The sequence below is a fragment of the Cibotium barometz genome, chromosome 2, assembly GCF_041138505.1.
Source record: "Cibotium barometz isolate CiBa-2024 chromosome 2, ASM4113850v1, whole genome shotgun sequence".
Taxonomy (NCBI): domain Eukaryota; kingdom Viridiplantae; phylum Streptophyta; class Polypodiopsida; order Cyatheales; family Cibotiaceae; genus Cibotium; species Cibotium barometz.
In genome coordinates, this window is record NC_141047.1 from 19,573,468 (window position 1) to 19,645,556 (window position 72,089).

General features: G+C 41.3%; 1 protein-coding gene across 2 annotated transcripts; it reads right to left on the bottom strand.

Annotated features, from left to right (window-relative positions):
- Positions 1 to 4,935: 4,935 nt before the first annotated feature.
- On the bottom strand, positions 4,936 to 43,417 carry LOC147640774 (sister chromatid cohesion protein PDS5 homolog A-like). 2 transcript variants are annotated; one of them, XM_086815065.1, is made up of 34 exons: positions 42,560 to 43,417; positions 15,469 to 15,672; positions 15,201 to 15,382; positions 14,863 to 14,986; positions 14,549 to 14,770; positions 14,194 to 14,407; positions 13,891 to 14,036; positions 13,640 to 13,797; positions 13,403 to 13,552; positions 13,227 to 13,275; positions 12,905 to 13,096; positions 12,626 to 12,808; positions 12,385 to 12,539; positions 11,212 to 11,335; positions 10,942 to 11,091; positions 10,781 to 10,840; positions 10,337 to 10,473; positions 10,129 to 10,246; positions 9,832 to 9,966; positions 9,431 to 9,642; positions 9,182 to 9,341; positions 8,960 to 9,097; positions 8,697 to 8,783; positions 8,044 to 8,601; positions 7,840 to 7,953; positions 7,633 to 7,724; positions 7,292 to 7,343; positions 7,122 to 7,196; positions 6,960 to 7,006; positions 6,703 to 6,771; positions 6,466 to 6,617; positions 5,896 to 6,047; positions 5,682 to 5,794; positions 4,936 to 5,554 (listed from the first exon to the last, which is right to left on the bottom strand). In XM_086815065.1, exons 1-33 carry the CDS (start codon positions 42,665 to 42,667, stop codon positions 5,759 to 5,761), a joined length of 4,755 nt encoding a protein of 1,584 aa, XP_086671191.1. In that variant the 5' UTR covers positions 42,668 to 43,417; the 3' UTR covers positions 4,936 to 5,554; positions 5,682 to 5,758. The 2 variants fall into 2 exon arrangements, with proteins under 2 accessions (XP_086671191.1, XP_086671187.1); XM_086815061.1 differs by having other exon boundaries at positions 8,044 to 8,610.
- Between the last annotated feature and the right edge of the window lie 28,672 nt (positions 43,418 to 72,089).

Genomic DNA, 72,089 nt, shown 5'->3' on the forward strand with positions numbered 1-72,089 from the left:
ATATTGCATAGTCAAAAACCATATGCTTAGGGACTTACAAGTTGGATTTTTTTTGTAAAGAAATTAGGTGCATTTTATGAATGGCCTAAATAAGTTCCATACTTGAGAGAGTAGTTTGTTTCCATCTTCTCCTTCTTGACACTGACTAAACCTTTCATTGGGGGAACCTTTGAAGCCTTTAAAAATTAGAGTAATTAAATTCTATCTACCAATAGCAATTAAGCTTTTGAAATGGACATTCTCACCATGTTATTATAATTCTAGGCATTATTACTATGGTAAACGCTATAGTAGGGTAACTTGGGTAGAAATTATTTGATTTCTCTCATTATTGTGAAAGGATGTTAGGTTCTTTTACAATTGAAAAAAAGGTAAAAGTTTTCTTTTATTGACAATTCAATAGAGAACCATTCAAAAGATTTTTCCCTTTGTTCTAATAAGAGAACCATTCAAAAGAAGTAAGTGTGCCACTCAATCATTGTTATTTTTACGTAGGTCATGCTTCTCTTGTTGAAGTTCAGTACAAGGATAGATTACCAAAGGTTCTTACATAATCATGCTTTTTTTTATGGTGACTACTATTACCGTTTTGAAAACTATAGTCTATTCGGTGCTCAAGAATATTTACTAGTTGCAAACATAATATGTGAGGATTGACTTCTTTCAAGTCCAGTTCAAGACTATTTACTAGTTCTAGATGATAAAAGTGAGGATTGGCTTCTTTCAAGTGCAACCATTAGTTAGAGTTTCATATGCAAGCTATTTGATGATGTTCAAAGATGCCTTGGATCTAACATTGCTAGTTTAAGTCAAAATCGAGGTTTCAATGTTGATGTTTTTTACAAATTTTTCAATTTAACAAACAAAGACAATGACTTTATGCAACACATTAAATAGAAATAGAATCTAATGTTTTTAGACAAAAAGTAGAATCTAAAAGTTCTAGATGGCATTGAATGCAAAGTGCAAAGTGCCAAAAAAAAAACTCTATCCTGTGCGGTACATGATTTGAGGTCAAAAATTCATCATGTCTTTTCATTATATCTAATGGCATAAAGTATGTGGCATCTTAGTTCCACTAGATAGAGATCTTAATGACCAAAATGACAATTCTATAAAATATGACATCTAGTTGGGCAATGAGTTAATAATGATGATTCCTTAAGGCAAAAGGGATCTTGATGAATAACTAAAGACATGGTCTTCTTAATGAAGATGAAGCAAAGCTACCACATCAATTTGCCTTCAATGCAAACTCTTGCAAGGTAAATTTTTACCTTTTTTCCATTTGATGATTGAACATAGGTTGTTTTGTAACTAACTGAAGCAATAAATTTGACAAGAAGAGAGAGAATGACAAATTAGCAAAGATTTGTGCTTACATTGTGCCAAAATGATGAGATGTCCTTTTTCACTTGTTTTTAGCATAGGTAGACATTATTACCAAGCTTTGTTATATTTCCAACCATTTGGACCTTGTAAAATCAATTTAACGTTGGATTATAATATTTGTTGAGGCTCATCTTTTGCTTGTGTCCTACCTTAGGCTCACCTTAAACCTCCTCTTTCAATGGTTTCTTTGAAAAACGTAAGAGTAAATTTTAATTTGCTTCAAAACAAACGCAAGTCTATCTGCTCATAACATGAGCTTGTAAACTTAAAAACAATCTAATAAAGCATCTTAACGTTGCAAAAAGTGTTTACTTAGAGACTCTTTGTTTAGAAAATTAAAGTTTTTGCCTTTTAAAAAAATTAAGTTGTTTAGTTTGCATGATAAGAGTGTTCATCAATTAGGAACCTATGTAAACCAATAATATATATATGTAGTATGTATGTAATCAAAAGCAAAATCTTTAAAAAAAAACGGGTTGCTTTGATTTAACTTCAAATTTGCAAACTATATTTCTTGCACAAGGTTTGTCAATGAGATAAATAGCTCAATAATTGCCACGTGTTTCTCACACTTATGCTAAAACAATGTAATTTAAGAGAGGCATTAACCTTATGTTTAAAAAAACTTGAATTAGTTTTGATCGAGTCTCAATATTGATATTTGTCTCTTTAAATTGGCATTCACCTTATGTTTTAAAAAAACTTAAATATTTTACTTTTGATCATGGCTCTAGCAAACAATTAACCACATCATTTTTCTTCTATAAGATCAAGGACCACAAAGCTCTAATATGAGCTACATATAAAACATAACAAATTAGATAATTTCTTCTTCTTCCTCCTCTCTCTCTCTCTCTCTCTCTCTCTCTCTCTCTCTCTCACACACACAACGCTCATTGAGGATTTTCGTGAGCCCATGCAAAAAACCAATAATACATTGCTTTTATTGGTTCAGGAGAAAAGATGCTTGCTCATTCCCACCTACCCGAGAGGTTTAGAGTCCTGAAAAAAAAATCATCCATGAAAACATCCTACCAATCAACTGCAATGTCAAGACTTCAACCACGCACCAAGCAATAAATGGAACAGGATGTTACTACATTACTAGATAGTTGAATGGCCTTTCGCCTCCCTCACAATATAGTCTTGATGTGGCCAACCTCAACATTACAAGGCATGACCTGAACCAGATCTATTGAATGGACAGCCAACATCTACCTTTCTTCCAAAGATTGATTCAGCCACTGACAAAAAAAAAAACCGCTGTACTTTTTCTTAAAGTACAAAGGAAGCTGTACGTCTTGTTCATTAAGTAAATAACCCCCTAGACATTGAGCCCTTCCAGTAGAACTTCAACCTTCGGCGTCCAGAATCCACTAGTAAGAATTTGTCTGCCTTATTCACCAGTAACCCTACATTCGCAATGCTCCTCCATAGTAGTGCTTTAAGCTTTCTTGCTTTCCTGAGGAAATACCTACGCCACGAGAAGGATTTTTTTATCTAAGAAAGAGAGAAAATTCACTTTGGGAGGCCAAGATGGCCTATCCCTTCCCACCCCCCCCCCCCCCCCCCGCGGGCGGAGAACAAGGAGTTGGATGACAGACTAAGGTTTTAAGTCAATTATGGACTGCGGCTATAACTTAACTTATGGTCAAACCTTGACTAATATGATAGATAATAATAACCAGGACCCAACGATTCCAAGAAGAAGAAGAGACTAAGAAGGATGAAGAAGAGTCCTAGCCAACAAAAAGGGTGACTGCGTAACCCCCCCCCCCCCCAAAAAAAAAAAAAGTTTAAAGAGATGCCCGAAACGTCTTCTAAATGCTAATCCAACTAAGAAATTTGATAATGCAGAAAAACTTAGCAGACACCAAAAATACAATGCATCCGTAAGAATCATTACTCCTTGTCAGCGAAGAGAACAAGCTTTAAAATGCAGTCGGATGTTTCTCACTTCGTGGCTGGATGGTTATCAACAATAATCAATATATAAGTGACTTGTGTGTTTATTTTTACTGTTATTATTGTTGACAGTGAGTTGTTGATAGTGGGTCTGTAGCCTAAAACAGAGACACCTGCCATGGACTTAGTGAGCCTTAGCCTCAAGATTGGGGGTGGTTTGCAGTCGCAAACATGCAGTTGGAAGGTGAACTAGCCAGCACCCCTTCTTCTTGGTTGCTTGTGTTTAGGAAGGTCTTGGGGGGATTTTACACTTGCTCAGCTGTCCATATTGTTAAGTGTACTGTTCACGGAGTGTCAAAGCCCACAAGTTCATTTCCCCACCATGCTTTAATACCAATGGAACTCACCTGGGGAGGTGTGAGCACTACTTGGGCACTGCCTTGTAAATAGATCAACACTCAAATTACTTAATGGAAAATGAACATCACAAGACAATAGACAATGCTGAAAATTGAATGACACAATAACACAACACTTATGGTGCCAGAATGCCCCCCCCCCCCCCCCCCCGCGCACCCCCCCAAAAAAAAAAAAAAAGCAGATACAAGTACTCACAACATAGGGAGCTTGGACAAGTGCATAACCCCACTAAAAAGTCAACAGTGTGAAACACACCTCCACTCCAATGACGTACAATTCTAGACCCAAGTCTGCTGAGATAAAATTAGTCTTTTAATTAGCTTACTCAAAATAACTGCTAATTTAGCTTTCATTGCAATACCTTAACAGAGACAATCAAAGCAAATACCAAGGTTAAAAAACAAAATATCCATCACAACATTCAATACCAAGCAAAAGGACCACGAAACGAAAATAACAGTGAGAAGGGTTAAGACTTGACTCACAACTGCTGTGTACACAATTCTGTCCTTGTTTTAACTTCAGCTCAAGACTGAATTATGTGTGTACATACTATTTCAGGTATTCTTCTTCCAGAGATCCCCTACCCATGATACTGGCACACATGGGCAAGAGACCTACCTAAGGCACAGGACTTACTTCTGCTGCCACATCATTGGATTGCAGCCACCCCGAAGACCCAGGTCGGGGTACCTTCGTGCAAGACTCAAAACCCCCCCCCCCCCCCCCCCAAAAAAAAAAAAAACTACAGGCATCAGCAGCACTGTGGAGTGGCACATTGCTCCTCCAGGGCATCTCACAGGAGTGGCTTTCTCCACATTTAAAAAAGGAGACCCTTCCTCCCCTGAGGCAACGGAGGCATCACGTGGCATTCTAGGTGTGGCTTCCCCTCCCTGTACCCCTGATGTAATCCACTCCCCTCCCTGTACCCCTGATGTAATCCACATCAGAGAGGCCAGCCATTGAGGGAACGCTTTCCTTCTTTTGTACAGATTCTGTCCTCTCTAGAGGCTTGGTATCTGCTCGTGTAGATAAAACTATGTTTTCTGCTCATATAAAGCCCTCATTCTCAGGGGAAGACAAATGCCAAAGATCTTCTAGAGCATGCAGCATTGTTGTAACTTCAAAAGCAGATAATGAAGTCCATACAAAGAACAAATGAGGCAAACCTAGATTCGAAACTAGAAGGCACACAAAGCACTGTGCAAACACAAGAAATAAGCGTGTAAGAGGGTAGGATATATACCAGAAATGTGTTACAAAAGAGCTGGAAATGTGTGCAGCTCTAGATAAGAAACCTTCACGCTAGTAATAGTTGTTTTGAGCACCAACCCATGATCAAAACAGATCCTTCAAGTATTTCAGCTTTAAGGGTCCCAATGACCTGTGTCATTCCATTCCAACAGTCGTGGGTTGGTTATATGACAGATAAGGCCATATACTGAGCTAAATCATCAGGCAACCAGCCCAAATCCATATTAAAGGGCCCCTCCTCTTTTAACCTAAGTATGAAGCACTTGCCTACACCAATAAAGAAATCCAAATTGAACACAAAACCATATCATACACCAAGACTTCCTGAAAACCGCTGTAACTCCTCTCTACAGCTTGTACAGTTTAAAGCTCCAGCCATACAGGACAGCCTGTGCCTGCATATGCTCTTGTCCACTTCTCAGTCTAAGTAACCAAAATTGATGGAGAAGCCATCCACATCATACATGCATCAGAATCTTTATACATCATCCTTAAACCACAAACTGTATAACCTTTTACAAGAGTCTTGCTCGTCGCCTACACTACACTGTCATGTAAGGGGAATGCCTTCAATAATGACTCCCTACATCAAACAACGAACTCAATCAGTTATGTGCAATAATGCACCTACTCAATAGACCTCCTAAAGCAGGGAGAGCTCCCAACTGAAAACAGTCACTATGCCTTACAAGAAAGTTTCAAAAACTTACAATCTGCACCCCCCCAAAAGAAAGTATCATGTTAACAAAGACCTCTACAACGAGCTATAAAAGCTTGAATACTTAATTTAATGTGCTTTTCTTCTGGCAGTTTTCCATGCATCCTGTGTATCAAAAACATCAATATAACATCATTACCATTGACAAGATCATAAGAAGTCTGCCAAAAGAAAGCTAAAATAATACTAATGATAATAACACTTACCAGAGGTACATCGTCTGAATCTTCTGAATCCTTGGATGCTGTCGGGGAAGGACTGCCTTTGTGTGTATTATCACTTTTAAACCCTCTAGCTCTTAGTGTGGCAGATACTTTCTTTTCTGAGCGCCTCGGAGCCTTAGACTGACCCTTTGATGCTGCTTAAATGTTCAGAAAAATAATAAACTAAACAAATCACCCCAAAAAAAAATCAGGAATTTATTTCAGGGTGTTCCTATAAATAAACTATTACCCACAGGATGAAGTTGAACTGACATGGGCAGGCTAGTGAAAATTACACATTGGCACTTGGTTATTTGAAAGATACTTTTGATAATCCCATGAAGGCAAGTTAATAAAGATGTAGATTGGTAAGTATCGTGCACTAGTCAACAGTGTGTGGCTTTGGATCTGGTCTACCTGAAGGTGGACGAACTGCCAAACCTAATGCGAATAACATATGGTGTAGAGGCGTCCGTGCTCATCAATTGGCAAGATACTCAGGCAAACTATGCTCTGAAACCTTGCTCCCACGTGTAGCAAAACATAAAAAATGAATCAAAAAAATGTTCCTACCTGTAGCTGGTGTCTTCTCCCCATCAACCACCTCGTGTCCTTGATCTAGCATTTCTGTGTGATCGCTTGCATTCAAAGGATCGCTTGGTTTTGCAGGAATAGCACTTGTCTCACGCTTGGACTGTTTGCGGGACCTGGGTGATCTAGGTAGACTGTTTCAAGGGACAAACATCAATCAGAGCATGGAAAACCTTGGAATATGCAGCACAACAAATCATGGCAGACCCTGACCCTTACCTTCTGCTAGCTGATCCCCCTTTTGAACTTTTCTTGGTCTGACGTTTTATCTCTTTCTTCTTTGACTGCCTGTAAGAAACGTCCACCCAGAACAAAATAACTAACATGTGAACCAAAATTATCACACAGCTCATCCTAATCAGGCAGAAATCTTAACAGAACCAAAAGCAATGCAGTTATGATACACTTGCAATTGTCAAATGCAAAGCAAAGCACGATTATGAAGTGGAAAAGAGATGTTGGTGGCAGAGTCTCACGAGCCATGCTCCAAAGATGCTGGTGTTGAAGGTGACCCTGGATCATCCTGAAGCAACATGACAAAACAGAACCAATGTAGAAAGAGTCTGCTTAAGCTTATAAATGCAATTGTAACACACATGGCTTCAGTTACATCAATTGAAATAAGCAACCAAATATACCATTGCATTCTCCAGAAACTCCCAACGCTCATCCTCCAGCTTTAAATACTCCACATCCCCATCATCATAAACAACCTGGAAGAAGCATCATTGATGCAAAAAGAACCAGGTGTAAAGTCATGCGGTGTCAGCCAAAGACAAACATGCTGCTGGAGTCTGCAGCAACCTACTTTGTGTTTCTTTTTTTTACGGTCGTACAATTCAATCGATCCCTGGTAAAACCTGCAAAAGACGAAATGCAGCAGTTCTTCAATAATAAAAAAACGCACATGCGGGTGTGGCACACAAATTAAGTTGTAATAACAATTAAAGTAACTTCACAACAGCTGAGCCCACCAAGGAATCAGGCGGCCTCAAAGCCCACCCTACCCTGCAGACATGGCAGTAGCCACTGGAGGTGGTAGCTTTTTTGCCAGAGTGTGGGCAGGCAGATGTTATGATGCCACCCATAGAAAGTTGCCCTGATATCTGAGATGTTAGAAATAATGTATAAATGGGATGAAGTGCGCACTTCTTGTCCATGGGCCACCACACCCTTATTCTGGAGCCCAGCAACTTGTCAACAGAAGCTTCCCCTTTCTTGTCCACCTTTGAGTTGGGACTCTTCAAATAAAGACGAAGTGTTAGAAAGGCTTTGTGACAAAAGCCAACAAACATGCCCATTGAACTTTGGCAGTAACATCGCATGCGAATTCAGTGAGTGCAGGACAGGAGAGACCTCCAATCCAGAAATGCTGATCTTCTTAGCAGATCTCCTAGGTGTTCCACGGGGACTTTTCAATGCCTGAGCCTCTGCATTATCTGTTGCATCATCTTGTGCACCATCCATGGCCTAGCCATGCAAAAACAAATTAGAACCAACAAACCTTGTCTTGTTAAACTCCAGATAACATTCTTCAGCAGAAGCTATAGCCAAAATTACCTTCTTGCCACGACGTTTTCTGATGTCAACTGAATCTTCCTCCTTAGGAAACTCATCCATAGACTCTTGAGGGGGTTTTGGCTTCTTAATTGAAATGCGCACAGGTCGTCTTGCAGAACCATCAGCTCCAGGAGCTGCAGACTCAGTATCAGGACTGGCCATTTCAGATGTAGCAAGTATGTCTAAATTGACTTCATTATTCACACCCTCATCTTCTTCATTTAAAATTTTAGCTCTCCCTCGCTTACGAATCAAACTAGACAAGCTCTCATCTTCATTTTCTTTGAGAAATCGACTCCCCCTTTTGCGTTTGGGAGAAGTAGGAGTCGTCAAGTCCAGCGTCTCCAAATTCATCTCATTTTTGACGGGCCTGGTTCTCTCATTCTGGCTCCTTTTGCGCCCTGAACCTCGTCGTTTTTCACTAGCTGCAGGGAGCCTTGGAGACATACTAGCGTCCTGTTCTTCATCACCTCCAGTTAATTCAGTGACTTTGCTCCGCTTTTGCAGGGGCTTGTCCTCCGTATCCAAGGTTCCATTAGCAACCTTTCTCTTTCCTTGCTTCATAACCTAACAAGATGAATAATTATTCCCCACAAGACAGAATTTAGAACAAAAGACTGTTGAAACAGAAAAGTTTGGTAGTAAAAGTATACCATATCCATGCTGAACGGCAAGGCAGACTTCATTCGTGAAAAAGTATCACCTTCTATGAAGAAAGAAGGCAGATGAGATCCATCCACCTGCACACACAACCATCAGCAGCAAGGTGGTTAAGCTTGCACAATTGCCACATTGAACAGTTAAAACAGGAAAATATTCATAATCTACCATTTCTTTGACAAACATTTCAAGGAAAAGTTCAACAGCAGCTACATGTACCCCACTACATGGTTACCAAAAACAGAAGGTTAACCACCTTTTGGTTGCCTTCTCCCCTGTCCTTGAGAATCTTGTATATTGACATGGGAAGAGGAATGTTATCTGCATCATTTAAGCTTTCCCCAGCAAGATCTTTAGTGATCGCGATGCCAATGTCACAAAGGATATAAGTGTTCTGACGTATCACACAAAAACCAATGAGAATTGTTCCAGTATCAAACCACAGATAAAAGTTGCAATACAGCATAAGCATGGATACCTCTGTCTTTGAGGCATCCATTGTGTCCTCTGCATCTTTCATTGTGCGAAATATACCAAGAATCAAGGCAATTTTGTCAGACTCTTCTTTTTTTCTTTCATCATACCGAACCCCCTCCCCATCGTGATTGAGCAATGCCCAAATAAACAGAGATAACTGCCTGAGAAGTCACAGATGCTTACAAAGTTTGATCCTCCAACCATGTAAACAATGTCAATTGCATCCACACAAAAGATAATTGGCTCTTACTTGAAAAAAGGTTCTATAGCTTCTACACTTGGACCTCCTTCACTTGGACTGGTAAATGCAGCATCCTGGGCAAGGGTGTGGACAAAGTAGAAAAGTACATATTCAGGAAAGTAGGTTATCAAGGGTGGATCTAACTGCCCAGAAGAAGAAGCCTCCCTTAACCGTGCTTGCCGGCGTGAAGATTCAACAAAATCACCCAGCTGCTGCTTAGCCTGCAATTAATTTCAAAGAAATTAATTGAAGAATTTACATGCAATTCACACCAATCAGCTTTATCATACAAGACAGAGACTATTTCATATAAGTTAATGCGTAAAGACATAAATCCATCTCAGCATAATAGATGCATCCATCTCATATAAATCCATCTCAGCATAATAGATGCAACACTGAGCTCTTACTTCTGTCAAAAAGGCATCGGCATCACCGCCAATGCTTAATGCCAGGGCACATGCATACTTATGGGGAACAGCACGCTCCTTCAAAAACTTGTGAACCTTGCTCACAAATTGGTGTTTCACAAAGACAGAAGGATCCTGGAAAGAGAACAATACTGTGAGTACTCTGCTATGACTTAGGCCAACTTGTTAACCTACATTGATAAACTTGCTGATAGGAGATGTAAAGCTTTGCATTACCCTAGCACACAAAAACAGTAGCATGGAACAACTGTTAGGAGATGTAAAGCTTTGCATTACCCTAGCACATGAAACAGTAGCATGGAACAACTGAGGTGAAATTTGAGCATCGTATCGCTTAGACAATCGCAACACTCCCGTCGCAGCTGCTAGCCGAAGGTGGGCCTTGTCAAAGTCACTGAAAATCCAAATTCACAAACACACAAACAACCTTAGCAGGAGGAAAAACCCACACTCCTGTGGGAATTGGCATAGTTTGGAGCCACACCTAGATTTGATATCATCTGAAACTTCCCCGCATTCCAGAAACTTCAAGAGTATCCCAAACAGTCCCTTGAATCGCTGAACTTGCTGTGGGTCCTTGTTTGGAAGAAAACTCCTGACTAGTGTTTTAAGTCCAAAAATCTGCCATGCATCAACAAAAAATGAAACCTGTTAAACTCCAAGTGGGGCTACATGTAATGTAGCCAATCCTGTAATGTGCTTTTCATGTACACCAGCCAGAGTGTCCTCCAACATCCCCTTTGCACCTAAATTCAAACGCAGGAGGCAGCATTGCCATGAAAGTAGAGTGCACTTATTTTGGTTCTGTGGTGTTCATGACTCAGGAGTCAGGGTAGGTGTACCCACTTGTTAAAAAACATGCCTCCCCATCCTCGTTAACACAATCAAGCATGAAATCGTTTTTGAGTTCTTTGAAGGGAATGCACACCTTCAGACGAGTTGTTTCACTCGCAGCATGATGCTCAGTGTCCTCGCCAACCAAAGGAGCCTGTAAACAATGCAGCATTGGCATGCCAACAATGTGAGAAGTCTGCATAGCCATGGCGCATCTTAAACACGACAAGTTTTGATGCAAATTCTGGCACTTACACTATCTCTTCTAAAAAGATCTCGCACGAGAAAATTCACAAGATCTTCCTCCCATGTTTCAAAAACTGAGATGGCATGCTGAGCTATGCAGCCCAGAGACTGTAAGATGGTTGGAAGGTTTATGCCACTTTCCAGAAGATCCAGAAGTTTCTGGAAAGCAAGAGACGTAAACTTTTACAGAATTGACAGAACACAGATGTTTTATTCCAAACTGGAAGCAAAATGTTACTCTGTGTACACAACAAATTTCAGACTAGTTGATGCACCTACCCTGTACAATGCTGAAAAAATCTTTAGTCCAGAATCGCTGCTCATTGCAGCAAGCGCTTGTACTGCATACTTGGCTTGTTTGCGGTTTCCCTCAACACACAGCTTTTCAAGCAAATCAACTGAGCTGAAAAAAAAATCATTTTTTGGAAGTGAATCAGCTTGGATTGCGCAGGCACAAACAAGGCCAAACTACATAATGACAATCACCAGCACTCTCGAGATACATAAAAATCACTCAAGAAGTATGTACATGTGTGTATAGAAGCATGTGTGTATATGTCTAATAAAAAAGAGTGGCCTTCAATGTACTTATTATGCCTGATCAGGGCTTTCAAGACTGACACGATTCACGCACTGTACACAGTGTACTCAAAATGTCGTTAACCACATGTCGTTAATACAAAATCACAGCACCAAATGGGTTACATCGTGTCTTCATGACATAGGCAGCACCTTACAGCTACATACTTCTGTTCCTGATTCCCCACCTGCCCATATGCCGGATCCCTGTCTGTGGGCACATCATGTGCTTTCAACTTTATACTTTTATGTATCAAGATTTGAAAGAGCTACAACAGAACTTACAAAGCATACAAGATACACAATTAAGTATGAGAGCTACTAACCATAACAGATAACCCAGAGTTTAGATGGCAAAGGCATGTCACACTTCTCATCATTCATGCATTAACCTCCTAAAGAGAGGCTCACCATGCCAGAAAAAAAACCTCATATAAAGCCTGACACTTACTGGCAGCAAACAGGAGCACTAAACTCAGGCTGCATTTAGGCAATTGAAGACCAGTGGTCTGAGTACTTCAAGATCAGTGAAGATATTTGTGACAACCTGACAACTTCTTTTGAAGAAAGAAAAGGGGGAAAGCAAGGATGGGCACCCATCAGCTGATGAGCGGTAGCACAAGGGGGGGAGGGGGTTCGAGAGAGAGAGAGTTTGAAAGGACAGCCAAAAAGGCTGTTCCAAAGCCCAAAAAACCAGTAAGTATGTTGGAAGAATACATAGCTTGTTAGCCATTATGGCTGTTTTCTCAGTCACTAATAGAAGGATCCTTTTTCCCAAAAAAAAAAAAAAGAATACATAGCTTGATATTAAACTGCTAATTACAACTGCAAACATTGACCAAGCCACTCCAGAGAAATCAATAATGATCTCACTTGGACTCTTCTGTCAACTGCCCACGCATAGAGCCTCCAATTTTAGCTAAAATCTGCACAGCTCCTTCTTTGAGAAATTCTCTGTCCTCCTTTAGCAGTTCCATCACATTCCCTTCTGCACCTTCAAGAAGACTAGGGAAATGGTTTGCAAGCACCTGGTAAAAGCAATTTAAAAACTTAGGATTCCCTGACCAAGACACTAGCTTGATGTAAAGCATGAATAAAGTGAATGTATACTTACCACAAGTAAGCCCATGCTAGCTTTGAGCATCTTTTCTTCTCCCAGTTTTCTGAACTCGTCTATCTCAGCAAGTAAAGCCTGCATATGCTCCTTGCCAAAAAGCACATAGGAGCACTTTATTGCGAGAACTTTTAAAAACTCATGCCGTGGATGTTTCTCTCCTAGCCGCTCCAGCAAATCTGCCTGCAATTACCAAAAATGGATAACTCATGATAAATTGGACAACCTGCTGTACAAAGCAAGAAGCAAGAGCAGAGGTATCATTACTCCTAATCTTACCCTCAAAGATAGAGATTGGGAAAGAGAGGTGTTTGGATCCAACAATTCAGCCAAATCTTTCAGCAACTTATTATCCTTCAGCTGAATTAGTTTCTGAAGCTCTGATTCTGCATTTGCAGGGTCCATGAATGAGCTTGCCATGCTTTTGCAAGAAGCCTGTAATTTTCTCTCGTTTTCCTGACTCTCTTCATCCTGGGGAAGAGGTAATGGGATTGATTAGCATTGAAGACCTTGAATGCCCAAGGCCTAAAGCATGAGAAACAGTCTGACTACAGGAATATGCAAGCTTAGCCACATGCAATACTCGAAAGCAATACCCTACCTTCAGCTTCTGTCGGAGAGCCAAATAATTTTGCATCTCATGATGCAGCCTGCACAAACGAATGGTGAGAAACATAAGGAATACACTGGATTCCATACACAAACATACTAAACAAAGCTTTGAGGCACAAGTGTCCAATGCTACCAGACTCCTTTCCTTTTGAATGCATATACTACCTTTGCTTCTGCAGTAAAATCCTTTCAAGAGCCTTGACATCGTTGTTGCCAAAGGCACTAAAAAAGGAAATCCAACACTTCACTCTCTCGTTCACTGGAAACTCCAAAGGGAGTAAGAGCTCTGAGAAAACCAACTCCATAGCTTGTGCTCTGCAGGCACAGCCAGCAAGAAATCCCATCAGCTTGACCCACTGCTTTAGCTAGAACGCATGGCAAAGTTGCTTGTAAGAAACAAACCGGAACTCTCTGCAGTCTCTGTCAAAGCAGCATCTGATCAACTTACTCGGAATCCAGTAAAAGGATTCCATCTCGACAGTTGAACCTTCAAATTTTTTCAAACAGAAAGTCCTATACAATTCTGTGAGTTGTTGCAATGTTTCCCGCCTCACAGACACCTACAGCAGGGTCCTAAATGAGCAATAAAAACACAAGAGGCAACCAAACACTCCATGAATGACCACAACCAGAAGTAAGGAAAAAGGCTTGACCTCTGTATCCCGCAAGCGTTCAGCTACACGTTTCAAAACATCAACAGGTACCAGCTCTGGATTTGACTTGGCATAGTCACAGATAGCGATCACGACATGCAGTCTAACTCCATTATCATAATCTTGGAGACGATCACTAAGTGCAGCTGCCAACAAACAGCACGTGTCAGATCAGGAACTATTGTAAAAACTTCTAGTAATCTCACTGCCTTGCAATCCAAGAAGAAGACCTTTATGAGCACACTCCTGCATTCCACATGTCTCTTTGGCAAAAATGTTTGCATTTAATTTGAAAACACTTACCCAGAAATTCTTCTGCTCCAGGACCAGAGGGGTTAGCCAGGAGGCATTGTTTGGCACACTCAACAACAGCAAGTCGGACCTCAACGGCCTTGTCTGTGAATCTCTTTACATACTCTGTAAATAATTGATTGAATCCATCTGACACCCCTTTTTGTGAAGCAAATAGGCGCCCAAGTGACTTCACAGCCTTCAGGCGGACATCTAGCTTGTCAGTCTGCACAACCACGGGGGTTAATAGTTAATCATCCACAGTTTTAATGATAGATTATTGACAAATTTAAGCTTCAGATCATGAAGACACACAAAACAGCATAATAGAAGTATTAAAACTTAGCTTTCAGTTATCAACCCATACCAGCAGATCATCTGTCAGCTTGGGAATCAGAGGAATAATTATTTTTGGAGCGCGAGTATATATCTCAAAAATCAGGTCGTGGTAACTGTCTCGCCACCTGCTCTTTGAAAACTTTCCTTCTGACAAAGTCGATGTGAGAAAAGCCTCCACGTGTGGCCTCAACTGCTTGGCACACCGTTCAAACACGGCCCCAGCAAGTATATATCCAGCTTTTGAAACTCCCTGAGATTGTTTCCATTACACTTGTCACTCAGACATGAATCTAGAAATTATAAGAGTGGAGAAAAAGATGAATGCTTTCAAAATCCTTTCACCTTCCTTCCACTCAGCAAGTTACTCAAAAGCAGCTCCAATAGTTGTTGTGGGATTTCCCCACTCTCTTCCAGGACTAAGCACATGATTGTCCTCATTGAAGCCATTATATTTTGGGGCTCTTCACTGCAAAACAATTTGAAGCATAACTTTTCTTAGATAAATGCTGTAGATATGCATACAAATTTATACATGCATATGTATATATGCATATGCATGCTCGCGCGCACGAGCATGCATGTAAATATACATATATACCACAAGTCTAGTCATAGCATAGCAAAGATAAGTTTTGTAGGAAACGTCACAATGTGGAGACCTGCCAAAGCGAGAGTATCACCTGACAGTTGAAAAAAAAGTCTGAAACATCTCCCAAATGAGATCATCACATTCTAGATCCAGCATCATAACACAAGACCTCACTATGGCCACCGTCTCCAGCATGTTCACCCTTTTGTCAAAATACGGACTTGACCTCTCACTCAAACCTTTGAACGATGCTACAATCAGCTCGAATATTTCCTGGAACACCACCAAAAATCCCAAAACTTGAGGCACCTTCCAGTTTGCTCATACACAACAAAAGGGTGATTCAGAGAAAACGCTACCTTTAAAATTTCATCACTAAAAGGGGCATCAGGAGCAACAATCCTCATGATCTCACTGATACATGTGGCCACCAGCAACCGTATGTCTTTGTCCTTGTGCTTCAAAAGGCCTGGTTGAACTAGTGCATCCATAGAGGGCTTCATTGCTAATAGCACATTGTGGTGAGGCGATTGGTTTATATCACCAAACAATTCTGCAGCTTGCTGCAAAAACAAAAGAACACACACAAAGCAAACAAACAAAATTCAGTATAACTTCAATACATGAAAATGCCAATACAAGAGAAACAAGCAAAGCTGGACAAGGCCCTACCTGCCACTAGACAGAGCTTTCAACAATGTTCACTATGAAAAGATAGTTACATCATCGGCCACACACAGTTCTCTCTTATGCCACCACAGCAAAGACAAGCATAATATAGACAAGCATGGTTGATTCTCTCGTGGTAAAGACCATAGCCACAAGAAACATTTCAAGACTGCGTTTCATCTCAAAAGAAAAAAAGCCCACAAGGTTCCATAAAAACATAGGTTTTAAAAATGTGAAGCTTTAAGAGAATGCACTTTAATGATTCAAAAAGATGTGTGCCTCACTAAGAAACTCCATACAATACACTGTATCTTGTAAAATAAGATAAAAATTAAAGGCAATATATTAAATGTACTAAGTCCTGATTTGGAAACTAGAGAAAAGATGAGTGTTTTGAAGGAGTAGGTATAGAAGAGAACGAAGAATAGACGTAAAGAGGAAGATTAAAAATAGAATTAAGAGAAAAAAATAGAATAAAGAGGAGAAAAAAGAAAGAAGTAAAAGTGAAGAATAGAAGAAAGAGGAGGAAGAAGGTGAGTAGAAAGAGTAGGAAAATGGAGGTGGTGGAAAGAAAGAGGAAGAAGAAGAGTAGGAGATGATGATGAGAAACTAGAAGGAGAAGATGGAAGCTGGTTACAACAAAGCAGAAGGAAGAGAACAACAAGCCAACAAAAGAAGAATGAAATGTCAAAAAATTTAGAGGGTCATGCCTTGAACACCCATCCACACATGTGCATAAACAAGTTTCAGGCATAACATGTGTTTTCTATGGGTTTTGCAGGTCGTAAGAATTACCCCAAGGGCCATTTTCATTATTATAAGGTTTTATTGCTAATAGGTATGCATTAGAAGGTGGCGACTTTCTTCAAAGGGTGTGGGCAAGCTATCGACACCCACTTCGGAGAGCTAGACGGCCTCACCCTCTCGGACCTCGAGCACCCCAGGCTCACCAACCCTAGATTGATGACATCCTTGCTTGCCACCGAGCATCTGTGGCTGCTACCTCGCCCCAACTTCTCCTCGGCCCTACAGATCTACGGGCCCTCCTCACCCCCTCGCCGATGCTAGACATCCTTTATGGACCCCTACCACACATCGATGGATAGCTCCCTCTCCACACTCACACCCCCGTTTCCTGTACACATACTATGTATCCACGATGAGAAGGATGGTGATCCTCCATGATGAGGATGACGATGATGATCCATACATATCTACATTTACCTAGGGATTAGTGTTAGTTCTTTTTTGTTACTTTGTCTTTTTTTTCCATGATGAGATTCCACATTGTACACCTCTTGTCTCACAGACCCATTGGGTCTTTTGCAAGACGTTAATATATCTTCTTCTTCTCCTTCTTCTTCTTCTCTCTCTCTCTCTCTCTCTCTCTCTCTCTCTCTCTCTCTCTCTCTCTCTCTATATATATATATATATATATATATATATACCTGTACCAGCATGTTTCCAACACAGTACTACTCCATACAAAGTACGTGCAGCTCATGTACAACTCTTACCATTGATGTACGATTCTTTTGTTGATGTTGTATCAGATTGATCACTCTGCCAACTATGTACAACTCTTATGCCAGCCCTGAAACATGCTGCCATAAAGCTGCTCACACTATCCTGACGTTGATCATGCTAGCACTCCTACTTTCCTGGAGTTGTGTAACCCCTTCCTGGTGTCATCCACAGCTTATGTACTCCTGTTCGAGTGTCGGAGAACTCATTGAACAATCTTGAAGAGCTTGCCATAGTGCTAAAGAAGAGAAAAAATGGCCAAGTGCTAAAGAGAGAGGCTTGTGCCAACTCACAAAACAAAGGTACGAACTATATATTGATGGTACTAGCTGTAAATCAAGAGCTCCTGCTGCATGAAGCTCTACAACTTCTTGTTGAAAGGCTGTACACATGATTGAAGAGGTGGTCTACGAAGTGGGTGCTATCTATGCTCATGTTGAAGACTTCTCGAAGGCTTTCAAGTTTCAACAGCTTCTTGGAGACTATTTCAAGACTTAAGCTGGAACATTGGGCTTTGGGCTTTAATCAAAGCTTTTTTGTTACAAACCTGAAGGTAGCACTGAGTGCAAGCATTGGCCAAGCACTCCTGTGATAGTTCTTCATGAGGCTCAAGGACCGTAGGGACTGCTCAAACTTTTCAAGAAACTCTTTGGTGGCCTATAATGAAATTGATGTTTGAATGGGGAAATTAAAATTTGGCTGTGGAATTATCGGATCATGTCCGAGAAACCGAAAAATACAAGAAAGTCGTCAAAAAAGCGCACAGACCGATGATTCATATCCGTCGTATTCCCAACAGAGAACATAGGGTGAGACCGCTGAGATGGGATTCCGCTAATAACATCATCTAAGTCTATTCCGTTTTTTCCCCTTTTCGCTCTTCTCCATATGCATGGGAATTAAAGGTCCTTCAAGTCGCATGGCCTTCGCTTTGTCTTTTTAATGTTGTTGATCGCAAAGCGCAGTAAATAGATGGGCTTTCCATTTCCGTAAGGAAACTAGAAAGAACTCTGATTGGTTCTTATTCTACGTTGGGATGCAGGGATAGATTCATTTCCTCCTCGAAGAACTATACGAACTATGACGTAGGCGACCAGTCTGCCCTTTGGGGTAATCCCGGGAGGGACTCAACTGCCCTTCGAGACTCAACCAACTATCGATGTCTACGGCGTTGGGACTGCACTTCGGGGCCCTTCAAGAAACTCTTTGGTGGCGCCAAATGGAACAACCCATTCGTTATTTGCCGCTTTTCTACTTACCCACCTTGCCTGTGCAAAGGCTGCTTGGTCCTTTGTAACAGAAGGGCAATTGCAACATGGAAATCTTAACTATCATGAACCATGATCAAACACATAATCATCCCGGAGAAAGAGAGATGAAAGACAGCTTTGCACAGTACACCACACTAGGGGCCAAAAGGGGGCGCCTACAAGCAATAGGCCCATATGATGTCGAGTGCCCAATACTTGGACCACCATGTGTATTAAAATAGTCCTACCCAGTGTGTACACCTTATAATTTTGTCCAGTCACTTATAAGCGAGTGTGTACTTGCATCAATAATTATTGGCATGTGAAAACATAAAGTTGTAAATTGAGTTTCAAGAGCACTTACCACCGGTAAAACACATGTAGACCACCTGTCATGCCAAAACAAGTGTGCACACCCATGGTGCCCAGGCGTCCCTAGCCCAACAACACAGGGAGTACATTCAGGCATTGTCCAAGCAAACAAAAAAAAGTCATCGAAAAATAAAATTAAGGACATGCACACACGAGTGCAACTAGACTAGAAGAAACACGCATCTCCTCAGTTGATTTCAATCAGGTCAAATGTTAAGGGATCCAAAATCCTTCTGGAATCTTCTCAAAACATAAATACAAGTGAACACCACGTTAGCTAGTCCTGGGAAAACACACCATGTCAAGCTCCATATGCCATACATGCATTGTCATGTCAAGCTCTATATGCCACACATGTACAGTAGAAAACAAAAGCAATGAGGGGTTTTGTGACATTCCCTCTGGCTTCTAAGGGGTTGACCGCAGCTGAAAAGCTTCCAGATAGGCCGTCAAAAGCTCCAACTAATCCTGAAAATAATCCTCCTCAATCCATTTTGCTCCCATAGCCGAATAGTTTTTAAATTTCACAAGATACCTGCGTACAAGCTTGCCTCCGGCATGCTTACGCTCCTTGTGAAAAACTATTTGCTCAAGTTGCAATACTTGTGGTGGATCTTCCAAAAAATGGTTCCATGGGAGGTGGTCCCACATAAGGCCTTAACAAGCTGACATGAAAAGCATTATGTATTTTCCAATGATCGGGTAATACCAATCTATAATCACTTCATTTATCTTCTGTAAAATCTGGAATGGCCCATAATACCTATTCGAAAGCTTAAGATATCGGCCTCTTTGCTTGGCCGCTTCCAAAGTCATGCTTTCTTGAACTTAAGTAACACCCAATCACCTTCCTTGAAAATTACCTCTCTCTTGTGCTTGTCTGCTACCTTTTTATGCTTAGTTTTATGGTTGTTCATACATGTGCAAACGCAATATCCAAATCTTTGACATACTCATCTGCTGCAAAAATTTCATCTTTAGTTCATAAGATAGGGGATAATACCACCTTGCCATAAACTATCTCAAATAGAGCCTTCCCAGTTGAAGAATGCACGGTGTTGTCGTATGCAAACTCAACTAGGGGTAAACATTTCTCCCAATCTGATTTCTGCTTAGATACATAACATTCGAGCAAATCAAGTATGGCTGAATTTGCAATCTCACTCTGACCATCCGTTTGAGGATGATAAGCTGATGAAAAATTCAGCTGACCATATTATCAAACAATGCCCGCCAAAATAAACTGGTTGTTCGAGGATCTCTATCACCCACAATAGATTTGGACATGCCATGATGTTTGAAAATCTGAGCCAAGAATAATTTAGCCATATGTTCTGGCTCAATGGTTTTCCTCACAAGAATAAAGTGTGCATATTTGCTAACGTGATCAATGACAGTCCAAATAGCATCATTACCATGTGCAAATTTCGGTAGATCCATAATAAAATCCATGGCAATGCTTTCCCATGGTTCATGTGGAATGGGTAAGGACTAAAGCAAACCAAGTGTTTTACGCCTGTCAAATGTGACTTTCCGACACACTTGACACTCACATACATAAATTTCGTTATCTTTGCGTAAAGCTAGCCAAAAGAAATATCGTTCCAAAGCATGTGTAGTAGCCAGAATACCACGATGACCTGCATACGGAGGAGGATGACACTCTTCCATAACTTTTTGATGCAAATCTTGGACCACACAAATGCAGTTTTGCATCATTAGAAACCCATCTCTTCCTAAGTAAGATGGGACAGCAATAACTCCAATCAAATCAGCCCAAATAAGTTGGAAATCTGTGTCCAAATGATACATATCTCGCATCCCTGATAAGTCTTGATGATAGGCAGTAGTCACCGCATGCACTTGAGGCCTTCCTAACAAAGCATCCACTACCAAATTCTTCTTACCTGGAGTATGCAAAATCTGAAAATGAAACATGGACAAGAAATTTGCCCACCTTGAATGCTTCTCTAAGAAATTAGGTTGTGTGAGAGTGCCGTAAACTCTGATGATCTATTTTAACCATAAATTCAACCCCCAAAAGATATTGTAGGGCATGAATAACGACTAATAATTCTCTCATAAACCTGCAAGTACAATTCTGCATGTGTAGACGGCAACTTTCAAAAGCCACTGCATGACCCTCTTGATTCAAAACAGCCCCCAAACAATCTCCACATGCACCACATTCAACCACAAAGGGTCTATGCAAATCTGGAATGATAAGAACAGGCCCTGAGATAATGGCATTCTTCAACTTTTGGAAAGCTGTTCTCTGTGAATCAGACCAACGAAATACAGCTTTCTTCTTTGTTAAATCATGTAACGGGGAAGCCAAAAAGTAAAGTGTCAAATAAATCGACGATAATAAGTGTAGGGGTAAAGGCATTATGCCCACCCTTATAGTGTGTACTAGCCCATAAGTTACAGTACATAGTACACTTAATACTTTTAATGTACTAAGAGCACTATGTGTACTAGAGCAAATATACATGTGTGATAGGGGAGTCACACACTCATTCCAATGAGTTGACTTATCCCCACAACTCTCTCTCTCTCTCTCTCCCTTCTTCTCTGTGTGTATGTCTCCCACATGAAAACCTAACCCTAATTCTACTCATTCAACTAGTATCAGATCATTCTTGATCCTCTCCCTCTTCTTATGATGGCTGCACCCTGTTTTTCTCTACTGGTTTAAAAGCCATTCTGCTGGTCATACCTACTGATTTCTGTCGTACCCTGATTTCTCTACTGGTCGCATTGTCCATTCTGCCCAACTGGTCGCCTTGCCCAGTCCATGCAGAGCCCAACTAAGGCTACCCAGGCTACCTAGCGCAGGTAGCCAACAACCAGGCAGCTGAGCGGGTTGCCCAGCCAACCAGGCGCAGCCAAGCGCCGCCAGGCGCCTACAGCAGCAACAGCAGCAGCGCCCGTAGCAGCAGAAGCAACACCAAGCGCAGCCAGCGCTTGCAAAGCAGCAGCAGCCAGGCATGCATCAGCATCAGCATCAGCATCAGCATCAGCATCAGCATCAGCATCAGCATCAGCATCAGCATCAGCATCAGCATCAGCATCAGCATCAGCATCAGCATCAGCATCAGCATCAGCATCAGCATCAGCATCAGCATCAGCATCAGCATCAGCATCAGCATCAGCATCAGCATCAGCATCAGCATCAGCATCAGCATCAGCATCAGCATCAGACGTGCCCCCCCCCCTCTCCTGCAACAACAAAATTCAGTCTGCAAATCTCAGAGAAATTCAAAAAAATTAAGAGGTATTGCTTCAATTCTTTGGAAATTTCTTATCAATTCAATCAATTGAGCAGGTACAATTATCAATTGAGCAAGTACAAGTGCCAAATTGCTCAATTCTTGAGCAAAATTGGCAAAATTGGGTGACATTGGTTACAATCAGGATCAATTTGCAAGAAATTGGATGTCAAAATTTGGGGCTTTTGATGTAATTGTGCAATTGGGCATTCATACATGCTGTATGATGTGAGAAATCTCACATTCGGACAAAATTGCAACAAATTGATGTGCAAATCAAAGGGCTTTTGTGCCAATTGGATTGATTTGCATGCAGGCACTCGCATTTCATGCTTTGGGCAATGTGTTGATGCCTGTCAAGCACTCAATGTGCTTGTAAATCAAGGGGCTTTTATGTACTGGATGTATATGTGGCCAGGGGGAAGCATTGTGAAGACTCTGGATGCCTTCATGTGCGTTAATGTACCATGTATGATCAGAAATTGATCTTAAATCAAGGGGCTTTTCAAGATTTTATGCTTGTTGAGCTTCGCAAAGCAGCACGCAAGACTTTTATGCTTTGAATCCTCAAAAATCCACTTGCAGTCAAGGGGCTTTTGCTCAATTTCAGTCCGAGACTGTTGTATGCAATGGTGGGGACTGTAAAAGTCTGATTTTCACTCATTTAAACAGCCAGGAGAGCATTTATTGCTACTGTACCTGCTGGTACAGATTTGGTACAGCTTTGTACAAGTTTTGGCATGGCTGCACATTGATTTGAGTGAGCAAAAATCTCAATTTCAGCTGCTGTACTTGCCAGTACAGATTTGGTACATCATTGGTGAGCACTTGGTACTGTTGTACAGTACTTTGGAAGGGGAACAGAGCACATTTAAGGTGCTGTCCTAAATCTGCAGCAACCAGATTTTGGTGATTTCATCACATACAGTGGGAGTAGAGTTGCATTCGTGCTTCCGCAGTGGGAGATATACTTTGGGAGAACAACTGTGAGCACCTTGTGTGCTTTTGGTGCAGTGTTTGCACATTTTGCAGGGAGTCGGGCATTGACAGGTAATCAATCAAAAGTTGGCAATGGACGATGAGTTCAAAGCCACCTTTCTCTTATGCACTTTGCCAGAGAGTTGGGACACATTCAGGACAGCCACTAGCAATTCGAATGCTATGCTGTCATATGCAGATGTGGAGGGTGCTCTTCTTCAAGAAGAGATGAACAGGAAGAACAATTCTGTTGGAAAGTCCAATGCAATGAATGCACGTGGGAGATCCCAGCAAAGGGGTAAAAGCCAAGAACGGGGAAGGAGCAAGTCCCGCTCCAAAAAGGACTTGGAATGCCATTATTGTGGCAAGAAGGGACACATCAAAAAACAATGCTACAAATGGAAAAATGATCAAAAGGAAAAGGAAAAAGGCAAAGACAAAGACAAAGATGAAGCCAAAGATGTAAAGCCAAAGGGCAAAAGTGGAGTCAAGATTGAAGAAGTTAATGTGTCACATGCAGGTGACAGTGAGGATGAGGTCCTATTCACGTCTTCACTTGATGCCCATTCACTTCTTGCAGGAGATGGTCATGGTATGCACTCATGGATCATTGACATGGATCATTGATTCAGGTGCCTCCTTTCATGTCACAGGTTGCAGAGACTTGTTTGTCAGGTATACTGCGGGCAATGAAGGAGTAGTTTATTTGGGTGATAACCATGCATGCAAGATTCTTGGCAGAGGTGATGTGAGGCTTGTGTTTTCAGATGGCTCACAGCTTATGCTCCATGACGTCAGGCATGTGCCTAAGATCAAGAAGAACCTGCTTTCTACTGGACAGCTTGATGATGCTGATTATGTTACCACATTTGGTCGTGGAAAGTGGAAGATTAGTAAGGGCTCACTGGTTGTTGCCAGAGGCTCTAAGGTGGACACTCTTTAATTCATGCATGCTGGTGTTTGTCACCATGCTAATGTAAATGCAACCGAGCTGCCGGAAATCTCTGTGTGGCATAGCCGGTTGGGACACATGAGTGTCAAAGGAATGGAGCAATTGTCTCGTTTTGGTTACTTGCCTTCTCTAAAGTTCTCAAGTTTTCAGTTTTGTGAGCATTGTATATATGGCAGGCAACTCCAGTGCCCCCACAAGAAAGCTCTTGGACAGAAAGATGCTCAGTTAGAGCTTGTGCATACAGATGTATGTGAGATGCCTCAGCTTTCTTTGGGAGGGGCAAAATATTTTGTATCATTTATTGATGATGCCACGTGTAAGGTGTGGGTTTATCCTCTTCGCTTGAAGAGTGATACATTCTCAGTGTTTGAGAAGTTTGTTGCTCTTGTTGAGAGTCAAACTGGCAAAACACTGAAGGCTTTGCGTTCCGACAATGGTGGAGAGTATATGTCCAAACAGTTTCAGGACTTTTGTGATGCTAAAGGCATCAAGAGGGAGCTCTCTACTCCTTATGATCCTCCACAAAACGGGACAGCAGAGAGGATGAACAGGACCATTCAGGAGAAGATCCCCGTTCTATGTTGTCACATGCTGCATTACCTCATGGTTTTTGGGCTGACGTTGTTATGACAGCCGTTCATCTTATAAACAGGTCACCTAACACGAGGCTTGGTGGGAAAGTGCCAGAGGAAGTATGGACAGGGAAGCCTCCATCCTACAAGCACTTGAGAGTGTTTGGTTGCGTTGTGTACGTGCACATACGCAGGGAAATCCGCACCAAACTTGATCCTAAGTCTCACAAATGCATATTCCTAGGATATGGTGATAGAGGTGAAATGGGGTATAGACTTTGGGATCCAGTGAATAGAAAGATTATACGCAGCAATGATGTCATTTTTTATGAAACATGCATGTATAAGGAGCCTGCAAGGCAACAGGAGCCTGGCAGAGTCATCTTTGATGATGATGGACATCATGGACAACAACCAAGGGCTGTAAAACAGCCATTACAGCAGCAAAACCAGCCCTTAAATGGTGCTGAAAATGGTCCAAATGGACAGCCAGAGATGGCAGAAAATATCCCTATGGATATGCCACAGTTAGAGGAGATACCGGGCATGATTTTTCAGCCTTATGGCATGGAACAGGAGCCACCAATAGGTGATATGCAGGCTGGACAGCAACCTGAAAATGATGGTCATTGGGTACGGAGGTCCACTAGACCCTCCAGAGCCCCTGACAGGTTTGTTCCAAGGGTTGACTACTTGATGCTCACTGACTCTGGGAAGCCCTCTTGTTATAAGGAGGCTTTACAGAGGGCAGACAAGGCTCTTTGGGAGCGTGCCATGAAGTCAGAGATGGATTCTCTGCACAAAAATGGAACATGGAAGTTGGTGCATTTGCCTACAGGCAAGAAGGTTTTGCCATGCAAGTGGGTATACAGGCTCAAAGTTGCACCTGATGCAAAGCCAAGATACAAAGCCAGGTTAGTGGCTAAGGGCTTCAAGTAGGAATATGGTGTGGACTTTGATGAGATCTTCTCTCCAGTGGTCAAAATGACCACACTTAGAGCTGTGTTAGATTTGGTTGCTCATGATGATCTGGATTTGATTCAGATGGATGTGAAGACTGCTTTTCTTCACGGTGATCTCCATGAGGAGATATATATGCAACAGCCAAAGGGTTATGCAGTGAATGGAAAGGAGAAGCTTGTATGCAAGTTGAAAAAGAGTCTTTATGGGCTCAAACAGGCACCAAGGGAATGGTATCATAAATTTGATACATTCATGAAATCCCAGAATTTCAGGAGAAGTGACATAGATCACTGCTTATACACCAAGAAAGCTTTGGATGGCAGTCTATTGATCCTCATCTTGTATGTTGATGATATGTTGATTGCCGGGAAATCTCGTAAAGAGATGGATGCCTTGAAGAAGAGGCTGCATCAAACCTTTGATATGAAGGATTTGGGTGATGCAAATCACATTTTGGGTATGCGGATACTTCGGGACAGAAATCAGCATGTGTTGTATTTGTCTCAAAAGGAATACGTTGGCAAAGTTTTGCAGAGGTTCAATATGGACGGGGAGAAGAAGACTAGTACTCCTTTGCCTCCATATGTGAAACTCAGTGCTATGGACAGCCCACAGTCGGATAAAGACAGGGCTGATATGGCCAAGATTCCGTATGCTTCAACTTGTGGCAGTCTCATGTATGCCATGGTTGCTACCAGGCCGGACATTGCATTTGCAGTGGGAGTGGTTTCTAGATACATGGCCAAACCTGGCAAGAAGCATTGGGAAGCAGTGAAAGGTGTCATGAGATACATGAATGGCACACAGGATATGTGCATTTGTTTGGCAAACAGGATGCATTAGTGCATGGTTACACGGATTCGGATTATGCCGGTCATCCAGATAACCGGAAGTCTACTACCGGTTATGTGTTTACATTCACAGGAGGTGCTGTGTCATGGATATCCAGGATGCAGAAGTGCACTGCCTTATCTACTACAGAGACCCGAGTATATTGCAGCCACAGAGGCTTGCAAGGAGGCATTATGGCTATCTCGGTTAGTGGTTGATTTGGGTTATACAAGGGATATTCCATTGTTGCATTGTGACAGTCAGAGTGCCATCCAGTTGGCAAAGAACCCTGTCTTTCATGCAAAGACGAAGCATGTGGATGTGAAGTATCACTTCATCAGAGAGGTGATAGAGAACAAGCAAATTCAGCTTGTTAAGATTCATACGGATGGCAACCCAACTAATCTGTTGACAAAGAGTTTGCCTCCGGAGCAGTTTGCTCATTGCAGACACTTGATGGGCATTGGATGAGGCCAGTTTCAGCCTTGATATGGCCTTGTATATTATCATGTACATGCTGATTTTTCTTTTCCTTCATTTAAGGGCACTTTGCCTTTAAGTGGGAGGTTAATGTACTAAGTGCACTATGTGTACTAGAGCAAATATACATGTGTGATAGGGGAGTCACGCACTCATTCCAATGAGTTGACTTATCTCCACAACTCTCTCTCTCTCTCTCCCTTCTTCTCTGTGTGTATGTCTCCCACATGAAAACCTAACCCTAATTCTACTCATTCAAATAAGAACATAGGCCAATGAAACTCCTTATGTTATGTACATTTTGAAGTTCTCGCCAGTCCTTAATCGCCTAGATCTTGATAGGATACATGCATGCAGATACACCCTCCTTTGAAACGATATGGCCCAAATAATGGATCTCTGCCAAGAAGAATTAACTCTTCTTTCCATTTATGAAAAGCTTGTGTTTCCAGAGCTCTTCAAACACAATAGCGAGGTGCTCCTTATGCTCTGCCTCATTCTTTGAAAAGATAATAATGTCATTAAGGAAAGTTCTCGTGAACTTGTATTGAAAGTAGCAGATGCATTTGTAAGACCGAATGGTACCACCAAGTACTCATAGAGCTCGAAAGATGTCTTGAAAGCAGTTTTATGAACATCTTGAGATATCACTCTAATCTGATGATAACCACTCTTAAGATCAATACGACTGAACCACATAGCTCCCTCAAGCTTGTCAAGAATGTAGGAATCGAAAGCCTGTTCTTGATGGTTATCTTGTTTAGAGCTCTGTAATCTACACACATTCTATACGAACCATCCTTTTCTGAACAAGTAATACTACAGAACAGTAAGGCGAAGAACTCGATCGAATCCCAATCGATGTTGCACCTATTATATCCCATCCATCCTTGTCCTCCAAGGAGTATTTCCTCCCGCATTTTTCCTGCAGGCATCACATAGAACTTCCCTTCCAAGGAATTATTTCCAATGTAGAATAAAAGTGTGAACATGCTGTGATGCCATTGTTGTGATTGTGGCAGGGGTATCTTTCAGTGAAGGTTCCCCAAGGGAACACCATGTTTCGTGAGACATTAATTGTAATTAGCCCATGTGTCTACAAGAGCTAATTTTTGGACGAAGCTTGTCAGGGTGGTCATTCCTAACCACAATCGGGCAAGCTTCACTTCCCATTCTTCCTCTTCAAAAGGTCGATCACTTGGGCCATATTGACCATGATTTGTTTCTGAGACGAAGCTTGGCTTGCCTCGCCTTGGAATCTTGTTGGGTGGCTTGTTTCATACTCTCACGGTCCTTTTTGCATTGTTTCTTTTTGTGGATGGCTCTTAAGGTAGCTTTAGTGAGTGGGCCATAGTAGCATTTTAATTTGCTACCATTAAAATAGCCAGCCATTTCGACACCATCGAGTGTCTCTATGTGCACAGCACCTTGTGGGGTTATTTCAGTGACTAGGAAGGGTCCTAAGCCTGTGAACTTGAGCTTCTTTTTGTGCGTCTTTGTACTGAATAGGAGGAACTTGTTGCCCTCGTTCATTTTTTTTATCTTTTAGCTGGTCGTCGAACCATTGTTTGCGCCTTAGCTTTTCGACAATCATGCTGTATACAGCTAGGAGGCCCGTTTCGTCGAGCTTTTTGAGCTCAAAAAGGCGACAACCTAAGTCATTTCCTATGAGCTTCTCTTGTACTGCGATGCGTAAGCTAGGGACTAAGAACTCCATTGGCATGACTGCTTTAGTACCCCATGTCAACAGTATCGCGTACAAAAACCAAGTAAGAACAAGCTGATTGCTTTATTGCTTTAGAAATGGAAATATGGCTTACAACTAGTATGGTATTCCCAGTGATACCTCCATCTATGCAAATTCCCCTATCCCTATGAGTAAAATTCACTTTCTTCTCCTTATGCAAAATCTTGGGATCCAAACGATAATGCCACATCACATCCAATAAGCGGTGCTACCAAAAAGTCTTCATGGTTCAAATAGCCTTGAATCTGTATACGAAGCTTCCCTACGATGGAAGCGACTTTAATCGCATGAAAATCCATACTTATCTCCTCGGGCTTTAACCCAAGAGCAATAGCCATCTAGATAGATATGAAATTATCAGTAGAGGCATTATCAAAAAGAAACAAAGTGGTTTGATCCTTCAATTTATCCCAAGCCTTGCATAAAAGTCTACTTTTAGATTCATGTGCAATATTCCCCACTACATCAGGTATGACATTTACACTTGGTTTTGCATCCTGCACATTAGACTTTGACATTTTGAGGGCATTGAGACTTCATATGATCCTTGCTACCACATAAGAAACATTTTCTCTCCTCCATACACTCATAAATATGCTACCTGGACAGCTTGGTATCATCCTTCTTGCCCCCCGACTTCCTTTCAGAGCCCCCTTTTACTTCAAGAAAGATAAGACCATAATAGAGGTACTAGAAAAGTTGTAGCGGATGACACAAAAAAAGAGGCCAACAAAAGGCTACGCGGCCGAATTCAGAGCAATGTTGATGCGCCTGGACCAGCCCAACCATCCTGCTTCACCCACATTCAGCCAGTGGTTTGTGAGAGGACTGAGGGAAAAGCTCCAGACGGTAGTAGCCTCATACAACCTGGAATCCCTAACCTTCGAACAAGTGGTGGGGCAGGAGCCGCTAGAGCTGAAGGAGTCCTGCTTCTATTGCAATGGTCTAGGGCACAGACAGAATGACTGCCCCATATTTCAGCGCCGCCGTCAATAGGAACTGTCCTTGGACTCATTAGGCACATGGTTGTCCACCCTTTTTCTACTCATTTCATCTTCCTTTGTAAGAGGACTGAATTCTTGCCTTTTTGATATACCCTTGCCATGCAGTTCCTCCGAAATAGTGGCTGAATATATCAACTCTTGTAAAGTGTTGTGAGGATAGATTGCTAAGCTCTTCTGGATGATTCGTTGCAATCCCGACTCGATTTTATTTTTCTTCTCATCCTCACTGATAGTCATGAAGGAGTGACCTTCAGAAAAATCCGCCAAAGTTTTGAAACATACGAAGAAACGGATTCCCCATCATCCTGTGTTAACCAATCCCATTATTTCTGTACATCTTTTTCAAAGTTGGGTGGAAGAAACCGATCATAGAATTGCTCCTTAAAGTACTCCAAGTACGAGTAGTTGTTCTGTCTATGAGCTTTGCCATCCACCAATCACTCACAATCTCTTTCAGATGCATTTTCACATGCCTGTATAGATCATGAGCTATGTGGAGATTAGCACAGGCACTTTGCTATGGTGGATGAAAGATCTTCATCATGTGTGGTTGAGGGAGATAGGGAGAGAACAAAGCTAAAGAGAGATGAAATGCTAGAGAGAGAGATGATTCAAACCTCCACCAAATACATGCTTTTATAGGCATAAAGCCTTATCTTCTAACTCAAACAAACTTGGACTAGTTCTTCCCAAGGAAGCATCCTACACACTTGCATAATATCTAATCCTAAGAGGTGGTTCTCACACAAACACACACTAGTACATATAGTACTCACAAGGAATGTTCACACACTATGGCTACACGCTCCCCTTTGACTTTGGAACCCATAAAATAATAAATGGCAAGAGAACATGTGTTGTCTCCAACAACCTGAGCATGGACTTCTCTGTGAAATCCTCTGTGCAGATCATCTCCTTCGATATGTCTACGATGACGGCAATGCCCAAATCTAGGGCTATTTTCCCAAGCATATCCCTCCACTCGAGACGGAACTCTTGAAGCTAGAAGCTAGACCATACCTAGAGGGTACGGATGTTACTGACAATGCATTTAGGTCTTCCTCATCTTCCATGTGTGCACTAAAAACCCTTCTTCATATGCTCGGGCTGCATGCCGACGTACATCATCCCCTCAAGCTACATGCCCTCTCATATCAACTGCTCGGGCTGCATGCCCTCTCATAACATCTGCTCGGGCTGCATACCCTCTCACATTACTTGCTCGGGCTGCATGTCCTCTCACATCATCGTCAGAAATCCCTTCACAAGATTGTCTGCGTGGTTGCCATGTGAAAACCCACTTTCCCTCATCATCGAAGACAACATCACCACAGCTTTTCAAATATGCAACGGCCAACTCTCGAGATTTCTCAACCCCCATCTGTTGAACAATAGCATCAAAAGTAACTACATCTGTCTTAGCCTGAGATTTAGACACAATAACCCTTTGTACATCCAGGTCCCTTTGTACAGCACAAAGCTCTTCAAGCTCCTCCATCACAGTATTTATATCTTGCTGATCTTCAGCCCCTGGCAGCTAATTGTGAATTGTTAGCTGCCAAAGCCCCAACACGGTCTCTATCTCTATCCTCTTCCTGCATGCGGCGTACACAAGTGATAGAATCCTCCACAGATTGATATGAATGGCTGGCCATGAAGTATTTACTAGGTTCTTCGGATAGAAAAAGAATTTCCGTGGCCCGGAACTGCTCTCTACTAGCTTTCCAAAAATGATATTGAATAGACCACAAGGGTGCAACAGTGCCCCTACATAGACAGGAGGGCCACAAAGTCTTTCCACACACTCACTGTTGCTTAAACCAAAGGTAACTCCTTTCGGAGTGCGACAGTGAGATGAGGGCTACCTCAGAATCCCAACCTTCTTTCACGGATAATGACTCCTTATAGCCATATCCAGTATCATGTGAGGCATAAGCTATGTAGAAAACCGTGCTCTAATACCAATGTAACGGAAAGGCAATTGTAACACGGAAATCTTAACTATCATGAACCCTGATCAAACACATAATCATGCCAGAGAGAGAGAGATGAAAGATAGCTCTACACAGTACACCACACTAGAGGCCAGAAGGGAGCGCCTACAAGCAATAGACCCATATGATGTCGAGTGCCCGATACTTGGGTCACCATGTGTATTAAAATACTCTTGCCTAACATGTACAGCTTATAATCTTGTCCAATCACTTATAAGTAAGTGTGGACTTGCATCAATAAATATTAGCATGTGAAAACATAAAGCTGTAAATTGACTTTCAAGAGCACTTACCACCTGCATCAATAATTATAAGCATGTGAAAACATAAAGCTGTAAATTGAGTTTCAAGAGCACTTACCACCTGTAAAACACATGTAGACCACCTTTCAGGCCAAAACAAGTGTGCACACACGTTCACAGGGTGCCCAGGTGTCCCGGCCCCATGGACAACAGAAACAGTAAACTCAAGCATTGTCCAGGCAAACAAAACAAGTGATCAAAAAATAAAATTAAGGACATGCACATGCATGAGTGCAACTAAACTCGAAGAAACACCCATCTGCTCAAGTGTATCAATCAGGTAAAGTGTTCAGGGATTCAAAATCCTTCCGGTATCTTTCCAAAACATCAATACAAGAACACCTAGATAGCTAGTCCTGGGAAAACATAACATGTCAGGCTCCATATGCCATACATGCATTGTCATGTCAAGCTCCATATGCAACACATGTAGTGTAGAAAACAGAAGCAATGAGGGGTTTTGTGATGAATAGGGCAAAAGTAGAGGGAATATCCTGTATGTTGCTACAGCCACTTGATGCAATTTTGGATTCCTTGTTGGTTTCCATCTTCTCTTTACCTTTATAGCTGTGACTTTTTCTTTTCTATTCTTTTTTTGTGTGTGTGTGTGTGCGTGTGTGTGTGTGTGTGTGTTGGGGGGACTCGGGGAATGTGTTTTTGTTGTGTGCGCACGCACGGATGCCTTGGTCTCTTTAGGTATCTATTGTCATTGCAGCAAAGGTTAAGCGTCCTTGGTTTGGTGTAAATTCCGGAGGGCCCAAGGGCTTTGGATACCATTAATGCAATAAAACATTGAAATTGGCCACAACCGTAAACATATGCCACTTAATCCACAAAACTGTGAAAGAGAACACCACATAGAGGCCAGAATGGGCCAACTCGCCCCCCCCCTCCCTCTTGGAGTATTTTATTACCCAAGAAGAAAATATCATGTACATGCTTTGAGGGCCTTACTCTCCCCATGGGAGATACCTGATTATGGATATACGAATGCCATAACATAGCCTAACACGAGACAATCATAAAATTCAGTTGATACTAATTCTTCCCCAAAGACCACACGTCTTCATGCAATAGAGTTGGTACATCAAGTACAGCTCTCCATTCAACCGGTACAGCAAAAACATGGGCTGGTACAACAGGTAGAGAATCTGAAACAGTAGGTACAGCCCTCCATTCAGCCGGTAGAGATTATGGATATACGAATGCCATAACATAGCCTAACACGAGACAATCATAAAATTCAGCTGATACTAATTCTTCCCCAAAGACCACACGTCTTCATGCAATAGAGTTGGTACAGCAAGTCCAGCTCTCCATTCAACCGGTAAAGCAAAAACATGGGCTATTACAACAGGTAGAGAATCTGAAACAATAGGTACAGCCCTCCATTCAGCCGGTCCAGCAAGTACATGGGCTAGTACAGCAAATACAGAGGCTGGTGCAACCCATACAGTGGCTAGTATAGCAGGTACAGTGGCTGGTGCAGCAGGTACAAGGGTTGGTACAACCAGTACAGCCGGTACAATGGCTGGTGCAGCCAGTATAACCGGTATAGGTGCTGGTACAGTAGGTACAATAGCTGGTGCAACAAGTATAAGGGCTGGTATAGCAAGTACAAGCGCTGGAAATCATAATACATTGATTAAATACCCTTGCCTTCAATATTTCATTGATGCGAACAGAATTTCCATCGGAGTCGGGCCAAAAATAGCAACTCTCCTAAATTTTAGGAGTGTGTTATCCAAGATCCCATTCCCAAAGCTTGTACTTTCCAAATATTTAGACATCCTAGAGTCCACCAGACCCCTTTCATACTGAGAAATGTCCAGGCTAGTGACATCCTCCCAAGCTTCTTAAAAGTTATCCGCAACTTTAACCTTCAAGTCATATATCCAAGATATAATCATGTCCCATCAAGCGGACGAGACAATACAGACTCAAAAAATCCAATATAACTGAAAGAATCCAAGCCCCAAATAAATGGGTGAGACTAAATAAGTCTCCATAACACTAATATGAAAATCATGTCCCAAATAAATGGACGAGACAAAACAGTACTAGAAGTCCAGATTTCATAACCATGTCCCAAATAAATGGACGAGACAAAACAATCCCATAAGTCCAAATATCATAATCATGTCCCAAACAAATGGACGAGACAAAACAATTCCATAAGTCCAGATATCATAATCATGTCTCTCTATCCATACTCCAAGTCGAATCCAACTCATTCCCCAATCCCTAGTGTCACGTCAAATGTTATGCTACTCTCCACTAGCTTTCATGCTTACACATGCGAAGACCATGCCGAGAAATAGAAGACCGATTGACCGTGCACGCGGATATGGAACGTCCACTGGATCTGAGCACATACATCAAGTCCCTAGCATACCCAATTCCAATCTACCGACACTTGGCGTAGTCATAGTCCCCTGCCAACAAGGTGTCAGTCCACATGACCCTTAGCGTACACAAGTTTCCTCCCAACCAAGCATCATGTCCACCCTACCGCTTGCACTCCGTGTTGGTACTGTGACCACACACCTTGGAGGAGAGATGGGCTCAAGTGTGTCATGTGCATGACATGCTCATGTACCTTCTCATGGCTAATCCAAAAGGGGCAACCAGAAAAAGAGCAGTAGAACCAGAAGATGGAGCATAGGGTGCTGAAGTGGCCAGTATGGGACAGTTTGCTACACCCAGAAGATGTTGGCTGAAGACAAGAGCCTGTCGGCTGTACCAGATCATGGCGGCTGCCCGACCAAAATTTATTGGGTCCAAGCACCAGTCGGCTGGTCCGACAGCAATCTGCCAACTCCTCCATTATTCAAGAGACTATAAATAGCATAAGATGCTCATTGTGTTAGTCATTCAACTCTTTAGGAGTTAGGTCCTAGTTAGGGACTGTTTTGGTGATGTTCACCTTTTCAAGAAGGCAACCGAGGGCTGTAGATTGTAGGTACCTTTTTGTACCATCAAAAATATACTGAATTTCCAGCCATATGTCTCTCTCTCTCTACTCTCTCTTCATGTCTGCGTTTTGCATCAGCATGTTTCCAGTAGTGTTTACGGCTGAAAGAAGACCCCTAGAGCTTCCGCGTGGCCAAGGGGAGGAAGGAAGAGAGGAAGGACCTATCGGCTGCGTTGGTTGCTGTCAGGAGCAAGGAATTGTGTCGGCTGCAAGAAGACCAGGCGACGCAGCCAATGATGGTGATTATGCCCAGTCGACTGGCCAACCAGTAGTCGGCCAGCACTTTGTTTGTTCAAGAGGCCTATAAAAGGCGCATGTGCTCATTGAGTTAGTCATTCACTCCCTTATGGAGTGGGTCCTTAGTGTAGGACTGTTTTGGTGTTTTCCACCTTTTCAAGAAGGCAGCCTATGGCTGTAGACTTAGGGTACCTTTTTGTACAATATGAATATACTGAATTTCCAACCATGTCTCTCTCTTTCTACTCTCTCTTCATGTCTGCGTTTTGCATCAGCATGTTTCCACTGGTGTTTAGGGCTGAAAGAAGACCCCAGCGCTTCCGCGTGTTGCAAAGTGTGTAACTTAAAATAAGAATCACTCACAGGCATAGATATCATGGTGCTCCATAAACATTTCTACTACACATAGGTTATAGGCATTTTGGCCACCAATAGTTTTGCACGCATTTTGGCCACCAATAGAAATCTTCGATCCATGAGATGACCATGAGTTCCATAAGTCCAATGCATTCCAAATAAAGGGAGCCGAAAACATAATCCATCCCAATGAAGGGAGCCATAAACTATGTCCCTGAAACCATCTCAAGGCAAACAACACGCTATTCTGGCAACTATGTGCACAAACTATGTGTTGAACAAATGCCCTACCAAGGCCTTGCAGTCTAAAACTCCTTATGAAGCTTAGGCATACAAGGGTTAGTGAACATCAAAAGCACTTCATAATAAGTAGCAGCACCAACTTTGCAAACTCAAAGTATACTTACCTTTTCTTTTCCAAGTTCGATCCTATGACAGGAGGGTTATAAACTTGGTTGGCCCTTTCCGATGGTTTCAGGGACATTGTTTACGTTTTTGGCTCAAGGCAAACAACAACATGCTATTCTCCTTGTACAGGCATACAAGGGTGAAATTGGTGCAACATAAGTGTGAGCATGGTGGTCGGTGAGCAGGATAAATATTTAAAGGTTCTGAGGTTTATTGACCCATGTGTGGACAACCCCAAGTGTGAAGGGGACAAAGAGAATTAAAGCTACAAGGTTTTAAAACCTTTGGTGCCAAGAGAATTTAAGTTTAAAGGTTTATAACCTTTGTAAAACTCTTTTTCAAAGGATGGTGGCCCCTAGGCTAATTTTGGAGGCCTACACCACTTTTGGAGCACACGCCTCCCTCTCTCTCTCTCTATCACTTGCTTTTTGGAAAAAGGGGTGCTGGCGGGCAGGGCTGAGGACTGGTTTTTGAAAAAGATACAGGCGGGGTCTGCGCTACTGGTCTTCTCTTGCTTTTGGAGGGAGTTGCAGGCGGGCTGCGCTGATGTGTATACAGGCGCTGCTAAATACAGGCCCTGGTCTGGCTTTTGGAGAGTGAAGCTAACTGGCTGCTGTGCTACGCAACAGGACAAAAACACAGGTCTCTTTTTCCTCTCTCTTTGGCTTTTTGGAGGATAAGCTGGCTGCTGTGCTGCAGAGAATACAAGCGCCTGCAGGTTCTTCTTATTCTCTCTACTTTGCTTTTGGCAAGAAGCTAGTTATCAGTTGGGAAGCGTTGACTATTAGAAGGGAACACAAGGTTGGACAACAGGTTCTCTCACAGACTTTCTCTCTCCCGGCTGCAAGACAAGAGGGCAAGACAGAACGGGGTTTTTCCTCGCGTCCTTTCTCTCTTGTGAAAAGCGACAAAGACTGTAAGTTTCTCTCTCTTTGTTAGCAAGTGGGACTGCAGGAGGTGTCTTATTAAGTCTCTCTTTTCACTGGTTCGTGACTGTTCCAGAGTTGTTCTCTTTGGCCCTTTGTGAGAGGGAGGGTTTGGCAGTTCAGAGAGTGGAAACAGGACAAGATTGTGGACTGATTTGGAAGAGTTTTGTGGACTGTTTTCATGGCTAAGTTTGTGGCTATGTGCATGGTTCAATCAAATGCATATTCAAGGCCTCATGGATGTACAGACTTAGCAGATTAGAGGAGATAACAGTGTGGTGTTCTTGGGACACAAAGCTGTGTAACCTCTATGCTAAGAGGTCCTGAGGATTGGCAGATTGGACTTGCAGACATACGAGCCATGAATGGCCATGTTGTAATCATTTAAAACTTTTCCATTGAAATTGAATAAAGAAATACCGAAAGGGACGCCAAGCTTTGGGGCCAACAGGTGTCGTTCTCTTTCTTGTGTTGCAGCACTCTAGCTCCTGTTTATTTGTTTATTGGCTAGACTACAATTGGATTGGGTGACTGCTAGTCTACGGCACTTTGGTTTCTACCAAAGGCCGGTTTCACAAGGGTTAGTGAACATCAAAACCACTTCATAATAAGTGGCAGCACCAAATTCGCAAACTCAAAGTATACTTACCTGTTCTCTTCCAAGTTCGATCCTATGACATGAGGGGTATGAACCCAGTTGGCCCATTCCGGCCTCTATGAGGTGTCAACTGTGCTTCTTAGAATCTATTTTGGAATCGTGGATTTGGCTTTGCCTGTATTCTCTTCTATATGGAATTGGCTACATGGCTCATTCATGAGCGCATAAACCAGTATAACAGCCTATATGTCGCATCCATGAGCACCAAAAAACATGTATACCAGCCCATGTGGCTCATCCATGAGTGCAAACCTGTATGGCAGCTTGTATGACACATCCATAAGTGTATAAACACAAGCATAAAGCTGATCGCGGCCAAACGAGATATTGGTACAGCAATCTTGATATGGCTCATGCAAAGTGGCTCATGCAAAGGCTGGAACAGATGGTGGATAGGCGGATCCAATAGATAGAGCACCAATAGAAAGGCTGAAACAGCAAAGTCTACAGCAAGAGAGGTCTTCAACAACGAAGAGAGAGTGCTCCAATGTGTCTCTCATACACTCTAAAGGGAAACAAATTGCTGCGTTTCTATGTGCAGGACACTTGTCTCCCTGCCAACTCCGTGCATGTGTAGAATGATGACTGCTAGACTCGGAGCAAAGCCAATCCAAACAATCCTTCGCAAGGAGTGAAAAATCCTCCTCCAAAAAGTTTTGCCACTTTGTCCTCAAAATCGTCCACCACTTGCTCCGAAGCCTGGGCCCTTCTTTAGATTCCAAATCCGGAATACTAGGTGCTCAAGGTGCCGCCTCCATCCTATCGTGACGGGCAGATATAGCCTCCACCTTAGCCGCATGCACGTCCATGGATGCCTTATTGCTGAGAAGCAAATCAGTGAGTTGTGAATCCATGACAAATATCTAGTGATCAAGGAACGGATGAGGGATTTCGGCCCTACCAATGTAGGAAGGGTTTAGTGGAGCAGGGAAGCATAGTATACCCCAAATATATATACCTAGATGAATCCAGGAACCGTATACCCCAAATAACCTAAGTACAATGAAGAGAACCCAAATATTGACTGTTCCCAACCCCGAATGCACACAGGTGGACCAGAAAAGGTTTTCTAAAGATAGAAAGAAGAGTGTGGCAGAATCACACATACAACACAAAAAGAAGAGTATGGCAGAATCACACATGCAGCACACACAAGAGTCCTAAAATACTACTTTGTATCATGTACAAGAAGTAATATAGGTAAAATTCAAGTACAAGATGTGGCTGAGGATGAAAACGTAAAATCACAACCTTCTGTTCACTTCCGACTAGCACTTCGCCTCCAGAGAAACGATCTCTAAAGTACAATGTTGAGGAAAGCAGATAGATGAATACGACGATTCGGCGACCCACGTTTATATATGCACCAACGCTCCTAGTCGACCATTAGTAGCTATCAACTAGTTGTACCCGATTGCCCATCATTAATGCCATGTGGCAATGCCACGTGTCCTCAGTGATGTCTGACACTGCCTGTCGGTTGCTATCTTACGTCTAACTCTGCCCTACATACTCATAGGTGTGTCACATCAATACCTCTGAGCACTAGTATGCTTATGTTAGAATTTGTGCATCTCTGTGTTTTGGGGCTTTAGCATTTATTTGGTATTTTATACATTTTACTCCTATTTATTTGTCCAGGGCTAGTCGGCTAGGACTATATAAGAAGTTCCCAATTATTCACTCATTCATCCATTTCCCTTGCACATAGTTCAACACTCAATTGCTGGCCATTGCCATTGTAAAGCTTTACTGCTGTTATAAAAGGTGATCTTGTCCAACTCTCTCAATCTCCTTTGCACTCTCTCATATGTTTACTCTTTATGCTTCTGCATGTGCTATCTCCTTCATGGTATCATACACTTAGGTTCAGGCTGCTACAAACTCTGCAAATCTGCCCACCTTTCCCTCCTTTGCTATGCGTTTTCCTCCATCTCTCTCCCGGCTGCATATTGATGACAACAAGTGGCTGCGTTCCCCAACCGTGCTGCGTTTTCAGGTCCAGCCAGCCTGCTGTTTGCTGCCGGCCAGTTTTGGTGGCTGCGTTTTCTCCTCCAGAGAAGCAAGCCGGCCAGTTTACTTAGCTGCATTTTCTTCTATAGAGGCAAAAGGTGGAGTTGTGGCTGTGTTTTCTGCACTGGCATCTGTTTTTTGGTGAGTTCTTTGCATTTGGTGCTGTCACACAAGTGGCCCTACATTGTCTTCTTCCTCCACGAGTCCCTGCCCTTCTGGTAGGAGGTTCCCGGTGGATCTTGGACTGTTTGCTGCTGTCCAGCCTCTGTCTCTCTCAGGTTTGAGAGGGGACCGATTGTTCCCCGTGCCTCGCTTCGTTGGAAAGCACTTGAGAGAAGTCTTTGAGAGCTGAGATTTGTTCTTTGTTGTTGTGGATATGGCTCCCCCATGTACAAACAAGGATGACAAGTTGAAAGGACCCAACTACGCTCGTTGGAAGCTTCAGATGCGGATATGGTTCATCCACAAGGGTTTGTGGGACATTGTTCACGGCACTAAAAGGAAGCCCGAGTGTCCTCAAAACTCTAGGCGGTGGACTCAAGATCAAGAGGATGAATTTGCTGTGGAATTACAAGACTGGGAGAATCAGGACTCGAAGGCGCATTTTGTGCTTGTGCGGACCATCACCGAGGAGGTCTCACCAGCAATGCGAACTCTCACCAGTGCTCATCAGGTATGGTCAAAATTGGAGGATCTCTTTGCTCGAGATTCATCGATGAGGGCAATTGCCTTGCAAGGGAAGCTCTACGGCTTGTTATTTCCTAAAGGCAATTCAATGCAGTCTTTTCTCTCATGAAGGCCAAGGTTATCCATGACCAGTTGTTGCTGGCTATGGGTGCTGCTTTGTCCTCTTCTCAGCTGGCTACTCTTATCCTCACCAAGCTTCCTCCGGACTATGATGTGATTTCTCGATCTTTGCGGTGCCAGGTCACATCCACTCAGTTGGATTTTGATGATCGTAGCTCCCTACTTTTGGAGTCGTCGTCCGTTCTCATCTCTCAGGGTAAGTTGAAGGTGTCATCCAACAATTCTAACCAGGCACTTTCCTCAGTTCAGAAGAAAGGTCGAAGTCACTACTTTACTTGTAAAAAAGAGGCCATCTATCCAAAGATTGTTTGTCCAAGAAGAAGGACAAGACCAAGGACAAGGCTTCAAGGCCTCGCCGATTTGTGTGCCTGCTGCCGACTGCCACCTGGATGCCACGTGTGCAGCACATGGTGAGATGAATTACAGCCAAGCCTGTCCACAATGATTTTCCTGTGTTTCTTGGTTGCCCATCTGCCCTTATGGCTGCACACCCTGCTGTCAACCTCTGCCAGGACAAGATATCTGCTGCCCGCCCTATCTACCTTGATGTCATTTGTCATGTGCCCACCGCTTGGTCTAGCAAGTCTCTTGGACATTTATACAAACATCAACTACAAGTGGGTTACAAAATTGAAAAGGGTTTGCGCACAATTGATTACATGGACTTTCCTTGTCCCACCTAGATGGCAACTGGCAACTTAAGCTAGAACTTGGGCTTGCAAAATGCACAGTTCACATCAGTAACACAAAAATGCACTTTCTGGCACAGTCGTGTTGCCGTACCACCCAGCATGTCTCATAGGGAAGTAATCACAAAGCTTCAGGTCACCACAACACGTGGAATTGAAGGCCTAGGAGGACAGGATCATGTTTCAAGGTTGGTGACAAGAGGGCAGAGAGGAAAGTGAGATTTTCCTAAACACGTGGAATTGAAGGCCTAGGAGAACAGGATCGTGTTTCAAGGTTGGTGACAAGAGGGCAGAGAGGAAAGTGAGATTTTGGGTGGGTGAGGCAATTTTCTATACGACGCACCCAAAGGAGACATGCCAAAAAGGCACTGCTGCTCAAACCAAGAAACATTTGGAAGAAAATGAGGTGGCTTCTATATATACCAAAGTAAAGTTCAGAATATTTCCCTTAACAAATACAAATGAAAGCTCACAAGATAAGGAGAGAGTTTTCTCTCATGCCACATAGGAGCTTGGGGGTGTGGGGGAGCAATGCAAACGTCAACAAAGCATCATCGTACATCGATCTGTTTCATGGAAGCTTAAGAAAAGAGGGGGCAGTTTTTACCACCATGAAACACATCTGCCAAATATCAAAACAGCGGTCATGACTCGTGACTCTAACCCATGGCAATAATTTTTCCATTATCAATTACTACTCACAACTTGGACCCTTGCAAAATAAGACAGGAATTTGTGGTCACAACTCAACAGTATTGAAGAGTGATTCACATTCCAGGTTTCAGCATTTTTTTCCCTAACTTTATTAAGACGACAAAAGAACTAGATCTGCAGGCCAGTTCAGCTTACCAACTAAATCTGCATTAGCAGGTATCAGCATATGGTGTGCAAGATTCAATCCTAAACAAACCAGCAACACTCATGATTACAAGCAGTATAAATTATATACCCAGCACCAGTAAATGCTTCTAGCTTATAGTATAAATAATACAGACCCAGCAACCCCTGGAAAGTAAATGCTTCTAGCTTATAATATAAATTAAACCTCACATTGACTGATAGAAATATATGTCCGAAATCATCTGGTACGTACAAACCAGGAGTCTTTACAGAAAGAATGTCCGAGACCATTCACTGGATACAAGACCAAATGTAAGGCATATCGCAGAATTGAGTTGGAAGCTACTCTAAAGTGATGGAGGGTCAAATGTGAAAGCAGCAACAAAAACCATATCATATAATCAGCATCAGAGACATCCTGCTATTGATCTGTTCCGAATTTGGCGTCACTCTTGTACTTGAAGCATGGAAAATGCTACTTTTACAAAATTAATGCCATGCTAGAGTAAGCACGTAAAATAGCTACTTCTAATGCATTGTTCTGCAGCTTGAATTGCGTTTCGACGTTACATATGTAAAACTGCAGCCCAAAGAAGGAAGAGACGGAAGTGAAGGGCAAACAAAGCGGCACCTTCAGTAATTTGAACAAGGCATCCTTTGAACTGGAAGGGTGAGAGAGGCGCTTCCCCACGTCTATCAGCGTCCCAATGTCCTTCTCAACGTCTCCACCTTGGGCCATGACTTCAAGGAAACGAGCAGCAGTTCGAAGCAATTGCAGTTAAGCCACCATAGCAGAGAGCCCAGAGCTTCCGCACCTTGAATCCGGTGAAACCTGTTATGGCTCGGGTATCAGGGTTTTTCATGTCAAATAGAAGCACATCTATGAAATTCCCCGTGTTCTGATAATTAGAATTTCGTATTTCCCCGCGCTTCCGTTTGTAAGGTAGGGTTCCTCCGACGTATGACGTTTCTGTTCCGGCTAGGGTATTACTTCGGCAAAAAGAAAGGTACTCTCGCGTGCATGTGTTATGATGAAGTCCTGCGAGCTTTCTGGTCGATAAGTTAGGGTTTCGGGCCCAGTCAGGAGGTTAGGGCTTCTGCGAAGGCAACGGCGACGAGAAAAAAAACGCGGAAAGGTAGGAGCTCAGGGGTTATGGCGGGGAGTGCAGGAACCTTGAGGACTGTGGCTATGGCGATGGAAAAAACCCTAAAACACAGGGTTTAGGGGGGAAAGTTAAGGGAGGGCAATGTATTGTGTAATGTCTGTGACGACGGGCAATCTTGAACTCGAAGCTATTTACACCACATTTACCTTGACCGGCTCTCCCGGTCGCGGTAATCCCAGCCGGTGTCGAGGTCTCCTCTCGGACCCCTGCTTTCTCATTAAGGTGCTCTTCATTTTCACCCGCCAACGTCTCGATTCGTACTCGGCTTCCATCAATAACCACCCCTCTTCTTAAACATATCTAAATCCGTCTAGGCTCTAGTTACAAGTCTGGTTGTAGCATATACGATTTCACCACCCTCTCCATGAAACGTAGGAAACGTGTTTAAGAAGTCTCCACACTAGGTAGTGTGTACTACATTGAACCCTCGCCATTATTACTGTCCGTACCATGGGACTCTAGTCTTAGGAAAATCACAAGCCGGCATGAAATTTGTTGGGTCCTTGTATTTGGCACCATCATAGAACTTGTCGGATTTTGGAGGGCGAGGGGGAACGTCTATGAACATCCTTTATATATCCTCTAACGTATATCGATGTCCATGTTGTTTATTTGTATTTTGTGTGTATGTGTGTACATGTGCATGCTAGTTTTTTTTAAGTAGAGGGAACATCCTTTAGAGCTCCTCTAAGGTTATCAGAGTTCATGTTGTTTATTTGTATTTTGTGAGTGTGTGTGTGTGTGCGCGCGCTTATGTGTACATACACATGTTCGGTGTGTGGTTGTGAGAGAGAGGGAGAGACAGGGACAGAGACAGAGACAGAGGGGGATAGATAGAGAGAGATGATGATGATGATGATCTATTAACGTCCTTCAAGAGGCCGCTTATGGAAACAAAACATCTTAGCTAAAGTATGTGGCACATACATGTACGTCTCCCTCTCTTTGCCCTTTCTATGTGCCAGATCCCTAACGCTCTAGGGCAGGCTTGTCATGCCCCTCTCTCTCTCTTTCTTTGCATGGCCCTATGGCACTGGCTTTCTTTGACCGACGATCCCTCTTGTTTTCTTGGCTCAAATCATCTCCTTTATCATCCCCTTTGCCTCTACGCTCCAATCGCATACTTGTGCTACACTCCCTAGATGTTGTTGTTACCTTTAACCCTAAAAGAAAAGGTGGTGCCTACGAATTGCCAATCAAATAGTGGTGCAAGTGAAGGAGGCTTTGTCCGAGTTGCATCCTTGAGGTCCGAGTTGTTGAAAGCGAGTGATGAAAGTCTCTGTGTCAAGGAAACAAAGAACATATGGCATGACACACTTGAGAATGGGGATGGAAATGACTACCAAGTTCATTATGGATTGTCTTAAGATGCATAATGATGTCGGCCCACCCTTGAGATGTGGAAGTTAATCCAACTCTATGATGATATTAACCTTCGGGGAGGGTGATGCGTGAATCTCGTGTGTGGCTAATCAGCACGAAGATGATTTTGCAAAATAAAAAACAACCCATGAAATTTCTCTGAATGCCCCATCTACAACAATTTTACCTCCCTATTGTGGGGGGTTTGAGGCAGTAAAATGAGGATCATTTTTGGGAGGGAGTGGGCTCATAAATCAAAAAAAGCCTCTCTCTCTCTCTCTCTCTCTCTCTCTCTCTCTCTCTCTCTCTCTCTCTCTCTCTCTCTCTCTCTCTCTCTCTCTCTCTCTCTCTCTCTCTCTCTCTCTCTCTCTCTCTCTCTCACACACACACACACGCGCGCGCGCGCGTACACACAAATTGTGAGTAGCAAGTAGAGTGGACGATAAAGGCGAGCACATGAGCAATAAGGCACGACATCTAGTTGAGGTAATGGAAGCCACACAAGGAGATGTGGATGAGCAAGAGTAGAGCTAGGTGAGGCTTATAGCTTCTTTAGGGGATGGCTAAGGTTTCCACATTAATTAAGTGGCCACGCTTACTTAGTGTAAGTATGGTAGCTTGAGTGAATAGGGGACACAAATAATCAATATAGTGGATGTCCCTCTTCCATTTTTAGCTCAAATAAGAGATATCAAAACAAGATGGCAAGAGTGAATCTTTTGTTATTATTATTACAGATGATAGTGATACTGGGAGGTCTATCCATCTCCTTCCATGTATGTAAAGAATGCATCTCCGTCCATATTGGAGGTCTACCCATCTTCTTCCATGCATGTAAATAAATAATGGGGGAAATTGTATCTCATTTATAGATAAGCATAGTATTGAACTAAATTTAGGCTATAACTGTTTTTGTAGGTCATGAAAAGTGTAAGGCCTACTAGGAATTGAACAAAGATGTAACCATGTATTTGTTACATGTTTATGTGAGGAGCCTCCCTTCCTTGTGCCCAAACAAGAGAAGTTGCACAAATACATATTACAAAGGGTGATGGTAGTATGTCACTATAAGAATTCTATCTAGTCCTAGATGAAATTTAAACAACAACCTTGCCTCATTTGAAAATGCAAGTGGAGGGTTGCACTGTATACTCCTATCTTATGTAAATAAGTATATATATGAGGTTTACTTCAAAAACTTTTATTTTATGCCTCTACACTTCCTCTATGTATCATAGTGGATGGTCAAATGACTCGAACCTCATTTAATGTAAGCCAAAGTGCAACAAGTTCAGACACAAAGAAGAAGATTGCAAATCGAAGAAAGAGAAGGTAAATTTATGGGGACTACTTCAAGCACCGAGTACGAAAAGAACCCTAGTGATTAGCTCTTCTAAAGAGCAAGGAGGCAAACACCACCACTACCGTAGCCATATGTCGTAAAAGAGGGGTCACCATATGAGTAGACACTCATCTTATCATTTCATCTTGTTTGTTGTGTGTATCCACCACTTGAGTAGCCCAGAGATATGGCACCAAGGGGGGGTGTTGAGAAGTGTGGTGCCATAGAGCACATGTAGAGGTAGGGAGCGAGTAGGTGAGCATGAAGCAAGCCATATGGCAAAATTGGATTATCCCACATGCATAGAACAAGCAAAGATGTATTTTACCCATATATAAGGGGGGGTGTTGAGAAGTGTGGTGCCATAGAGCACATGTAGAGGCAGGGAGTGAGCAGGTGAGCATGAAGCCATATGGCAAAATTGGATTATCCCACATGCATAGAACAAGCAAAGATGTATTTTACCCATATAAAAGGGGTCATTTTCAAGCAATTGAAGTACAAGCAGTTGCACATATCTCAAGTCTCTCTACGAGTCCAAGCTAATCTATCTTGAAACTTAATTTATTTGAGTCTATTGCACATACACATCATCATGGGTGTAGTTAGACGCCATCCACCTTAGGTTAGTGTAATCACTCACTCATTATTAGCATGCAATTAGCTTAATCTACTTGCATTAGTAAAGGTACCATGGATTTTAAAAACTAGGACAAAGCTTCCTTCACTTGCATCACTGTGATGTAGGCATGACCTTTTCTTTTAGGGTTAAAGGTAACAACAACATCTAGGGAGTGCAGCACAAGTATGCGATTGGAGCATAGAGGCGAAGGGGAGGATAAAGGAGATGATTTGAGCCAAGAAAACAAGAGGGATCATTGGTCAAAGAAAGCGCCATACATAGAGAGAGAGAGAGAGAGAGAGAGAGAGAGAGAGAGATGACAAGCCTCCCCTGGAGCACTAGATATCTGGTACATAGAAAGGGCAAAGAGAGGGAGACGTACATGTATGTGCCATGTAGAAAGGGTGACGAGAGGGAGACGTACATGTATGTGCCATGTAGAAAGGGTAAAGACAGGGAGACATACATGTATGTGTGCCACATACTTTAGCTAGGATACATGTAGATGTCTCAATTCTTTGCATCAAATACAACAGCCAATTAAATTTATGCTATGGAAAAGAGTAGGAAATAAGCTAGAGCAGACGTGGATTTCTTGGGAACATGTTACTACTCCGAAGAGGAGTGGAGGGGCAGCCCTATTAGATGTCAAATTACATATGGTCGCTACGAGATGGCCTTTATTGTTGCAAAATATGTGTGTATCTCAAGAGCCATGGGTGGTAATGGCTAAGGCCCTCATAGAAGAGGTGTTGGCACAAACTAAATGAAAGCCTTCAGATTAGCGCGGCAGTTGGAGTTAAATTCTATAGCAGGTGAGGTGTTGGCTACTTCATGACTTCTGAAGTGGCCTTACAGACTTGTTGAGCGGGCCAAAATTCAATAGAATGGCTCGATTGGGACTAGTGAATCATGGATGCTTTGTTGCCACATAGAGGCAGCTTATCCTCTTTTCGAAAAATCTGTCAATATTTTTGGGTTCCACGTCGATATGTATAGTTATGGGAGAAAGTGAGGGCAAGACTTACATTGCTTGGTGATATTCCTCAGTTGGAGGACCAGCAACCTTGGCTATATTGGGCATTTCAAAAGCCTCTGGACATTGTCCATCATATAACAAATCAAGTGTACTACATGATGGTGGAAGATAAGCGTTGGATCATTGAGAAGGCTAATAGGGTATGGAACATCAAGAAAAGTAGGGCCTGGTGGAAGGAAGTAATCTTACAGGGTCTAAGATTCCATATTAAGGGAAGGTGTTCCTATGACGCATGCTAGTTGGCCTACCATTGGGGGACCAGTGGTGGCGAAAGCAGCGGATTGCTTCTGGTAATTGTGTGTTTTGTACTACATGCATGGAAACATGCCCACATCTTTTCATTTCATGTCCGATGGCAAAGAAGATGTGGGATTTCCTTTTTCGCGTATGGATTCCATTTGACATATAGGCCCGTAAAGGTTAAAGACTAGATTTTCGGCAAGATTCCGAATGGGCCGAATAACCCATAACATTTAGTTTTCTCTCATTTTTCAGGTGGATAGGTTACGGCATATCTGGTTAACTAGGAATGCCTTCGTATTTGATGTAAAAGGTCGTATTATAGCTCACATATGTCATAGAAAAGGCCTACTGTGGCAAGTCTCTTCCTTGTGGTTAGCTTATTTGGTGGAGAATGACACGGCTATATATTAGATGAGGGTACTCCGAGCTACACCTATGGCTCGGAGTAATCAGTAAGGGAAAGCTAGTACATCACCAGTGGCCATGTGGCCATTTGTAAAGTAATTTTTGGTAATATATATTCTATTACGAAAAGAAAAAAGAAAAAAGAAAGAGACAGAGAGACTTACACATGTATGTGAAAAGGGAGAAAAAATAATCATTTGTTTGGTTTAAATTTACATTAAAGATTTTGAGAGCTTGTAATTGATTTAACATGATAGGGTGATATTAGGATTGCTTTCTTTTAATTCTCTCTCCTTCTCCAATAGGGAGGAGACATATCCATCAAATGTTCGCTCTGGCAGATTCTTCAAGGTTGTGACAAGTGCATTATATTCCTTTGACATGCTTTTTAACATCTTTATCTCCATTCTTAGCATCTATGCCATCTAATTGGGTCATGATGCTTTTCATTTTACTGACAAATTGAGCCAAAGACTCATTAAAGTTCATAAGTGAATTTCTTGGTTCTTTGCCTTAGCCCATGCATCCTTTGCGTGTCCCTTAGAGTCAATATGATGAATAAGACTAGCACCCAGTTGTAAACCAATAAGTGACAATGATTGCTCATCTTTTTTTAACCCACCTTCACTTGGTTCATCTAGCACATTTTCCTTAATGATTTTCCATAATTTCTTATGCATTAGAAGGTGCTTCATTTGTGTAGCCCAACTGTGGAATGTTGAGATATTGAGCTCAACTAGTGTTACGGCAGACATTGATGACCCGCCTGGGTGACACCTTCCGCACTTATGCCACTGGCATGGTTGGTGAGATTATGGTCGATATGCCGCCAATGAATGACAAGTTGTGTGGCTGCCACTTTGGAGTATTAGAGTTATGGCACAGTTATACCACCAGCTCATATAGTGAGGTTCACACTATAGACCAACCATTTTGTATGTTGTTGTAAGAGAGTACTTTCTCTTTATATATGTACTCTTATCTTTTAGTTATATAGTTGTAGAGAAGAAGATATAAGAAAATTCAGCCATCCATCTCTCTCTTGTGTCTTACACTCTCTTGAGTGTGTATGTGTTTGCTTGCAAAGGAACTCAAGTTGTCTCTCTCCCCCACATTCTCTTGAGTGTGTATGTGTTTGCTTGCAAAGGAACTCAAGCTGTCTCTCTCCCCCACATTCTCTTTATGGTATCGGATCTTCAGTTCATGTGAGAGCTAATTAAGGAGGCAAGCAAGAGGCAAGAACAAGCAAGGAAGGAAGCGGTACACGGGTAAGAGCATCGTCATCTCTTTTCATTCTTGGTTTAGGTATAACACCCCTCAGTAGCTCTGGGAGTTATACATCTCCAATTAAGAAGCTGTCTTCGTAGGCTTGAAGGTGCATGTGTGGTATGCAGTAATTTATACTATGGTTTTGCAGGCCAAAAACCTGTTTTAGGCACGTCTCGGTCTCTGTTCTGTCATAGCATTTTGACAGTTTTGAGAAGTCATGGTTGAGAATTGTCTCTAGTCGAAATCTAGTTATTATAGTGTAACGATGCATTTTGGAAGCAATGCATTTTGGGAGTGTTTGCACGTGTATTGTGTTGACATTGGGTGTATGTATATGTACTTTGGTCAAATTTGGTGACCTACAGGTTGTGCTGAAGTACCAATCAAATTGTCAGTGAGAAGTCATAGAAGATATTGTTGTGTTACAGGTTGCATACATAAATTATTTATTGTAGTTTTTTTATTGTTGTTTTGCAGGAAAACATGTATGATGGTATCAATCAAATTGTCAGTGAGAAGTTGAAGAATAACAAATTCCATGCCTAGAAGTTCAGAATGACCAATTTCCTTATGGGTAAAGGATTTTGGGACTATGTCGAAAGGAGACAATGAGGAGCCTCTTGAGTTGTCTGAACAGAATGCCACTCCAGTGGACATAAAGGCATTCAAGGATTAAAACCAAGGTGCAAGGAAATTCATGTATTGGATTTTAATTAGTGTCATAGACACGATGATAGGACACATACATGATGCCAACACTTCAACAGTTGCGTGGTAGAACCTAAGATGTTCCCAGACCAACACAAAGGCAAGAAAATTGCAGCTAAAACAAGACCTGCATACTATGGAAAAGAAAAGCATGTCTATCAATAAGTATACTTTAAATATCAAGGGCATTGTTGAATCCCTTGGGTCTATCAATTTATCGATGGAAGATGATGACTTGGTAAGTGTTTGTTTGAATGGACTTGGCAAAGAGTACAAGCCATTCAAGACCTCCATTGCAGTCAGGGAGAATATTCCCAACTTACAAGACTTGGTGTCTATGCTGATCATAGAAGGAAAGTCAACTCTTCTTCATAAAGCAAGAACACATCAAAATAGGCCTTCTATTCTCAGTCAGGTAGAGATCGTGGTCGAGGGCAAGGTGGTGGCCAATAAGGAAATCAGAATTCTAGATAACAACAGTCCAATTATTTACAATAATAGCATAGAGTGCTATTATTGTGGCAACCTAGGGCACATGGCAAAGGAGAATGACATTAAAAGTGGAAAGTTACAGCAAAGTAACTATGCATCATCTAGTAAACAACGAGGTGATGATAGAAGTGAGCAACTGTTTGTGATGCAGTACATGCTTAGTTCCATAATAGGAGATGTGTCAGGATCTCAAGATACATGGTATGTGGATTATGGCGCCTCTGACCACATGACCAGTCATGCTAAGTGGTTTACAAACATGTAGAAAATGGAAAAACCAGGTTATGTAAAAACATGCGATGATACTGGGCATCCCATTGCGTATGTTGGTAAAGTGCCATTGTCTATGTAGAATGGCAAAATGAAGTACTTGGCAGATATACTTCATGTTCCAAATATTACAAAGAACCTGGTTTCTGTTAGACATATGGTTGAGCAGGGTCTGCAAGTGGGGTTTAATCCTCAAGGATGTTTTGTGGAAGACTTCAAAAATCAGTGTCGCTTGGTTGCAAAGGGTAATAGAAATGGCAGGATGTTTACTTTGGATGTGAACATACCTGAAGTAAAAGTTTGAGCATGGAACAGGTATCATTGCAAGTATTGACATATGGCACAAGCGCATTGATCATGTGAATGTACAGCGAGACTGAAGTCTATGCAGTCCCAAAATATTATTGTAAGTTTGCCAAAGTTTAAAGTTGATGATATGCACTAAGTATGTAAAGCATGCCAACTTGGTAAGAAGGCCAAACATGCTCTCCCACATGAAAAGCATGTCAGTGCAAGGCCATTATATATGTCATAAATTTAGATGTATGTGGCCAAGACTGCAACAATTGCAGGTTGCAGGTATTATGTTACATTCATTGATGACACATACTAGGAAAGTGTGGGTTTATTTAATGGAGAAAAGTGAGGTGTTTGCTCACTTTCGGAGATTTAAAGCCTTGGTCAAGAAGGAAAAAGACATGCGAATAAAATGCTTGAGATCAGATGGTGGGGGATAAAATTTATCCATGAGTTCAGCGATTTCTTGAGGAAGCTGGGAATCAAGAGATAGTTTACATGCAGGTACACTCCGCAAACAGAATGGTGTTGCATAAAGAAAAAACATGCAGATTACAGAAGTGGCACGTGCCTTGGCTCTGCTGAAAAGAATATGCCACATTAGTTTTGGACAAAAGCAGTAGCAAACAACTGCTGTGTACATTATGAACAGGACACCCACTGTAGCTGTTCATGGTATGATGCCTGAATAGAAGTTTACAGACATAAGACTGGATGTGTCTCACTTGAAAGGATTTAGGTATATTGCATTTGTGCATGTTCTTGATGAAGTGAAACAAAGTTGGATCCAAAGGTAAAGAAATGCATCTTTATTGGTTATGCTATGGAGTAGAAAGGTTATAGATGTTATAACCCTACCATTTGTGAGATGTGAATAAGCAAAGATGTTGTTTTTGAGACGAGATGAGTAGCTGGTATGCACCAACGGTGAAGGCAACAAAAGGTGAAAATGTAAGAAGTGTTGATGCTACACCACATATAGAGCAGCAATCACAGGTGCTTGGTGGACTTGGAGAGTCCTCTAAACAGTTGATCTAATGTTAGCAGGCAGGTTGAGGAGAGATGTAGGTACACATGTATTACGCAGAGGGAAGGAAAAGGTAGATCAACCTTTTGTGCTTGTTTATGTGTAAACACACTAAACGCAACCCTAATTGTTCAATTTTATCCCCAATTGCATCCAATTACTGTTAATTATTTGATTAATACCTAATATAGTGATTTGTAGGCTAAAAACTTGAGGTCTTCAATTGAGCTAACTGAAGTGGAATTTGATAGGGCTTTTTGTATAGCCTTATTGATCTTAATGAGAAGAGAGGGATAGAGCCCAAGAATCAGCTCAAAACAATCAAAAATCACTGAGATTTATCAGAAAGGCCTCGATTGATAATGTGCTTGCTGCAGCTCAAGCAGTGGATCATTTGACATGAGGCTTGGGCTGTGGATAGCTCATAACCCCCAAGAGGAATTATACCAATTGTGAGTAGAGAGGGAGAATGGACAAGGAGAAGAAATCGCCATTTTTGCTTACTGTGCTTGATTGGGATCAATTCGGGCTGAATTCTCAAAGGTGTGGCTTAGTAATAGCACGAACAATATGCTAATAGGGTTTGGCCAATGGTAGAGAGAGTAGAGAGCAATCAGCTCTACAAATTTGGGCCACATGATAAGATGGGATTAGGAGACCTAATGCAGTATTAGTGCTAATATAAGCTAATATTAATGCAATGGAAGGTTAAAGAAGCTCATGGGGTGAGGGGAAGCTCTAATACCATGTTAAAATCCATGATACCTTAACTAATGCAAGTAGATTAAGCTAATCACATGCTAATAATGAGTGATTACACTAAGCTAAGGTGGATGGTGTCTAATTACACCCATGATGATGTGTATGTGGAATAGACTCAAATCAATTAGGTTTCGAGATAGATTAGCTTGGACTCATAGATAGACTTGAGATATGTGCAAGTGCCTATACTTCCATTGCTTGAAAATGACCCCTTTTATATGGGTAGAGTACATCTTTGCTTGTTCCATGCATGTGGGATAATCCAATTTCGCCATATGGCTTCATACTCCCCTACTCACTCCATGCCTCTACATGTGCTCTATGGCACCACACTTCTCAACACTAGTTGCATTGTCAAGGTCCGAGTTGTTGAAATGCGAGTGATGAAAGTTTGTGTGTCAACTTTTTTAACATATGGCATGACACACTTGAGAATGGGAATGGAAATGACTCCCAAGTCCATTATGGATTATCTTAAGCATAATGATGTCAGCCCACCCTTGAGACGTGGAAGCTGCTCCAACTCTATGATGATAAATTAACCTCCAAGGAGGGTGATGTGTGAATCCTATGTATGGCTCATCAGCATGAAGATGATTTTGCAGAATAAAAAAACAACACATGAAATTTGTCCGAATGCCCCATCTACAACAAATTTACCTCCTTTTTGTGGGGGTTTGGGGTAGCAAAATGAGGATCATTTGGGGGAGGGAGTGGGCTCAAAAATAAAAAAGAAGCCCACTCCCCTCCCCCCCCCCCTCTCTCTCTCTCTCTCTCTCTCTCTCTCTCTCTCTCTCTCACACACACACACACACACACACCATGCGCGCACGCACACACATACACACACAAATAATTTGTGAGTAGTAGCAAGTAGAGTGGATGATAAAGGCGAGCATAGGAACGACAAGTCACAACATCTAGTTGAACTAAATTTTGGCTTATAACTCTTTTTTTGCATGTCATATCAATTTATAAGGTCATGTAAAGTGTCAGGCCTACTAGAAATTGAACAAAGATGCAACCATATTTTTTGTTACATGTTTATGCAAGGAGTCTCCCTTCCTTGTGTCCAAACAAGAGAATTAACAATAAAGTTGCACAAATATGCATTACAAAGGGTGATGGTAGTATGTCACTATACGAATTCTATCTAGTCCTAGATGAAATTTAGACAACAACCTTGCCTCAATTGAAAATGCAAGTGGAGGATTGAACTATATACTCCTATCCTATGTAAAGAAGTATATATATGGGGTTTACTTCAAAATACTTTTATTTTGTGCCTCTACACTTCCCCTATGTATCATAGTGGATGGCCAAATGACTTTAATCTCATTTAATGTACCCATCATGATAAAAACATGTTAAATCAATTCCAAAGCAAGGAAAAGTTTGCTCTTAAAATCTTTAATGTAAATTTAAACTAAACAAATGATTGTTTTTTCTCCTTTTCACATACATACGCCTCTCTCTCTCTCTCTCTCTCTCTCTCTCTCTCGTGAGTGTGAATGTGTAGTTATGAATGTGAACATGTGCAGTTTTATAAATGTGAATGTATGTGTCGATGTGTGTATGCATCTATACCTAAGTGCATAAGCACACTCATGTCATAGATTCACATTCAACACACCTATAGTTTATTAAAATAGAATTGTATTGGGACTTTGCCTTTGGAGGATGGATGCTTTGATGAGGACTTCTAAACCCTAACATGTGAATGTGAAATCTCACATTATTTATTTTACATTATGCTTGTATTGTATCACATGTACAATTTTCACATACACATTACCTTTGGAGGATGCATGCTTTTATGTGAGGACTTCTAATACCTAGCATGTGAATGTGAATTCCCACATATTTTATTTTACATTGTGCTTGTATCACATAATTTTTAAATACACATTGTGTTTGGAGAATGGAAGCTTTGATGAAGACTTCTAATACGTAACATGTGAATTCTCACATAAATTATTTTACATTGCCCTTGTATCACATGTACAATTTTGAAATACACATTACATCCCTTTCCAACCAACTCCTTTGACATATTATATGTGTAAAAGATATCACATGTAAAATTTTAAAGTGTTAATTGCCATACTTTGGTGGTGATAATCCACATGTCAAAACTTAGTTCCCTTGAATGCATATCTAAGTGATTGCGACCACTAAGGATGTAATATGCTCCCTTTTGCATGTATAAAGGCCTTTTAACTTTTATAGATGCAATAGAATAAGAGATTAAAAATAAGATTCACCCATTTGTGAGGTGCATGTTGGATGTAGGATTCACGATGCATCTCCACTTGCAGGCCTCCTCGAGGGGACATCAGAGTGCATACATAAGGGTTATATTTATGGGCAAGTGGACAGTCTCTTAATTGAGTGTAAGGTTAGTGTGTATACACTTTAGTGCACGCACTTTGAGCCTAGTTCAAGTGCCTATATAAAGGACCCTTATATAACATTATTTATAAGTGCAATCAACCTCTGAAGCAAGTTCCCTTGTTCTCTCTCTCTCTCTCTCTCTCTCTCTCTCTCTCTCTCTCTCTCGTGCAAGAGTGTGTGTGTTCATGTAGTCAAGTGTTTCTCGCTCTCCTATTCTCTCCCATTAACTATACATTTTGTAGCATGGTATCACAGCTTCAACTTTGATCTATCTTGGTGTGTGTTGCTACTCTTTATTCATCTCGTGCTACTACAAATGTGAGTTCTTTCTTGGTTTGCTGTTAGTGCCTTGATGGAGTTGTGTGTGTTGCCATAGCAGAGTTGAGTGTGCACACAAAATAGGGAGCCTAGATAAAGTCATGTATTATTGTTCTTCATCGTGTGGGGCTGAAAACACAAAGGTATATGCTGTTTTCATCTCATGGAGTGAAGATCTGCTGAAAACGCTACTCTTCATTATGTAGCGGTAAAAACGCAAGAGCTTCTACTACCGCTCATCGTTTGAAGAAGGTCTACTGAAAAATGTAGATTTAGTGCTGGTTCTTCGTCTTGTGAAGGGATGGAAGGTGATTATGCCCATCTTCAGCAAAATGCAAGTGTGGTGCAACTCTTCATCAAGCCCAAGTTGCCAAGAGGACTGCTTTCAGTTCAAATGCAAAGGGAGTAAGCTAATTTTTATGCTACAAGTGGTGTTTTAGTGGCTACAAATACAAGGATTCTTGCACTATTAGTGATTGAGGTTTATGGTATAAGTATTGGTTTAGGGTTGAAGCATGGCATCTTTACTATCTATTGGGTTCTCAGAGCTAAGCAAGTTGGATGGATCCAACTATCCATTGTGGAAAGTAAAAATTCAGAGTTAGCTTATTGCTTGCAAGATGTGGAAAATTGTTGAAGAAGGCAACAATTTTGAAACCAGGAGGGCTAGAAAGAAGAGTCTCATAACCAGGTTGAGAAGGATACTTATCATCGAGGATGATGAAGGTGCTATTGATGTGAAGAAGAAGTAGTTGGCCCACAGTTGATTGCAAATTCGGAGGAGCATGATGCTCAACCCTTTGCCTTGATTATCATGACCGCATCGAATTTTGTGAGACGAAGAGCCTCACCTTAGTGATCAATTTGGAAAGTTAGCTATATGATTTCTCTCTTGAAGATGACTGTCATTTCTTACATTCCTTAGCTAAGGAACTTATGAGACAAGTTGATGGCCATTGACTCCAAAGTTAACTATACACAATTGGCACATACGCTCTTGAGCAAGTTGCCTCCTTCTTATCTTAGTTTTTTCACTTCTTTCATAGTTGGGCATAGGGATAAGCCTCTTGATTTTGAGAAGGTCTCAACACTATTACTTGAAGAAGAGATAAGGAACAAAAGGCTTGAGCAGCAAGGTAAAGATGAGGAGCGAGCTTTTTCTACACCATTTGGCACAAAGAAAGAAAAGAAATGTAAGTCAAAATTAAAGGTGAAGTGTTAGGATAAGGCCCAGCATCAAGTAAAGAAGGTAGTGTTTAGTTCTTCACGTCTAGTTCTTCATCAGATGATGACATCAAGACTTTAGAGGTGGCTGAGGTGGTTGCTAGTGTGGTGATAGCTAGTATTTACTTCAACAGATGCAATGGCATTTGTTTACTGGATATTATAGTGACTTCAATGGATGCAATGGCATTTGTCGATGTTAGCTATTCCTTTTAGCCTTGAGTTGGCCTTTTACATCTCTTTGGATTCAGAGGGAGATGTGGAAGGAAGAGATCTAGGGTGGCAACACTTGGATTGGTCATGGGTCACTCCTAAAAGGATCATTCATTGTCTTCTTTGGAGGAATGGAGCTGTTCATCTTCATGATCTAAGGCAGCAAGTTAGATGCAAATAGCTCATCCGGGAGATGTAGTGCAATGAGGCTTGAACTCTAGAGAAGAGGGAAAAGTTTTTTCACTTCAATGGCATCATTTGTGGTGGAGCTAAGAGGGTCTCTTAATTAAGTGTAAGGTTAGTGTGAATACACTTTAGTGCACACACTTTGAGGCTAGGTCCACTACCTATATAAAGGAACCTCATGTAACATTATTTATAATTGCATTCAACCTGAAGCAAGTTCCCTTATGCTCTATCTCTTTCTCTCTTGTGTAAGAGTGTGTGTGTGTGTTCATGTAGTCAAGTGTTTCTATCTCTCCTCTTCTCTCCCATCGACTATGCATTTCATAGAATTGCCTTAGTAAAAGGGAGGGTACCTATTCCATCATCTACTTTTTCTCGTCAAAATCTCTTTAATCAATTACAATCTTATATAAATGTCTTTAGGCTTTCTACCTCATGGTTTCTTTTGTTCTTTTGTCTTCGTGTTCATCTACTTTATTAAATGCATTTGATATTAATTTTCTATAACATTTTATTGATATTTGTTTGACATTTGTATTATTTGTTAATATCATATGCCTCCTTTTGCACACTTTCAAAGTACTAGTAAAAGTAAGTAAAAACCCATAAACAAAACATTCTTTTAAGTTCCAGCAAAGTGATGAGCCTGTTTACATACAAAAGTAATACATAGTATTTGTTCACAATGTATAATTAAAAATTAATATATGGAATGGTGCAAGAATTTTGATAATAGTAATTAAGTTATAATCTATATTTATATTATGCATATATGCGCGTGCATGTGTGTGTGTGTGTGTGTGTGTGTGTGTGTGTGTGTGTGTGTGTTCTACCCCTTCCTTCTAATCTTATAAGTTTTGACCTTAACTATACATGTTTAAAAATGAATTTTAAAATTTATGTTAACAAAGAACATAAGATGCATTGAAGCATGTAATTTACAAACAACAAGACCCACACAAAGCTAATTTTATTTACTTTTCACAAAAGGGTTAAAGCCTTAGCAAGGAAGGGATCTATTAGAGCTTTAACCAAAATACACATCAAAACATTTGTTGCATTCACATGTAAGTTGTATTCCCTGGTTACTTAGCTCCTAAAACTTCGTAGAGCTTTAGTGTCAACAAATAAAAGCTTTTCTTTGGCTAGGTTATCACAAAATCTCTTCAAATGAATAGAATTGGTTTCACCCCAACTAATAAGGAAGTGTTAGGTGTGTACAAGCACCCCCTAAGTGCTATAGAACCCTTGAAGCATCTCTTCACTTACAATCCTCTTTGTGCTTGTATGTAGGATGGCCTAAGTAACTCATGGTGTGATTAGATTACACAAACATGTAAGTTGTATTCACTATTTAATCAAGGTCCTGAAACTTCATGGAGCTTTAGTATCACCAAATAAAAGTTTTTCTTTATCTATATTGTCACAAAATCCCTTCAAATGAATAGGATTAGATTCACCCACTGATAATAAGGAAGTGTTACGTGTGTGCAAGTGCCCCCTAAGTGTTAAGGAAACCTTGAAACATCTCTTTACTCACAATCATCTTTGTGCTTGTGTGTAGGATGGCCTAAGTGACTTGTGGTGTCCTTAGACTACACAAAAAGTTGTGCTTACTACTTGTGGAGAACTTGGAGCCTTAACATGTATTCAAGTGCAAAACAACCTTCACACACACACACACACACACACACACACACACAAAATAAACAATTGTGTGATAGAGATACAATTTGAAAGTTCCAAATGCTGCATGTTAGCATGTTAGTGCAATTGTTCTAACGTATAAAGAATATCCTTTCTACATGATTATACATGTTCAAAATTGGATCAAAAAATTTTAGGTTAAGAAAGAACACAAGATGCATTGAAGCATGTAATTTACAAAAAATGAGACCCACACAAAGCTAAGTTTACTTTTGGCAAAAGGCTTAAGGCCTTAGTAAGGAAGGACTCTATAAGAGCTTTAACTAAAATACACCTCAAAACATTGGTTGCATTCACATGTAAGCTACATTCCCTATTTACTTGGGTCCTAGAACTTCATAGAGCTTTAGTATCACCAAATATTTTTATTTATTTGGCTAGATTATAAAACAAAAGCCCTTCAAATGAATAGAATTGGATTTACCCCACTGATAAGGAAGAGTTATGTTTGTACAAATGCCCCTAAGTTCTAAGGAAACCTTGACGCATCTATTTACTCCTAACCCTCATTGTGCTTGCATGTAGGACGGCTGAAGTAACTTGCGGTGTCATTAGACTACACACACATGTAAGTTGCATTCCATGTTTGCTCGGATCCTAGAACTTCACATAGCTTTGGTATCACCAAATAAAAGTTTTTCTTTATCTGGATTATCAAAAAATCCCTTCTAATGAATAGGATTGGATTCACCACTAATAAGGAAGTGTTGTGTGTACAAGTGACCCCTCAGTGCTAAGGAAACCTTAAATCATCTCTTTATTACTGACAATCGTCTTTGTGCTTTTGCAGCCTAAATAACTTATGGTGTTATTACACTACACAAAAAGTTGAGCTTACTACTTGTGAAGGACTTGGAACCTTAACATGATGGGTGAACCCCCATCAAACTTGATCAAATCTTCAAGCAAATACGTGTGTGTGTGTGTGTGTGTGTGTGTGTGACACCATATGAAAGCTAATATAACTTAACCTTGACTATACGTGTTAAAAAATGGATTATCAAATTTTATGTTAAGAAAGAACACAAGATGCATGGAACCATGAAATTTACAAACAATGAGACCCACACAAAGCTAAGTTTACTTTTGGCAAAAGGCTTAAAGCCTTAGCAAGGAAGGATTCTATCAAAGCTTTAACTAGAATACACATCAAAACATTTTTTGCCCTAATTACTTGGGTCCTAGAACTTCATCACCAACTAAAAGTTTTTATTTGGCTAGATGATCACATAAAAGCCCTTCAAATGAATAGAATTGGATTCACCATTGATAAGGAAGTGTTACATGTGCACAAGTGCCCCCCCAACTGCTATAAAAACCTTGAAGCATCTTTTTACTCGCAATCATCTTTGTGCTTGCATGTAGGTTGGCCTAAGTAACTTGTGGTGTCATTAGACTACACACGCATGTAAGTTGCATTCCATGTTTACTCAGGTCTTAGAACTTCATAGAACTTTAGTATCACCAAATAAAAGTTTTTCTTTGTCTAGATCATCACAAAATCCCTTCAAATGAATAGTATTGGCTTCACCACTGATAAGGAAGTGTTATGTGTGTTCAAGTACCCCTTAAGTGCTAAGGAAACCTTAAAGCATCTCTTTACTCACAATCCTCTTTGCGCTTGCATGTAGGATGGCCTACATAACTTGTGGTTTCATTAGACTACACACAAAGTTGAGCTTACTACTTGTGGAGGACTTGGAACCTTAACATGAAGGGCGAACCCCCATTAAACCTTGATCAAATCTTCAAGAACAACAAGTACAGGGACATGCCTCGTGTTTATGCATTTCTTGAGATTCCAACCTACACTTTCTCTAAACTACTACACTTATCTACACCATAAAAATATAGAAAGGCTAATGACTCACAACCAGTGACTCATAGAGTGTAGCTACTAACTCATAAATAAAACATAAGGGAAGCATTACATTGTATCGTTTCTAATGACGCTCAATAGATGACCATGTTCTACAATACCATACTTGCTTGAAAATGCACAACCAATAGTGAGATGGGGAAGAGGGAGGGAGGGGGGGAGATAAAGATATTGCACAGTTAAACCCTCTACAATGAGGTTACAAAAGTCCCAAAATACTATAGGACATGTGAAAATTTCATGCATTCAATGGTCTAAATTAGGGTAGGTTCTCCTATGAAACAAGGCATTGTAAAGCTCCAAGTCTAATAGGATAGGTTGGTGGATGAACATATTCTCGTTCTGGCTTAAGCCTAGCACATGCAAATAAATGAAGTACAAGTGCTTGCATGAAAGATACGACTTCTTCTTGAATTCTCTATCTACAAATCTGGACACGTACAATACGGTTCGTCTTTCACATGCACATTACACATTACATTGTGCATCATCCCCGTGCGATTCGATCTTGAAAACTTCATACTTGTTCTCCAGTCTCTGCACTTCTTTTGCCATCGTAGCTTTCATTTTCAAAGTGACCTTTTATTTTTTTGCCGCGTCCTCAGATATCAACATGGGGTACTTGACTCTTATGCCATTTTGTATGCCTGAGCCACCTGCCTTTGTGTTAGTAGTGGACCCATATGGTGGTTATTTGGAAGTTTTTATCGTAAAGAACCTTGTAGCCCCACTGCTACTAGGTGGGGTGGGCATAACACCACCTGCATTCTTGCTCTCCACTTGGTATCCACCTTCTCATAATGGATATACCTTCTCATATGTGAGGTTAGTTCCCACAGCTACTAGGTGGGATGGGCATAACACCACATGCATTCTTGCTCTCCACTTGGTATCCACCTTCTCATAATGGATATACCTTCTCATATGTGAGGTTAGTTCCCATAGCAACTAGCCATATCTTGGGTGGTGGATTAGGCTTTCGGTCTATGTTGGTGTCCACATTATAGCATTGAAGCGCATGGTTAGGGAAAAACCACATCTATTGTCTAATGAGACCATTAGGGTGATTGATAGCCTTCAAAAGATGGTGCAGGCACATAACTATGTGTTGCCCACACCTCTTACCCTTGCGAGGGGTTCTGCTGTATGTGACTTTGCTGCCAATGCATGTCTTTTGGATATTCCAAATTGCTTCATTCACCTTGCGCTTAATCACACAATGAACTCTTTGACATATTCCTATCCCCATTGCACTACCATTGACGTATCAATCGAGCCTTACTCTGTAGCTTCAAGGGTAGGATCCATGCACCTCTTCTCGCACATTGCTCTGTGCTCTCCTTGAGATGTAGCACACACATACTTTGTTGTGTGGGCAACCATGCTCTGCTCCCAATGAAATAGGCAAGACCTCTCCCTATTGTCACGGGACGTTATTTTTCCCACCATTGAACACATGTCAAACTGCATTGCAGTTAGCTTGAGCCTCATTTACTATGAAACCAAAGAAATTTTCCCTTTCACACAACAACCATGGTTTGCATCACCTCATTAATTCATTCCAAGAACAAACATTGGGTCTCCATATCCTCCTTTTTCATTTCACATGTTGCAATTGTTAAAAGATCTTGCATATTGCGTTCAAACTCTAGTCATTTATGATGTAACACACTTGACCACCTCTGACTACTTTCATACTCTACATTCATAATACGCCACCTTGTATCATACACTTGACAGGCCATGGTCACCCAATCTGATATCGAGTGTGGTCAAATTGTATCCCATGCATGTCATATGTCCTGAGCACCCTTTAGACGCATGGGTGCAATCCGAGATAGAGGAGATGGGATTCCACTCTAAGGAGTGGATCAACGAGCTACGGGGAGTTTCCTCTAGAGGAGGTTGAGCAGTTTCAGAATATGTTTCATTGTGTAGGGTAGCACATTTGTATAAACTATGAAGTTTGTTTTTTGGGAGTTTAAAGTTGCTATGTTGTTAAATGCGAGAGTGAAGAAGGCCAAGAATTTTATTTTATTTTTTTGGAGTTTAAAGTTGCTATGCTATCGAATATGCAGGAGTGAAGAAGGCCAAGAAGCCTCACTGAGCAGCAGCAATCGGCCTCTTAGGAGAAGAAGGGCAAGAAATCAGCAAATGAGGAGCAACCCAAGGACAAGGGCAAGAAGCCAAATGAACACGCACCTCCATCATCCACACGACCGATAGCAATGCCCCACGCATAAGGATGAGGATACTGAGGATAACAACTATAAGGACGATGAGCATAAATCCCACACACGGGGTGATGAGAGCAGGTGAGCCCACATGGTGAGAGTAAAGAGCAGGGGTCAAAGAGTTCAAAAGAAGATGACATAGATCTATTGGGATCCAGTAAGTGAACTTAACATGTTTGGCTTTTAACATTAGTTCATTATTTGAACAACAATAATAACGTGATTGGTTTGTCTAAATGAAGACACCTGCTCACAAGTGGTGTACCTCTCCACTTAGTCCTCAACTCCAACATTGATCACCTCTGTCTCGCACTTTTGGGAAAGTGAAAACACATGTATGATCTCTAACTCGTGCCAGTAACTCTCTCCATTCATCATCGTTATATAGTTGCAGTCCACTTATATGCTTTCTCTATGCTTTGTTGTTCCAAGAAGAATAGTGTAGTATTGCAACGATTCATGGGATTACTGAAGACGAGGTGGGGAAGCATGGACACATTAGACAGCCTTGGAGGCCTACGCTTGGTGTGGGCTAATTTTCTAATAAATCTTATGCTCTCCAAGACTGAGGTTGTAGTTCCCCGATGGAATGTTTTTAGTGAGGTTGGTTTGTACTCTACGTGCGAAGCACTTGGGGATTGCTATGTGAGAGGCAGAGACTTGGAACTTCACATTGCGCAGGACTTTGTTCTTGTGCTTTCGGTACTTATATGTCATGTCAGACATTTGTAAGTACATTAGGGAAATCATGGTTGTTCACTTTAAAAAAAACCACTCCTTCACTCACCTCTTCTTTTCCATCTTCTGCACGTAGGTCGTTGTTTTGGTCACATCGCCATCTTTATGCACCTCAATTTGAGTACGCCTAGCCATCCAAATTATGAGGTAGCTGCAGATTGTCCAGGTTTTGAGGTAGATGGCGATATCTTCCTAGAACCTATATCGTAAGAGGGAACCTTGCCAGTTGGATGCGGATGGGAATACCCTCCGAGATGTTATTTAGCATAGCGAGCCTTTCTCAAAGTAATTAGAGCACTCACTTCATCACATTTTGTTTTGAGCACTATAATTGTTATATAGTCATTGTCTTTTATATTGTCGTCCATTTATATATGCTAATGAAAGATTTTACTATTGCAGGTGGTTGCTCGAGATTTTACTATTGCAGGTGGTTGCTCGAGACGTTCACCGATCAAGGGGATGTAGTCCTAGATTGCTTTGCTAGTACTGGGACCCTTTCTAGATCATGTAGGATACTGCATTGACATTGTATCAGCGTGGAGAGCGACAAGGTGTGCTTTAGTTTGTGTCTATGACCACTTTTATACGTTCTTGAAGACTTGGGTCAACAGTATTTCAAGGGTGACATTAGTGAGAGTACGCTTGTTTGTGTGACGGGAGTAGCAGAGGGACGTGGGGACATCGTCTCCACATCTTCATCACCCATATCCTCCACCTTCCCAATATCCATGAGCCCAACAAGGTCAAGTGCCTCATTATGGCACTTGGTTTTCCAAGGGAGCCCCAATATCGACATGTCATGCCATAGATGTCCCCCATGGGTTCTTTTACGATGCCCTCATCATGGGCACCACATCGCGAACTTGCGAGGCCGCTATTCCCAACTGCACCTGCACCATTTGATAGAGCTCCATACATGCAGCCACCTTCCTTCTTCCACTAGCAATCCAGTGCCCATATTAATGTATTTCATCAGTTGTAATGAAAGAAATATATTGTTTTAGACATTATTGTGATACACTTGTGTACACTCATATTATATCAATGTCATTGTTTTTAGCATTTGCTATAACCATTTAGGTAATTAAATTGATAATTGAGAGAGATGGACCAAGATGGATAGAGATTGAGATGCAACAAAAGAGATTGTGAGTGAGAGAGAAAGTTTGAGTGAGACCTTACAATAGTTATTTCTATGCTTAAAATAGTTATTTTTATTTTCGAGACCTTATAAATAGAGTAAAGATTGCCATGTTCCACTATTCTTCTAGGGACACATCCCACCCCACCCTCCCCTTGTATCTTCATATTGCAATAGGCTGAGCGTAAATTCAATTATCATGGGTTCATCCACCAATCCCTCTAGTACTATGACACTTGTAAGCATCTTAAGTAAAGCTCTTTAATCTTTCATGCACCTCAAAGAAAAAGAACCTAGATTGGATGCCCTTATGGATGCATGGACAATAACGTCTGAAGTGCAGGAGCTCTACAAGAAGGTCACAACAACGAAAGTGGTAGACCTTGCAAACAAGAACATGCTAGATGTGAAAGCAGCAACAACCATTATAGTGGAAACTCCTATTAACCCCAAACTGGGTTAACATTCCCCCCTTCCTATTTTCACTTGCATTCTCATGATCGAGTAAAAGACTTTGTTGGGGAGTTTTGAGAAGTTGTTGTTGTTAATGCTTATGATGCTGCATGAATGTACAATGGTCATTGTTCCCCCCTTCCTATTTTCACTTGCATTCTCATGATCGAGTAAAAGACTTTGTTGGGGAGTTTTGAGAAGTTGTTGTTGTTAATGCTTATGATGCTGCATGAATGTACAATGGTCATTGTTCCTTCAAAGGGAATGGGAAAGGAAGGTTAGTAAACGATAACATTAATACATAGGGTGGGGATTTCTGTGAGTGATTACATTTTTTCTTCTCCTTTTTCTTTTTTTAAAAGGAGTAATCCCCAGCAAGTTTACATTTTTTTTTCAAGTTAGCGATGATTTGAAGGCTTGTTAGCAATGGAGAAGAAGAGATGGGGGAGGTCCCGAGGAACGTTGACACTATCATCAGAATGAGAGAGTGGATCTTAGTTTCTCATTTGATACATTGAAGCCATGCAAATGTAGCTTCTTGGATGTTTTTTTCCATATTTTTCAAGACTTTGTCAAATTATCTTTTAGAGTGATCTTGAATTAGACCCATCCTTGCATTCTTCATCCCATGTGCTTATATACATATACATACATATATATATATATATAGTGCTCTTACAAGAAAATATATAATGAAGTGCAAGGATAATAGGAAATTTCTTCACCTTCTTAAGATAATTGTGGGATTTTATAGTTAAGAAACTATTGCTTGAAGGGGTTTGTTGGTTGGTGAAGTTTGAATGGATGCCACAAATGATAACCTATTGTGCTTGCACCTTTTTGATGAAAATCTAGGTAATGGGTTATACCATTGACCAGGCTTTTACCCACCATGGACCCCCCATCCAGAGATGTACTTGGAAGGATGCCGATGACGAGGCTATGGTGTATATAAACTTGCATTTTTTCACTAGTGGTGGGTGAGTATTTGTGTTTAATCATCACACTGAGAGCTATCTACTATTGTAATTAGCCAATTGAAAGAAGAATGGTAAACGGATGAGCCTACCATTAATGGGATTTGTTGTTGATGATTGAGGAGCTTGTAGATGGTGATGAGGAATGTTTGGCTCCGCTTATGGGAGGTTCTTGTGACACTCTTCCTTTTTTTTAAAAGATGGTTTTTGTGGCTCCTTTGTTGTTATTTTTTCTCTTTGTGAGCAACAAGTTGTTGTGTCTACTCTCCTTTTTGAGAGAGCATGTTCTTATGTCTATTGCCACTAAGTTTTGAGACGACCCTGCTTTGGCAATGACTAACTAATTGAGTTGACAAATAGTTTAAGTCGTACTATTAAGTATTCTAAGAACGCCACACAGTGGCAATAGTAAATGTTGATGTGGAAGCTTTGATTGGTAGCTCTTCAAATGTTGATGCATCCGATGAGATAACTTGTTGTGTATCCTTGTCATTGTTCAAAGTGCAAGCAGGTTCTTAGGGTTTCTCCGTTTTTTGGAGAGGGTTATTGTGATCTGCTTGTTGTTACTTTGGCTCTACCACACCATTCGAGACGTGGGTGTGTTTCCTCTTGTTATAGAAGTTAGTAGTGAGGCTTTTTTTTTAAATTGCTTTGGGTACCCAAATGGTGTAATTACCATCATAATACCCTTGAGCATTGAGTAGGCATGTAGGCACCCGTTTTTAATGGACTTTACTATGTGGGGGTTAGTGCCTTTGTTGTCAAGGTTTCCTCCTTTGTGCACATTGAGGTGATCTTGTGGATTTCTTTGGAATCCACACACTTTTATTACCCTCAAAGAATCCTTGTAGTTGCAACAATTTCTTGGAAACCCATGATTAATGAGTTGGAAGAAGACCTTGTCAGGATCTTTGGGGTTTTTCTATAGAGGAGGTTGACGAGTACACGGATTTTTTGGCACTTGAGATTTGCATTGCGAGTAGTGTCGTTGTGAGCATTTCCTAGGTTGGTAAGGTAGCTAAACTAGTTTGTTACCCTCATAGTAACCTTGAGCTACTAATAATTGCTTTTCTACTCCCCTTTTGATACCATCATGAAGATGCCTTGACAGTTACATATGTGGTGGATATACCTTCGTTTGTGGAATTGAAGGGTTGGTAGCTTGTAATGGTGCAAAGACATCTTTTCGTCTAAGCAGCATCAACGATGGGTCTTCGTTGAGAGGAGCTATCATCAATAGTGAGGTCACTTGAGAGGATTTACCTTTGTCAACTATAGTGATGACCTTTGGTGTTATCGTTGATGACTTAGGCTCGTTTTTAAGAGGCTTATCGATGATGAGATTTTTGTGATAGAAATCTTTGACTCCTTTGGCGAGGTTGGTCAAAGAGGGGTCTCAGAGTAGAAACTTCCTCATAAGGTACTATTGATGTGGAGGGTACTATATCAATGGCAGTCTCGCTAGAGAGGTTATTTGCTCATACAAAGGGTTTATTGATGTTAATGGTTGTGGTGGGTTATCCTTACTAGAATAAGATTCAATATATGGTGTTGGTGTCAACATTATATCAGAAGGGACATATGCCATCGTGGTTGTTGACTATGAGGATATAACATCAGAGGTGGAATCTTTGATGGTGAGAATGGAACTAAAAGGATGGAGGCTTTATTAAAAAGATTTTCCCATGGAGAAGGCAATTTTCAAGTTGAGGTAATTTATGGGGGGAGTCTTGTAGCCTCTTATGCTTAGCATCATATAGGTCATTTTGTGTCAGATCCTTTTTATCACATCGATGGAGAAGGCAAGGTTTCAAGTTGAGGCACTTTATGGGGGAGGCTTGTAGCCTCTTATGCTTAGCATTGTATAGGTCCTTTAATGTTGGATCATCTTTATCACAAAAAATTATTACCATTTCCATGCTATGGACCTTCAAGGAGATTGTATTACTAATGAAGCGCGGTTTAGCATTTTTAGCAATGATCCATTCCCATCCCATAACTACTTCCAACATAAACTCAATCACTCACAAAAAACTTGTAGTTAAGGGGGTAAGTTTTCATGTTGATTAGTTGTTTAAAATACCCCAAACATGGCATATTCATATCCTACATGAAAGGAATCCACTCAGGATGAGCTTGTAGTGTAGGTTGACCTAATAATTCCTAGAGTTCAAAGGACATGAGATTACATTCACACCATGGATAAAATTGAGCTTGAATTGTGTTCATATTTTCAAATGCTTTAAATCCAACTTTAAATCTTGCGAGATTTAAAATAGGGTCAAGTTCAGGTTGTGGGGTTTCAAGCTCCATGGATTTAGGTGATTTAGGTGGTAAAGGTTCCATTTTTGGCAACAGCTACTCTTCTCATAAGAATAGTGTGAGCATACTGGGTGTTCTAAAGTGACAGTTTGCATTGATTGGTCAATAAAATAATGAGAACTATTTACCCAAAAGCCACCCAAGATGATTTCATAAAGGTCATTTTAGGAGTAACTTGGAATTCCCATTCCATGTTAGTCCCCTCAATGAGAATAGTGAAATAGCCCTAAAGTTCTAGTTATTCCCTACTAGCATCTATCACCTCAATGTGTATAGGGGTGATTATGGTTTCTCCCAAGGATACCCATGTTTATGTGGATACAATGTTGTTATCAATGGATTTAGGACTAATCATTGCTCTTTTCCATTTAACATTCTTTCCCATAGAGAAATCTAGCCAAAATTTCATAGGCTCCTCCAATGGAATCATGGATGTCTTAGTTTCACTTCACTTTCAGTTTCAGTTTCCCATCTGCTTTGAGATTGAAGCATTGAATCTTCATTCCCCAATTCATCCAATCTAGCCAAACTTTGATAGGCTCTTGCAATGGAATCGTGGATGTCTTAGTTTTACCTTCACTTTCAGTTTCTCCTTCCCATTTGAGATTAAAGCATTGAATCTTCACTCCCCAAATCATCCCCAAAGAGTTGGTCCAAAGCATAGTTTCCTCATTTTTGTTTTCATCATTCTAAAGAGCATCCATTGTGGTGCTTAGCATGAACAATGACACTAAAGGACTCCTTACTATACTTACTGAGACTTGTTTAGAAGCTTTTGAAGACCTTGGAGGTTCCCGTGCGACATCATGGTTTAATGGATTGGTTTTAGTAGGTAGTGCCTCCTTCTTAAAAAGGAAAGTGGTGCTCCTCTTCTAGTTGGTTTGTGGAATCCTCTTGGGTTTAACGAGATGTGGTTCAATGTCAACTGGTGACCCAATCAATACTTTGACCAATTTGAGCATGATTTATTGAGAGTGCTGTTTGCTAAGGCTCTTGTTCTCGTCTCGTAGTAGGGTGGTGGGTCGTGTCTTAGTGCTTTAATGTTAGTTGCACTAGTGGAGGTTCTAGAACTCATTCTCATCTTATTTTTATTAGATCACTAGTAGCAAGTTCCCATTGTGCTTTCGTATGCGAGACGATTTTTTTTCTTCCTTTTGACAAGCAAGTATTTTAGCATACATTGGGTCCTTGGTATTAATGCTTGTACATTGTGTTAGTTTGTTTTGCCTCTAGAAGCTTAGGAACGGCTATTCGCTTACAAAGGAATGGATGTTCTTTCATGAAAGAACAAGCGTGGCTTAGTGGAAGCTGTGGTCGTACATTGGAGTTGGTACGGTCATGGATCTTGAAGAGAACGAGTATTCCTAGTAAAGGAACTAGCATTCACGAGCTTCTGGGTATGGATGTGGTTATGCTGAGGAATGTTCATTCCTTGTTGGTGAGGGAATGGTCGTTCGCTTAGGGAAGGTACAACCGTATCTAGTGTCAGCAACAAACATATTTTTAGTATAGGTACGAGCATTCACTTGGGAAGGTATGGGTGTTCACTTATCAAGGAATAGATGTACGTCTGTGAAGGTATGGGTGTATACTTACATACACTACTGGCGGGTATCTTGAATGCATTGGAACGATGCATCTTTTGATAGCTGCCTTCAAATATTCCCCTAATAGTACACATGTACTCCTTTTAAACCCTTTTCAATGCACTTTATACTATCTTTAATGCACACTGCTCTCATGGGAAGATTCTGCCCAGAGGAAATGAACAAGCATGGCTTAAGAGCATATGATCGTACCTCTGAGAAGTGAACGGTCGTTCACTTATCAAAAAAGCAAGCCGAGACTGAAATGCGCATGGTTTCTCCTCTGGTTTTTCACTAATTTCAGCCCCTCCAAGATGTTTTTTGTGCTTTTCTTTTTGTGGATGACTTAGGCTAGTCCCAAGTTATCCAATGATGCCTATAATGCCTAATTAAACCTTATTTTCTAATATTAATTGTGAGATTAAGCTAGTAGGCAATTTTTAGGTAGTTGAAGAAAAATAAGAAATTAATGGACTCAAGAGCAAGATTAGGGCACTTACTTGTAGCCCCTACTTTTGATGTAGCTTCCCAAGCTCCTCATGCTCGATTGAACTCCATTGTATAAAGAAAAACAAAATCAAACCAATCAAGCATGCATCTTATAAACACGCTCCTAATGGTGGATTTGCATTCCAATGGAGCAAATCAAGACTCTAACTAAGGAATAGGATGTGGAGGACCCTAAGCTAAATGCAATCCCCTGTCAGGCGGCACCAAAGATGTTCATCAAAATGAGCATGCCTCCTTGCACAAAAGAGAGAGAAGAGAAGAGGAAGGAGACAATGCAATTTAGCTAACCCTAATGAGGATTAACTATTCGATGTGAAGCGGCTAGGGGCTCACTCCACCACCACTTATGTTACTCAAGTGGAGCTTTCCACAAGCTAGGTGAGGAGAAATGAGAGAAGGAGCTATGGAGAGCTTAACTCCTACTTAATGCCTTCATGTGTGCAAGAGTGAAGGTGAGAGAGAGAGCAAGAAGAAGAAGAAGAGGCAAGCAAAGAGAACCTCACCTACATGCACACACACACACACACACACACACAATCAAGTAAGCAAGCATGCATGCACACAAGCTTACCACCATAGCCACGAGAGAGAGAGAGAGAGAGAGAGAGAGAGAGAGAGAGAGAGAGAGAGGGAGGGAAACTCAATTATGATAATAGGATTGTTCCTTTTCATATTTCATAAGTCACTTATATATATGAGCTCTCTTTTTACAATGGCCGACTGCCCATTGAACAATTGGGAGTTCTTCTAGCTCTATGTACACCCAGGCTTATGCTCATGGTCTGCATTACACAAGTTGTAAGCTCAGTCATCCCATATATCTTTTACATGAAGTGCTTAGCACGGTTTACATAAAAAATGAGTTACATGAAGCATAACCACACTTAAAAATAATGTGTGTAACTTGAATGTCCATAGGGATTTTTTGTGAAATTCTCTAGTTTAGATTCACCTTGTTTGATTAGGTCCATGAGGAGCATGTCTAAATTACTCATTTCTCTTCTCCTTTCCATTGTAGCTACTTCACAATATGATGCAAGTGGGATGTGAAACCAAAGCTCTATCTTTCTAAGATCAGTGCCCATGCCTTCATTAATAATATCTCTTTTCTTGGTAAAAATTTATTATTGCAGATCAGACATTAAGCAAATACTTGTCTTAGTGGAGTTTCTTGAATGAAATGTTGTATCTGATTCTAGATTGAGAAGATTTAGTGACTAGGTGAGTTCTATGATTAGCCAAGTTGACTTTATTCATTTTCTCGTTATTTCT

What these genes read in the sequence shown, in the direction of transcription:
- LOC147640774 (XM_086815061.1), bottom strand. Translation starts at nt 42,667, where the DNA reads ATGGCCCAAGGTGGAGACGTTGAGAAGGACATTGGGACGCTGATAGAC. An exon ending in TTTTTTCAGCATTGTACAGG is followed by an intron (nt 11,092 to 11,211) that starts GTAGGTGCATCA and finishes CTTGCTTTCCAG; the next exon opens with AAACTTCTGGATCTTCTGGA. An exon ending in ATTCAGACGATGTACCTCTG is followed by an intron (nt 5,795 to 5,895) that starts GTAAGTGTTATT and finishes TTTGATACACAG; the next exon opens with GATGCATGGAAAACTGCCAG.